This window comes from Dreissena polymorpha, chromosome 16, assembly GCF_020536995.1.
Source record: "Dreissena polymorpha isolate Duluth1 chromosome 16, UMN_Dpol_1.0, whole genome shotgun sequence".
In the NCBI taxonomy this organism is placed as follows: Eukaryota; Metazoa; Mollusca; class Bivalvia; order Myida; family Dreissenidae; genus Dreissena; species Dreissena polymorpha.
The window spans coordinates 4,680,050-4,752,138 of NC_068370.1; the positions used below are offsets into that span (position 1 = coordinate 4,680,050).

The following is a 72,089-nucleotide window of genomic DNA, read 5'->3' on the forward strand; positions in this document are numbered from 1 at the left end:
AACCCTGATTGCAAAACCGCAAACAGAACAGGTAAACAATAAACAGTCTTACCTACCACAGCGCCTGAAAATCAAATCAATTAGCACAACACGCTGTTGCGCTCTAATGAAATGAACATCACTGTCCCTTTTCCGTCCGTCAATGACAAGTTCAGATGCCATCAAACGAACAATTCCAACATTAAACTCAAAAATTTAAAATTAATGAGAAGTAATATTACCCGCACAAGTAAAATCAAGCATTTAACTTTGCTGTGAAAAATACCCTAACTTTACTGTATGCAAACCCACTGTAAATATTCGCATAAGACCACTCTTTCTCCCCAATCAATGTGTTTAGGTCTTGACACGCCCCAAAATTAGAAATCACCTGACCCGTGACCTGTGCACATTCCGCACCCTCACCCGTCAGTAACCCGTGACCCCAATTTTATCCTACCCAAGCCTCAAACTCCCATTGAACGGTTCAATCTATACTTTACAGTGTAACCCAAACAAACATTGCAACCTTTTCTGTTGAGATGTTGCTGACTTCATCTTCTACCAGATTCAGCCTGTGGATGTTGTCAAGTTCTTGGAACAAGGAAACCCACAATAACGAGAACACAGTTGTCGAGCAAGGAAGCCCTGAACAACAGCACTTGCACAGGTTGCAAAGTTTGTTTACCGGCTGAATAAACCAGCCACGTGTCCGGGATTCGACGAAAACAAATGTCCTAACCTTATTAATTATTTTACCACGAATTTCTTCTTTTTAAGTTCTTTTGTTTTCTCGTCGCCAATGAAGTGATTTCTTTACTTCTATTCCTTAGAGATTGCTAGTAACTAAGGGTTAATAACAGTAAACAATAACTGATAAACAATTAACGTGAACAGAAACAAGATGAGTGCTCCCGCAAATTATAGTAATCAAGAACTGTGTTAATGAACGTCTTATCTCCTCGAATCCCAGCCAGAAAGAGAGAGATTCCCGGATTTACGTGCTGCAATATTACCCACCCGTAATAATCGCTCACGGTTACATTCTACCAAACCCATAAATCACAACAGTATTGACGTATTACGTGTTTAGTGATTCTTACAAACAATAGACTGACATGAAAAGTGGCTCCTTTTGAAGCACAAACTGCATCCAAATATACATTACAGCTGGCCCGGTTTGATGGGGCCTGTTTTTGATAATAATTAATTACCATTTTTCTCTTCCGTGTTTATTATGTTTACCAACGCCATGATGGAAAAAAGTCCGTTTCCCACAATGCTTAGCGCGCATTCACACAGGTCAGTAAGACCGGTGTGACACAATGTAGACAATACAACATTATGGAAAGTCCCAATCTAATCTGTATAATTGACACATGTACATAAATGAATGGACTAAAGTACTATTTGAATCCGTATATTGAGATGGACCTTTGTTAAATACGAATATAGTTAAACACTAGAGATCTGAATTTTGTATTTTCAAATATGTATAGACATCTTCAATAAACCATTATAAGGCGACAGGTTACTAGTAAAAAATAAACGAAAATAGTTCACAAGAGAATTATTTGACTCGTCAAATCTGTATAGACACTCTCCAAAGCACAGTTCTTTTTAAATCATCATGGACAGTTGTTAACGTAGCTACTAATATATTTACGACAACATATATCTTTTACGACATTCAAATCTATATAGACACCGCTGTTCAAAATTTTATAGACTTTCGCCGCTTCCTACTTATCTATCTTTTTATACTGCCAACCGCTCTTTCGAGCATTATAGGCAGAGGGACATTATCGAGTCCGTTTCCTGGGAAGAACCAGTACTAGGTGTCTATGGAGGAGTTAATGAGAACGCACCCCGAGTGGGGTTCGAACCCACGAACTCCCGATCGCTAGGCGGACACCTCATCCACTACACCACCGCGATCTTAATACACTTTTTGGATTACATTCCACTAAACTGCATCTTTCCCTATTAAGCTGTGCGAAACAAATCTGGGTTGCTTTCTATTCAGTTCTTATAAACAATTATATCAAAAACGACTCGCACAAAAATTAAACAATTAAATAAAATGTCTTACCTCAAGAGGAATAAAGACAGAATTTATCAAAACGTGTTCGAGCAGATATATAATTATTTCTTTGGCTCCTATGAAATGTGTTTGTCTTTATATAGCGATACGAGCTAGGTGTCCCCCAGGGGTCAAAATGACAATCTGACATGAGCTGTCAAATTTCTTTGAAGAAAATGAAATTGAACCTTAATATTTGCCAAAGGGCATTTTGGCAGCAGAGAATGAATGGTCTATAGTTATGCATAGATTATATCTTATGGTAATAAAAATGATAATTTAAAGATGTGGTAAGTTTGACCAGGGACCTTGTTTGTATAGGTGGTTTGACATACATGCACAACAGTTTCACTTCTTTATATATACATGTACTTTACGTTAAAAATATTGCCCTTTTGTGAGCAATCACAGCTAGATTATACTTAATCTTGTTTAAAATACAAAGTATAATAATAGTTTTGGTTACAGTTTGCCAACCAATTCCGGATAATCAGCAGTTCCGATTAATTTGTATTTAATTTTCCAAAATGCCCCAATAAAAACAAAATGATAAGTGTCTAAGGTAAACATTTGGTAAAGGAATTTATTTACAAAATTTTAGCAAGAAAGCTTTTGTATTATGCTTACAAGGGGGATAAATGCAGCAAAAAGTTAACCGGAATTGATTGAATGAGTTTATGGTTTGAAATGTGCATATGGATATAGAACTTTTGCATTATTGAAGATAACAACTTGATATTTAGCATGCATGTGTATCTCATGGAGCTGCACATTTTGAGTGGTGCAAGGTCAAGGTCATCCTTCAAGGTCAAAGGTCAAATATGGCTTCAAAGCGGCGCAATAGGGGGCATTGTGCTTCTGACAAACACATCTCTTGTTAATTCCTGGATCTCAATATAACTTTCTGTTTCTCATATGCAGACAATGACGGTCAAAGGTCATAAAGCTTCTGCTCTTTAACTTCTTTACGCTGGAGGTAATGTTAATATGACTATATTATTACCTATTATTGGATGTTATGTCGCACTCCGTGGTCAAAGCTTACCAGTAAAGATAAAGGTCGGAACTCAAATTCAAATGTCATTTACTTTGATTGCTGTTCAGTAATTTAATGCCTTATATGATTAAATATTATTTCGGATTACTATTCACATAGGTCTTGTTTTGTGCTGTTCTCATGCTCCTTGGTGAGCAATCAAGATCACTGTTCAAGTTTAAAGGTCATGATTAGCATTTACTGTTTTTAACTTTTATTGATTACTTTTTGTTGAATTCTTGTTAGATAATAAATATATTGGTGTATGGCTTGCTTTGAGAAGCATAAAACTTGAAGAGGCATCTATTTAAAAAGCCTTGTTGTCGAATCCTAACTTATCGAGAGCTTGACCAGATTGTAATTGTATCATTCGTAATATAATTTAAAAATGATCACCATGTGTACATCAGTGCTCGAGCTAAGATTTGAAAAGCACAAGACGCTATTTTGTGAAAACGGCTCTTAATTGTGTGCAGTTGTAGTATTCATGTGGCATATTTTGGATTGCGCAAGCCGCTTGTGTTATATTCGAAGGGGGACCTTGGAACAAATATCGTCCCCTGGAAGTTGGCTAACTTTGCTTTGTTAAAAAGCATAGAGAAATTCATTTCACCCTAATTTTCAAGTCAAGCCACCTCCTGTTTAAATTCAAGCAATATATATTAATTATAAATTATTATATTAATAGCTCGACTATTATATATGAAATATATATAGTGGAGCTATCCTACTCACCCCGGCGTCGGCGTCTGCGTTAGCGTTAGCGTCTGCGTGCAAATGTTAAAGTTTTCGTACTACCCAAAATATTTTCTTTCTCCCTTCACATATTGCTTTCATATTTTGCATACTTGTTTACCAACATGACCCCAACCTATAAACAAGAGCAGACAACTCTATCAAGCATTTTATCATAATTATGGCCCCTTTTCCACTTAGAATATGCAGCAAATGTTAAAGTTTTCGTACTACCCCATTTATTTTCATTGTCCCTTGACATATTGCTTTTATATTTTACATACTTGTTTACCAACAGCACCCCAACCTATAAACAAGAGCAGACAACTGTATCAAGCATTTTGTCATAAGTATTGCCCCTTTTATACTTAGAATATGCATATTATTGATAAATCTATGTTAAAGTTTGCGTACTACCCCAAATATTTCATATATCCTTTGACATATTGCTTTTATATGTTGCATACTTGTTTACCAACATGACCCCAACCTATAAACAAGAGCAGACCACTGTATCAAGCATTTTGACATAATTATGGCCCCTTTAACACTTAGATAATTGAACATTTTGCTTAAATTGCCATATCTTCTTTATTTATGATCACATTTTATTATTACTTTGACCAAACAACACTTACCTGAATACCACAATGGATTCCACCCAAACAATACCCCACGCCCCTACCAGAATCCCTTCCCCCCCAACCTCACCCCCCTCAAATTTATTTTTTATTTTTTTTAAACATCACCTAATAAATTACCCCACCCCACATTATACCCCCCTCTCACCCCCACCCACCCTGACCCCCCCACCCTCCCCCAATTTGTTTTTAAACATCATCTAATAAATAACCACACTCCACATTATACACCCCTCTCACCATCCCCCCCCTACCCCCCACCCCCCCAATTTTTTTTAAACATCATCTAATCATCTAATAAATGACCACACCCCACATTACATTATACCCCCCTCTCACCCCCCTACCCCCCCCCCCAAAAAAAAAAAATTTTTTTTCCTTTTTTTTTTTTGAAAGATCGTCTAATAAATTATTGAAAAATGAACAATTTCCCCATGATGGCTTACGTTATACTGCTAAGCACTCGAATATTCGAGAGCGCTGTCCTCTGACAGCTCTTGTTTCACAACCTTTTAAAAATCCAATTCATCCAATTGTAGTACATTTCTGACATTTTTCACACATCCTTTCCTCTATTAAAATATTCAATAATACTTTAGCGACAGTACATGCATTCTTCTGGTACAGTCGTATTGATTGATGCCTTATGAAATGGTCATGTTACAGCTCTAACTCCCTAGATATTCGTCCTAACTTGGCGTTCACATCAAAGGGCCTTGCAGGTTTCCAAGGGGGCAAGTTTTGATCTTTGAAAAGCAGATGTGCTCTTTCATTCATGCCTAGCTGGAGCTCTGGTGTATATGGTGTTTCAAATGTCTCCCTAGCTTAAAGCCAAGGTCTAGTCCAAATTGTATTTGCATCACACCTCATGTTCTAGCCTACTTGCAGAAAGCTTGATAAAGCAACCACAATTGTAGTGTGTATGTGTTATGCAGTCAGAGGTTGTCTGTACCGTTTTTTTATATTTCTTGCTACAAATGTACATAATTAGATGACCACTTGTCTCCCTATCTCAAATGACAAGGTCACATTTATAGGATAAAGTTTAAATTTGTGCATGTAATGTTTGTCTGGTCTGCAACTTATTTATTAATCATGCAATATGTATGTGACTGAAAGTTGTATTTTTTATAGTGCATTGGCAATTTGTTCAAGACAAACTGCTGTATGCACCCTGTATGGTGCTTGCTTAAAGGTGAAAGTCACGTATGTGCAAAAGGTTTTTCATGTAGCAACAGTTACAAAGGACTGATACATACATGCTGTTTGAATGTTTTTGCTTTTTTAGTGTCATAAATCACTTGCTTTTTATCCAGTGAAATATTGTAGGGGGGGGGATCTGTGTCCTGACACATTACTAATTGAAGGTGATCTTGTTTTTTATGCTCCTGGTATAGGGGAATATAAGCAGTCGCACTGTCCATCCGGTACCTTTTTGGTGTGTGTATCCTACTGTATGACTTACAGATCAAGTTTAGGTTTTGTTCCGGTCAATTTATTTTTGAGAAATTTGCAGGCCTTGGGCTAAGGAATTTTCTTTAAAAAAACTCTTTTTCGAAACACTTTCAGATACTGACCATATTTTTGTGTGTAGGTCTAGCTTCATGGCTTACAGATAAAGAAAGAGTTTCGTTTCGGTCCATTGAATTTAAACACAGTAATTGGCCTTGGAATTAACCATTTTCTCTAAAATAGGTGCTGTGTGGCTTCACAGTGCAGTAGGGGGCATTGTATTTCACAGCCTTTATATTAAATAATATTTTTAGCTCTACTATTTTATATGAAATATATATAGTGGAGCTATCCTACTCACCCCGGCGTGAGCGGGAGTGTCAGCGTGAGCGTGCACATGTTAAAGTTTGCGTACCACCCCAAATATTTCCTATGTCCCTTGACATATTGCTTTAATATTGTGCATACTTCTTAACCAACATGACCCCAACCTATAAACATGAGCAGACAACTGTATCAAGCATTTTGTAAGAATTATGGCCCTTTTTTCACTTACAATATGCATATTATTGGTAAATCTATGTTTAAGTTTGTGTACCACTTCAAATATTTTCAATGTCCCTTGACATATTGCTTTCATATTTTGCAAACTTCTTTACCAACATGACCCCAATCTATAAATAAGAGCAGACAACTGTATCAAGCATTTTATAAGAATATTGGCCCTTTTTCATTGCGTGTAAATGTTAAAGTTTGCGTACCACCTCAAATATTTTCAATGTCCCTTGACATATTGCTTTCAAATTTTGCAAACTTCTTTACCAACATAACCCCAATCTATAAATAAGAGCAGACAACTGTATCAAGCATTTTGTAAGAATTATGGCCCTTTTTTCACTTAGAATATGCATATTATTGATAAATCTATGTTAAAGTTTGCGTACCACCTCAAATATATTCAATGTCCCTTGACAAATTGCTTTAATATTTTGCATACTTGTTTACCAACATGACCTCAACCTATAAACAAGAGCAGACAACTGTATCAAGCATTTTGTTAGAATTATGGCCCTTTTTTCACTTACAATATGCATATTATTGGTAAATCTATGTTAAAGTTTGCGTACCACCTCAAATAATTTCAATGTCCCTTGACATATTGCTTTCATATTTTGCAAACTTCTTTACCAACATGACCCCAATCTTTAAATAAGAGCAGACAACTGTATCAAGCATTTTGTAAGAATTATGGCCCTTTTTTCACTTAGAATATGCATATTATTGATAAATCTATGTTTAAGTTTGCGTACCATCTCAAATATTTTCAATGTCCCTTGACAAATTGCTTTAATATTTTGTATACTTCTTTACCAACATGACCCCAACCTATAAACAAGAGCAGACAACTGTATCAAGCATTTTGTAAGAATTATGGCCCTTTTTCACCTAGAATATTCATATTATTGATAAATCTATGTTAAAGTTTGCGTACCACCTCAAATATTTTCAATGTCCCTTGACATATTGCTTTCATATTTTGCAACCTTTTTTACCAACATGACCCCAATCTATAAATAAGAGCAGACAACTATATAAAGCATTTTGTAAGAATTATGGCCCTTTTTCCATTTAGAATATGCATATTATTGATAAATCTATGTTAAAGTTTGCGTACCACCTCAAATATTGTCAATGTTCCTTTACATATTGCTTTCATATTTTGCAAACTTTGTTACCAACATGACCCCAATCTATAAAAAAAAGCAGACAACTGTATCAAGCATTTTGTAAGAATTATGGCCCTTTTATGTCTTAGGAACTGAATATTTTGTTCAATTTTGTGTTTAGATCCACTTGACTTCTAAAGTATCAAAGCTATTGCTTTCAAACTTCAAATATTTTCTTACTATCATGAGGGTACTGTACCTGGCAAGTTCAATTTGATTTTGACCTTTGAACGACCTTGACTCTCAAGGTCAAAATAATGAATTTGAGTTAAATTGCCATAACTTTTTTATTTATGATCAGATTTTATTAATACTTTGACAAATCAACACTTAACAGCAACAGTTTGTTTGATAAGATGTTGAGACATATATACTATTTAATCTTTATGTGAACAAAGTGGCAATTTTCATAAACCCTCTTAGGTTATTCATTTGTAAATAACCATATGGGAACACCATAGCAGGGGGCTATAAAAAAAATTGTCCAGAGCATATTTTTATCCAGCATTGAAGGATTCTGCTATAACTTGCCATATGTTATTAACATTAAGAGACAGAGCGTCGTATGCAATAACCAGGTCAAAAAAGTAAAGGGCACAATCCATTATTTAATTGAGAAAATTTTGTGCGATACTTTTTTGCTTGAATATAACTTTGTTCAGCATAAACATTTTTTCTCAAATAACACACATGTGATAAACATGAGGAGACTGAGTGTCGAGCACAAGAACCAGGTCCATTAGGTCAAGGCCAGAATTCAAGATCAAAAATCAAGTAAAGGTATTTGTAAAAGCATGGATGCGTTTTCATATAACATTTCATTTGTCCCTTGACATATTGCTTTTATATTTTGCATACTTTTTTTACCAACATAACCCCCAATCTATAAACAAGAGCAGACAACTGTAACAAGCATTTTGTAAAAATTATGGCCCTTTTCAAATGTTAAAGTTTGCGTACCACTTCAAATATTTGTCCCTTGACATATTGCTTTCATATTTTGCATACTTCGTAACCAACATGACCCAAATCAATAAACAAGAGCAGACAACTGTATCAAGCATTTTGTAAGAATTATGTTCCCTTTTAATACTTACAAAATTGAAAATTTGGTTAAGGTTTGTATTTAGGTCCACTTTATTGCGAAAGTATCAAAGCTATTGCTTTCATACTTGCTACACTTACTAACTATAATAAGGGGACTTTCTGTTCAGGCAAAATTATGTAACTCTAACAGGCATTTTGACAAAATTATGGACCCTGTTATATTTTGAAAATTTGGTTAAGTTTTGTGTTTTGGTCCACTTTACTCCTAAAGTATCATAGCTATTGCTTTCAGAATTGGAACACTCGCTAACTATCATTAGGGGACTGTACAGGAAAAGTTGCATAACTCTGGTTGGCATTTTGATGGATTATGACCCTTTTTTGACTCAATAACTTTGAATATTTTGTTAAATTTTGTGTTTCGATCCACTTTACTTCTAAAGTATCAAGGCTATTGCTTTCAAACTTCAAATACTTTCTTATTATCATGAGGGTATTGTACCTGGCAAGTTGAATTTCATGACCTTGACCTTTGCATTACCTTGACTCTCAAGGTCAAATTATTAAATTTTGCTAAAATTGCCATAACTTCTTCTGACAGCTCTTGTTTAATAACTTGTGGAAAGTGATCAGCATGAAATGGAATGTCATGCACATAAAACAGGTCCCAAAGTCAAGGTCACTTATAAAGGAAATTACATAATTATGTGCTGAATTTTGTAAACTGGCACTCTTGTTTGATCATGTTCTGTTATATGTTATATGTATTTCTTTATTTTATTTTCTTTCACACCATATATCTTTTCTTCTTATTGATAGTGGACATATAGTCTCTTAAGTGTATTCCCTTGAAATGCACCGGGTAGGCCTGATCTGATGGACTACAAATCGTATCGCAGCAGGTTCGATCACCTTATTGAGTATTGGTCATGAAATCTTTTCTACAGCCATTCTCACCTTTACCTCTGACTCAAGTTGGGCAGTATTTAAACTGGCATAAACATGTGCACGGTAGTACTGGTTAACCAGCTATCCTTTGACAAGTGTGAGTTGGTAAATTGACCGCCTTGATATAACTGAAATACGGTTTAATTCTGTGGATAAAGCCAAATTAAGAACAAACTATAACACATCATTGAAATGTAGATATTTTAAGATATTTTTAAGATTAATATCTTTTTCCAACCATGTTCGTATTACAAAATACCGTTATAAACGTTATTTATTTTCTCTGGGGTAATATATACAAATGTATGTGCTTTTTAAGGCTTTCAAGACTACATAAAGCTTGAAATAGCGGTCACAATTATTGAGTGTTTGTATAAGTGTGCATAGGTCTCTAAGAGTACAAGTTCATTATTGAAACTTTCAGCTGTACCAGCATGCCTCGTATTGTTGAATAATGTCATATTCCATTTATGGATGAAAGTGTTCCCTTTTTTCACTTTTAGCTTATAACGATATTTTTGTTTGTTGAAAAAAAAATTGTTTAGATTTTCAAAAACAGACAAAGGTGTACTATTATAACGACCGGAATCATGTTGGGTTAAAAGCACATTTGCATTCATGAAAATATTAATTGTAAGCATTACCATTATTTTTAATTGAAGGGAGACATAGTTTACTATTATAACGACAGGAATCATGTTGAGTTTAAAGCACATCAGCATTCATGAAAATATCAATTCTAAGCCTTACCATTTAAATTTTTAGTTGAAGAGATTGAAACACTAAGAATGACATAAGCATTCTTTCACAATTACCATGTGTTTACTTGTATATGACCATCTGATAATCACAATATTTATAATTGAGCCAGTTACATTATATAAACATTAGAAAAAATCATTACTGACTGCTATTATGTATGTTGTCACATGAAAATAAAGTTTTAATTTAAATATATTATAAAATGTTATGCATATTGTTACTATAGATAGAGTTGTGTGTGTAATAATTGTTTTTAATATAATTGTCAATTTTTAAAAGGTTGCTAAGATGTCCTTCAATTTACTTCATTTCAGTGTTCTTGGAGTCAGGTGCTGCAATTCAAGAGAAGACCATTCGGATGTGGCAAACGATGATCTGTACACAAATAGAATGAATAAATATATAGTTTACTTTATAGATTTATATAAATGTTCAATTTGTTTCATCCTTCGTTTATTATAACAAAAGATATGCATCCTTTTTAACTAGGACAATTATAAGATCATGATACATATTACGTAAAGCGGTGTTTGGGGGGGGGGATTTTTCTTCACTATTGTGACATGCTCTTGTAAAATATAGGATATATTCCTCTGACATGTAAAGATAATATGGGGATGCAGGAAAATAACTGTGAAATAACAAGAGCTGAAGTGTTAAACAAATGCAATACTTTCTCCAAACAGTTAAACATTTTATTTATTTTACTGAAAGACAAATTGATACTTCCACACAATTTACACCTTAATGGGAACGATTATAAGTAAACGTCAACCCTTGATATTTTAAAAGTAAGGTCTTAAAAGCATGGATTTTAGTGGTTGGCGTATATGTTTTACTTTGAAAAAAATGTCATAACTGATGTTCATTCATTGTAACTATGGATTTTCACGAACTAAAGGGATCGCGGTAATATTAAGATCATAATAATTATTTAATTAATTAGATTTTATTATAATATCCAACACAAACTGTTTCAAGGGCGTGTAACAATAGTAACGACTTTCCCTCCCTCGTTGGTGCATGTAGTAGTTGTACAGCAAGTTGTAACCTGTTTACATGTGTCAAGACAAAATCAAGTGCGCAACTTCATAGAGGCGCAATTTTATTTGTGCGTTGAAAAGTGAAGGGGCACCTTTTCACATAGGGTTTTTTACGAACTAACAGAAAAGCAGGCGTTTATGGTCAAGCTAGTATGACGACACTTCTTCCTTGAAAGGGTGCGACAAAATATACAAATGGCAAAAAATATTGAAAACATGCATGTAAATAGATTTTTGACCTAGAGACGCTGACCTCGGATACAACTTAGAACTTAAAATATGTTAGACATATTTAAGAACCTCGAAATAACCCCATTGTACCAATTTAAATGTTGTTAAAATTGGCATTATGGTATTCTATTATCCCCCGCCATAGGCGGAGGGATATTGTTTTGGCGTTGTCCGTCCTTCCGTCCGTCTTTCCGTCCGTCTTTCCGTCTGTCCGTCCGGCACTTTTGTGTCCGGAGCCATATCTTGGAAGTGCTTTGGCGGATTTCATTGAAACTTGGTATGAGTACAGATAAGGATAAGTGGATGATGCACGCCAAATGGCATTCTACACCATTTGTTAATAACAGAGTTATGACCCTTTGTATCTTGAAAAAAAGCTGTTTTGTGTCCGGAGCCATATCTTGGAAGTGCTTTGGCGGATTTCATTGAAACTTGATATGAGTATATGTATGGATAAGAGGATGATGCACGCCAAATGGCATTGTACAACATTGGATAATTAATTAGTTATGGCCCTTTGTATCTTGAAAAAAATGCTTTTTTGTGTGTGTCCGGAGCCATATCTTGGAAGTGCTTTGACGGATTTCATTTAAACTTGGTATGAGTATATATATATATGGATAAGTGGATGATGCACGTTGGTGTTGTCCATCCGTCCAGAAAACTTTTGTGTCCAGAAATATATTGGCGGGGGATATCAATTCAATGCATTTGCTTGTTTCTATTACGTTAAGTTGCATATACAATTTGTATGGTTTATTCCTAAAAGATAATTATCTCAAAATTTAAAATTCATGACACTAACCTCAACAATATCCATAAATACTGTCACATTATTTGCTGTTTATGTAATTGCAAGAGCAAAGATGAACATCTGACGTGTGTAATTTGATTAATACTTTTTGAGCTTCTAACAATAAGCATTTTCCCTTGTGACTTCTACTCTCACTGGGAATTGAACCCAGATCTCCCACTTACTTTGTAAGAAGGCAAATGCTCATCATAATATTATAAAATATATTTAACAGAATCAAATTTTTATGCCCCCAGATAGAATGATCAGTGGGTATATTGCTTTTGGCCTTTCTGTCTGTCTGTCATTGTATGTGTGTGTCTGTCCTAAAACTTTAACCTTGCTCATAAAATGACAACTCTTGGGTCCATGTTCTTTTAACTTCACATGTGCATGCATCTCATTGAGATCTACAATAAAACATTGCTTGAGGTCACTAGGTCAAAGTCACTGTGACCTTTACATTCAAAATATAACTTTGTTTCTAAAATTGCTGCCGTGCGGCTTCAAAGCGCTGTAGGGGTAATTGTGTTTCACAAACACAGCTCTTGTTGAAGTTATTTTGATAGAAAGCCTATGATAACCATATGACTCCCAGGGTATGGCTAGTTTTATAAGACAAAATTGTCTTCAATTCTTCTACATTACCATGATGATATTCTGAAAACCATATGTCTAGGATGTCAGCATCATATATATATATATATATATATATATATATTTAGCTCACCTGAGCACAACGTGCTCATGGTGAGCTTTTGTGATCGCCTTTTGTCCGTCGTGCGTTGTGCGGCGTCAACATTTGCCTTGTTAACTCTCTAGAGGCCACATTTATTGTCAAATCTTCATGAAATTTGGTCAGAAGATTGGTCTTAATGATATCTTGGATAAGTTTGAAAATGTTTATGTTTGCTTGAAAAACATGGCTGCCAAGGGGTGGGGCATTTTTCCTTATATGGCTATAGTAAAATCTTGTTAACACTCTAGAGGCCACATTTATTGTCCAATCTTCATGAAACTTGGTCAGAAGATTCATCCCAATAATATCTTGGACGAGTTCAAAAATGATACCGGTTGGTTAAAAAACATGGCCGCCAGGGGGCGGGGCATTTTTCCTTATATGGCTATAGTAAAACCTTGTTAACACTCTAGAGGCCACATTAACTTTCCGATCTTCATGAAACTTGCTCAGAAGATTTGTCCCAAATTATATCTTGGATGAGTTCAAAAATGGTAACCTTTGCTTGAAAAACATGGCTGCCAAGGGGCGGGGCATTTTTCCTTATATGGCTATATGGTTATAGTAAAATCTTGTTAAAACTCTGGAGGCCACATTTATTGTCCAATCTTCATGAAACTTGGTCAGAAGATTCATCGCAATAATATCTTGGACGAGTTCAAAAATGATGTCGGTTGGTTGAAAAACATGGCCGCCAGGGGGCGGGGCATTTTTCCTTATACGGCTCCAGTAAAACCTTGTTAACACTCTAGAGGCCACATTTATTTTCCGATTTAAATGAAACTTGGTCAGAAGATTTGTCCCAATGATATCTTGGATGAGTTTGAAAATGGTAACCTTTGCTTGAAAACCATTGCTGCCAAGGGGCTGGGCATTTTTCCTTATATGACTATATATGGCTATAGTAAAATCTTGTTAACACTCTAGAGGCCACATTTATAGTCGGATCTTGGACGAGTTCGAAAATTATGCCGGTTGGTTGAAAAACATGGCCACCATGTGGGCAGGGCATTTTTCCTTATATGGCTATAGTAAAACCTTGTTAACACTCTAGAGGTCACATTTATTTTCTGAAATCATGAAACTTACAAGGCAAACTGCTTGCCCCCTGATGGCCATGTTTTTCAGGAACCAGAATTAATTTAAAACTCAACCAAGCTATAATTAGAACAAATATTTTGACAAAGTTCATGTGACTTATAATGTGTTCACAAGGTTTCACTAAAGCCATATAAGGAAAACCCTGGAAGCCATGATTTTCGACAAACCAAAACCATTTCGAACCCAGCCGAGTTGCCATTTGAACAAATGTTCTAAACACGTTTCTTAGAGATTTTACTAAAATGAGTTGTAACAAGGTTTCACAATAGCCATATAAGGAAAACTGCCCAACCCTCCAGGGCCAACCCACAATGCATATTTCTCAACAGACAAAAGACGATTACAAAAGCTCACCATGAGCAGGTGGTGCTCAGGTGAGCCAAAAAACATGCTTTTATTAAAAGAAGCCCAACACAACCCATATATATATATATACAAAGAAAAATGTTTAAATTATATGTTTGCTTACTGACTATCATCAATATAAGTATGAACAATAATTAAAATAATGTTTTGCTTTTCATCGAAAATTTAGCCAAAATGTTTCACTGACAAAGTGTTTTAGGTTTTTGCAAAAAAAAATTGAATTTATAGGAATTTGGGCCGATGACAGGAAAATATATGACAACATATATGATTATTTATAGATGATCACTTCCACTGTTCATCTTGAGACCAGCAGTTTTCTAGATGATCTTTGTTACTGCTTATTCTTTTGACCATCGGTTTTGAAGGCAGTCACTCCTACTGCATTTCCTTGGCTTATGACCAAAAGTTTTCTAGATGGTAAATCCTATGCCTTTTCCCTATAACTTACAGTTTTATATGCAGTCGGTTATGATATTCCACAGCTGTTGTCGTAAGTTAAACAGTTTTCTAGATGTTAATACGCACTATTTTTTCCCTATGACCAACAGTTTTATCAACTTCTGAAGTTCCACTGTTGTAGCTTATGACCTACTAGTCACTTCAACTTATCTTCCTTTAAAGGGATCTTTTCACGCTTTAGTTAATTGACAAAATAGCAAAAAGGTGTTTCAGATTCGCAAATTTTCGTTTTAGTTATGATATTTGTGAGGAAACAGTAATACTGAACATTTACCACGCTCTAATATAGCCATTATATGCATCTTTTGACGATTATAAAACCTAAAAATTATAAAGCGTTGTAACGCGAAACGATTGAATAATTTGGAAAGTTCTGTTTTTGTCGTTAAATTTTATATAACTACGAAGATTGCTTATATAAGGTATAAAATACGTCAAGTATGTGTACTCGGCGGAATAGCTCAGTAGGCTGAAGCGTTTTTACTTCAGGACTCCAGGGGTCACTGGTTTGAAACCTGCTCCGGGCAATGATCTTTTCCTTTTTTAAATTTTATTCTTGATTTTTTACTGGAGCTTTTACGATCCAATGTTTACAGTTATCAATATAAAGCATTTAATGAATAAGTTAAAGAATGCCAAAATCTGTGAAAAGGCCCCTTTAATGGTTGTGAAAACAAGGTCTTCTGCTCTTCATTGTTCAAACTTTTAATAACTCATTGCTTTTTCATTTTGATTCTTTGAAGAATCTTGGAATCTATTTCCAATTACATTTCTGAAAAAACCAGTACAATACAATCAGATTTACAATATACATTTATGTTGTGTGTAAAATATGATAATAACAATCCTTATTTCTTCTACTTGTCCACACACTGGCTCTCTGTGGTACGCATTTCTTGTGATCAGCATATTTTCTGCAAAAAAGTCCTACAAACTGAAATAAAAAAAAGGTTCAGATTAAACTTTCATAAGAGTAGTTCAACTTAATTTGTTTCAGATGACATTTCCCCACAATAATCCTTTGTTTCAAAATGCTTTTAATGTCTAAACAAAATTGAACTAAATACCATAGTGTGCAAGTTCAAATGCTAGTTTATATATGAACATTTGACCTTTTAGGTTGACCTTTACATTTGAGCTAGGATAGTCATACAGGCAACAAGACACCTGGACAAGGAGAACATTTGTGTTAGTTGCATATTTAATTACAAAGATAAAGTCAAATAGTTGAAGGTACACACTACACAACTTGTCAAAGATTGGCCTGGTGACCTAGTTACTTTTTACCCCACTTGACTAAGATTTAAAAATTACCTTGACATTGTTCAGAAAAAACATTCTGACTATTTTACCATGATTGAATCATGAATGTAGTTCCAAGAGTGGTAATCAGGATTTTAGAAGACGTGACCAATGACCTTGTTTTTTGGCAACTCATGACACAAATTTGTTGTTACTATCTATGTATGTACTAGCAATATTTTGAATCATAGACAGTTTGACAAGTTTTACTAGAATTGTTTAACTTCACTGTTATTTGTAGACAATACGAGTTTAAATATTGTTTGCTAAAATGCAAATCGTAAATGTATCAGACAAAGAGAAATTAAAGATGTAATAAAGACGCTTAGTTACATTAAAATGCAGTGTAATTGTTAACAGAAATTCACTTTTATTTTCGCATGATTTTCAGGAATGTGGGAAACTCATTTTTTTTTCATGACTGCGTAATACGCAATAAAACATTGCTTTGTATCATATTGCATTCAATCTAAATATAAACTCACTCTCCATTGGATTGTATAATTGCATCTGAACAGTAACCCATGAAACCGCTGGCCCACAATGCACCGTACACTTTACACGTCTGGAAAAATGGTGTATGTTTGTGTTTATGAAATTTTTAAACACATTTATCGTCATAAAAGGCCAGAATAAAATGTATTAATTGATGTTTCAATTATATTATCAGATATATATCCACAGCAGTAAATCCGTATGTACACAATTATCGATACAGTAGGGTTTTTATGCATGTATTGATGAATGACAACACAACAGCAATTTTTTTATGAATAAATGAACTTATAACGCAAATCAGTTTATAACACTGTTATGTGGCGTGGACCCGTCATACATGTTATATTGGAATTACAGTGTATAAAGTCAACAAGACATGGGAAACTAGAAATTTGAGCTTCTGATATTAATTACCTTGTAATTGGTGTTCAATGGCAAATGCCACAGGATCATATGCATCACTTGTGATGTGATATTTTGCATATGCAATTCATGTTGATGACTAAATTAGTTTCAATTCAATTGTTTAAGAAATAAGAAGTTCACTTAAGTTAACAAATGTGTACTTTTTCTTTACACTTTACACACTGACTCACCGACCGACTGAGTGACACAAAGAAATAAACATAACTATATTGTTTCAAGTATAAGTCAACGTAAAACATGTATTGTTATGTCATATCAAATAGACAGCAAATCTTAAAAAACATACCCATACATATGGATGCTAAAAAAATTGTGTACTGCTTTATTAATAAATTGGAAACTAAATTATTTTTTTAACAATCATTGTAAATTATCCATACAGAGGAATAGCCCATATAACATGTTATTATTGCAAATATATATAGTCACAGGAAACACATGCATTACATGTATTAAATGAAACTAGAGTTTTTAGAAGTAAAATGTTGATGACGCACAACAGACGACGCGAGATGGAGAAAAGGCGATCACAAAAGCTCACAATGCACATGTTGTGATCAGGTGAGCTTAAAATTTATTTTTCACATTTTTTTAAATGTACCAATAAAACACTAATTCATTCTCGAGTACATTGTTGAAGCCTAGATGTTTGCAGATACAGCTGCTGGACATGCATCTGCTGCAGGTGGAAAACCTTGACATTCCCCTGAATATTTGGCACTTTTGTAAACAGTGTTAGCAATTTTTATTCAAAAGGATGTCCTGATAAATTATAAAAATAAAATGAATGAATATGACGAGAAATGGGATATTTTGCCTGAGGATAAAAATAAAACTGTGTTTTTATTCCTTCTCTAAAATCTATACAAAAATTCCACAGGTTAAATATATAATACCTTAAGTTAGTTAATGCAATAATTGCACATCAGCATCATGTTTCTAAAAGTTTTAAACTTAACATTGAAAAACAATCATTAAATGATAAAAAGCAAACTGATTTGATTAATTGGTAAAAAAAGAAATTATAATATAATTTATTAACAGAAATATGTAACTGTAATAACTGTTATAAACAATATCCATTTAACATCATCATTACATATCCTCACCAAAAATTGGAAGGCACTGAACGTCTATATCATCAGGAAGAATAGCCTTAATCAGATGAACATTGGAGTCACAAGCGATTAGGAATACTGTCCTGTTTTGGGCAACCAAAAAAATTAAAAGAAAACACTTCCCAATACACAGCTGCAAACTATTCAAAGATTTGATCTTGTGGCAAAAATGATAGTCCAATTTAGAAAAAGGCAACTCTTTTGGCAACAAGACGATTCTAGGTGGTTATAATCAGAAACACAAAGACACACGTTAAACTTGAACTAATCAAATAATTACTTCATGAATAACTTAACTGAAAATAACACAATGCTTACTGTTAAATGCCGATTATGCACTGATGTGAAATACGCATGCAAAGCAAAGGACTTGGAGAGTCACCTTTTATGTGATAAAAGTAATACAAAAATGTTTACATACTAGAACAGTATAGTGGTAAATCTTATAAAAAAAATAAATAAAAGTCTTAAGAATCCAGATGACTACCATAATACTAGAATAATAAAGAGAAATTAAACATTTCTTAAATGTATCCAACTACACGAAAAGAAGAAATAAACAACTAGCCAATCGCGGGATAACTGAACTTTACCTGCATGAAAAAAAAAGAATTTGAAGCATTTTCTTTCTTGCGTTACTAGCCACATATTACATGAAGTTAGAGCCCCCCTTTGTCTTTATACTGTGTCGCATGCGAGCACAACAAAAATGCTTACATAGGCCATACAATATGAAAATATCTTTATTTTTTTAATCCTTTTCAATTCCTGTGAATAAGTAGGGTTAAACACTTGATTTTATATTTGCGAACTATATCAAAATCAACAGCTTGCTCTTATCTCTGTTTTATGAATGCAATTCAATTTCGATAAGGCTTAAAGCTCCATCAATACTCAAAATCAACGAAAATTTCGTACAATATTTCGTAAAATAAAGTTAAGCAATTAAAAAATCAGTGTTCCTTGTGGCAATTGCCGAAATTTCAACGCCAGATTTGATCTGGTAAAATCGATGTTTGTGGATACAAAATGCTCGTTTTTATTATTGTTTTGCATATTTAATTCCATTTCAATTTCCCGCAACGATATCTATTCATACAACACATGAACACTAACATGGTGCCATTTTAGTGTTCGTGTGTCTATTCGCGGGAAATTAACATGGAATTAATTGTGTCACAAATAAATAAAACGAGTATTTTGTCTCTACAAAAATCTATGTAATCATACCACATCTAGCGTTGAAATTGTGGTTATTGCTATAAGAAACACTGATTGTTTAGGTGTTTACTTTATTTTACAAAATACTTTACGAAATGTTCGTTGATTTTGATGCTTAACCAGCTCATAATCTCACTTGACTAACCAGTGGCATTTACTTGCTTTAATTTGAATGAACTGCACAACAATCATGCAATTATAAATAATTCATACTGATGTCTTTAGTTATGACAGTTAAATCAGCACATGCAGAAGTTCCAATCGTTTAGTTTCAGGGTGTCTAAATTTGAAAATTTATTGAGCAGAATTTGTAAAATCAAGACTGGTGTCCACAAGTGCTTTCCACAGCATTTTACATGTACACACCGGTCTTGCTGACCTGTGTACTAACGCGAAAGGAATTGTGGGTAGCACTACTTTTATGAGTGAAAGGGAAAGTAGGTCAGGTAATCGTGCTTCTGCTATCAGTCTTAATAGAGATTCAAAATCACTTTAAAGCATAATTTAATAACATTTCTTGAAATAGCATTCCGTTTTAAACACACAATAAAAAACGATTTTTCTTTCATTATTAACATTTTCATTCCTACGCAGAACTACTTTGGCAGAAGCATAATTTCCCAAACCAGGGGAATGTGATACGTCTTAGTATAGAGGTGACAATAACGAAGTGACGTCACCATCTATGTATAGAATGCTTTCCACAAGCTACCTAACGGTCCCTCGCCGGGGCGGTTGAATTTCGAAATAGAGTCAGAAGGGCGTTTGAAATTTACCGATACGGTCACAATATACTAAAAGATTTCCTTAACAAATTCAATGTAAAGCAATAACAAAAAATAAAGTCAAACTTTTCCGCGTAGAGACTCCCATAACCATACCTTTTTTTCAAGAGCATTCCAAGAAGAATTGATTTAAAGAATAAAAAAACATAGGTCATCTGGTATGTACAGAGGTGTCAATTTTCAGGATTATTCCTGAATTCAGGATTTAAGCCCTCAAGGAAAACTTTTGATATTGATATAAATCAGAGGATTGTTTTGGTTATTTTAAGCATTCGTGTCACAAAATGTCACTCTTTAACACAAATTATTGACCTTTGGCGTATTGTTTACAAAGGAAACATAATTTAATGAATCATTAAAACTCTTTTGACTCTGGTCCCCAAATTCTAGGATGATTTTCAGGATTTTAGATTTCGGTAAATTGACACCCCTGTATGTAAGAAAGAATTCCACGCGAATCAACAGTCACTGTTTTATGGCCATTTTTTTACGGGCTTCTCGCCAGTTCATGAGGGTTTCCCGCCAACTGTAAAAGTCTCATATAGTCTCCAACCTAAAGCAAAACAGTGAATTTGTAGTATGCAGCAATGCTTTCCCTACCACATGCACACAGACATGTTCAATAATAAAGTCATTGCAAGAGAATTGTGTCTTCAAATAAATGACGATTTTGATTTTAGAGGGTGTAGCATTGAACACCAAAAGTATTTAGTATACTGTAACCATAAGGACCTCTGGCCCTTCTTAAGATTAAAGCGATATCGACTTCGCCAAATATTTTGAGAGTTTCCCAACTAAAGCACGCCTAAAGGCTGAGAGTCAATGTATTGGAAAATCGGTATTGGCCAATGAGAGCGCACGCTTTACATGAGCAACAGAACTCTAAGCCAGTAAAATCAAGCAGACAAAGTGTGACGTAATTGCCGTAAGTTTTGGCTTTGCTTGTTGGCTTTGTTTTCTACTAGACCCATTGGTTCCTACAATGTGCATCTCAACGATGAAATCTCGGCAAGTTACTTAGACTGATTATGGAAACCGTGTGTAATCCTCATGGAAATTGTGCATTTCATGCGTAAACAAGAGCTGTCACCATATGATGACATATGCCCCCTATAAACGCTTTGATAGAAGTTATGAGCATTTTTCGAAACCTTAACGCAGATTTCGAAACCTAACGAGGATCCTAAGTTCAAGGTCAAGGTCACAGGGGTCAAAAGTTGTGTGTATATGGAAAGGCCTTGTCCATATACACATGCATGCCAAATATGAAGGTTATATCTCAAGGGACATAGAAGTTATGAGCATTTTTCGAAACCTAAATGCAGATTTCGAAACCTAAATGCGGACCCTAAGTTCAAGGTCAAGGTCACAGGGGTAAACATTGTGGGTATGGAAAGGCCTTGTCAATATACACATGCATGCCAAATATGAAGGTTATATCTCAAGGGACATAGAAGTTATGAGCATTTTTCGAAACCTGAATGCAGATTTTGAAACCTAAATGCAAACCCTAAGTTCAAGGTCAAGTTCACGGGGGTCAAAATTTTTGTGCGTATGGAAAGGCCTTGACGGACAAACGGACAGAAGGACAGACGGACGGTCATTCCGATCACTATATGCCCTCCTTCGGGGGCATAAAAATGTTCACATCATTTATTCGACTCGTAAAGCGTTTTAACAAAATATTGTTGAATTTGTTAAACACAACTATACATGTTTAGTTGAATTCTTAAATGAGCATAATAAAATTTGTAATCCGAAACACACTAACGAATTCTAATGTTAACGCCACAAATAAATGCTAGCTTAAAATCAACAGCGCATTATGTATAGTGTGTTTCTTTGTTTCAATAAAAAGCGTGCGAAAATTATGCTGACATGTACAACGTCTAGTGTTGGTGTAATTATTGTAATTGAAAATCCGGCACAGCATGTCAGGTGGGAAAACCCCGTCCCAATTGGACGCTATTTCGTCAAATCATTAAATAGTAACATATGTTTAAATAAATTTGATCTTAATAAAAATGGCGAATGATTGTGTTTATGAAATTCTTTACCACTGTTATCCTCAATATTTACCAGAATTTGCTTTTTAAAATGGAATATACGGGATTATCGGGTAATGAATAGCGACGGGGAAAAAAAGTAAGTATGCAGTAATTTAGTCTGATTGATACAGATGTATTGAAGAATCGATCGAGTTGGGATTATGCGTAACTATGCCTGGAAGGTTAAAAACAAAAACAAAAAATGATGTTATGAACGCACAAAATAACGTCTACGCAGTGCTCATGGTGCTGCTTGTGGTAGTTAATGACTTTTGCGCATGTACATAATAATGATTATTTGATGTCAAAGATGATAAGCATTACCCTTAGTTCAACCTGTTATGGTATTTCTCTGCTTTAATATCTAAGTTAATGATAAGGTAATGAATCATTATACTGTATTTACATTTACCTCATGTTGGTGTCAACGCACATTAACGGCATGGAGTCCTCAGAGTAAAAATCTCCATTGGCAATATACCTCAAGGATGCCAAAATCTGTAGAAATAAAAAGAATGCATTTACATGAGAGCGCTCATGTTCACATTACCAATACAAAAAGGGGACAAATGCACGAAAAGGAGTAAATAAATATAAAAAAGCCAAATTAATATGCAACAAATAAAAACTTTGGATGGTGGTGCACATTTATAGCACTGCAGAATTGAATTTAACAAATTAATAAATTGTAATAAAACCGGTGTGTAGAAATACCGAAATCCCCGTAATTACCGATATCCCCCGAAATCCCCAGAAATCCCCCGAAATCCCCAATAATATGTATTATTTATCAAAATACTGCGGATATTAAGATAGAATATTGCAAAATACAATCAATTCACTGATGAAAAATTGTTATTATCCATGTTTGGTAGTGAAAAACTAAAATATATACATAATTATTGGGATTCCGAGCCAGAAATCCCCAGAAATCCCTAATACTATTTATTATTTATCAAAATACTGCGGATATTAAGATAGAATATTGCAAAATACAATCAATTCACTGATGAAAAATAGTTTTTATCCATTTTTGGCAGTGAAAAACTAAAATATATACATAATTATTGGGATTCCGAGCCCGAAATCCCCAGAAATCCCCAATAATCTCTACTTGGCACTTCTTCGCGACCATTTTAAGTTAAAACATTCTCAGAAATTGAAATTCTTTCAGAACAAATAACATTTAATGAACGAAAACAAATAAGGATGATAACAAACAACCAATAGGTCATTTTTATGTACGCAACATAGTGTAACTGATTTGAACCTTTATAAAATATGTCTGAAAAAGGGACCGTAAAATGTATTTTATAGGTCTTTGGAGAAAACTTACCTTGTTACACATTAATTAAATTCTCTTGACTACTGTAATTGTTTTATTTAATTGTTCACACTAATTTTGACAATCTTTGTTGCAGCATTTATATCCCGGTGTTTATATATAATTGCACCTTAATTGTTCCTCACAAACCGATTATCTCGTTATGATCGGATACTGTCCAAACAATAACAAAGAAAAAATGGTGTCATAAACCCAGGGACCTATACTTGGGTCCCTGAATAAACCACATGTGGCAGATCAGTGTCTGGTCATTAAACACAAATTACTATACCTCCATGTCATCTCTTGGCATATTAATTGAGCAGTCTTTTAAGCTAAATTAAAAGCTAAAACACTGAACAGTTGCTTCAATAAAATATTTTAACATTTAAAAAAAAGAAGACATTTGTCGCAAATGGATTAACAGGAGAAAGTGTATATATTTATTAGCCAGTTTAATCATAATAATACGTTGTTTAATAACTATACATTAAAAATATTGTGCAATTTTACTGCTACGCAATTAAGGTATTTAACGGGTACCGGCAATGGTAAATTCCGCTATTACGTGTAAAGATTGTAAATTACTGCAGTGTACGAAACACCATCATGAACACAAGCAATCACAATAGGGTAAAAAATAATTGCGTTAAATAAATAACATATATGCATTTTTCATAAAAACGCTAGATTTTTATCACTCCTTATTACTAGTCAAGAGATTTCAATATACATGCAAAGACAGTTCAATTTGCATAATATGCAGGGGTTTTCCGTTTGTATGCTTAATTGTATTAATATTGTCATTCAATGTAAACAAAACGAAAATTCATTCAATGCAAAATAAAATTACCACAATATTTAAAAATTGTAATGTATTCCGCTTTTTAGGGCTTTGTTTTATAATTGATTAAATGCACATCTTACACTATCGATCGCTGATGAAAAAGAACACTATCCACACCACTTATAATTATAATACAATTAATATATGTTTTATTATTGTTGAAACATACTTTAAGTCTCACTATCAGAAAGAATACGACTAATTTATTGTTTTGTTTTGTGGACTTGTCAGTATTTAGTCTTCCGATCACGTTTACTCTATGCCTATAACTCCTTTGTTTTTTTATGAAGAGGAAATTTTATTTGTGAATATACATTTATTTGGTACTAAATATGATATTCTGGCACTATTGTTTAATAGTTTTAATGTTTATTTCAGTTTTATTACTAATTTATTGACTAAAAACAGGCCCTTTATACATGTTTTACGTTACTGTAACCAGTGTTTTTGCCAACCAGTCAGTGCGCATGCGCGGAAAATCCCGAATGTAAACAATAACATTCAATGCCTATGGGGCGCGTGGCCAAGTCACACTATCAATATGCCAAAAAAACAACATTTTTATCATTTTGACAAAAAAATCATATAATATCTATACATATTATATGATTTTTTGTTGTGGGGGGGGGGCAAAATAGAATGAGTTAAACATAAATCATTTATAAAGAAACACAACATTTAGGATAAACTTTATAATCATCGAAAGCTTTTATTAAGAAAAGATACAAAAATGATTCATTCTTCAACCGTTTTGCTAAATCCAAGTCATGTGTTGTCAAATGCTGTGTAAACAAAGGGCAACTACTCTAAATTTTGGGTTAAATTCTACTTATTTTCTGTTTGAGAATAAATACAATTTTATAATTATATTTGTTAAAATCAAAGGTTTCTTCGCCCTATTTACATACCTGCGTGACTGGATCAATAGCATGAGATCGTTGGCAAGTGGGTGCCCGATCAAAACCAACAAATGCTCTATTCCGCCCCTACTTAGACGGGACGATATTTCGAAACAATGTTCTCATCTCTTATGTTTTCGAGAACAATTATCTCCATAAAAAGCATTGGCATTTGTATTTTTCGTCTCCTGTCATCGTTGATGAGAAAAACGACCGCAAATACGTCTATTAACGGGTGCCCTTACAAAGTCGTATATTTATGTATGAAAATTATGTAATCTTAATTTACGATTTGCTTGATGAAACGCGATTTCATTGAAACATCGTAATTTATGTAAATCCTAATTTACAACTAGTCGTAAATCGTTAATGAAATGGCTCACAGTCTCTGAATGCGTTTTGAGAACATGTGTTTGGATTGTTAAGTCTACCCGATGTGTATTTCTACATGTTTTTATTTCGTTAAATCGTTTAATTATAATCTGGTCAAGTCCGACTGTGTACGATAATTGTTTAAATTCCCATTCATTTTCGAGACCTTGTGTCCAAGAAAAAAGATTTTACCACTTATGTGATCTGTTAATAACATGTGCTTTGTGCATACTCGAAATAAATAGAATACAAATCATACCTTATAAAATTAGAAACAGTGGAATCCCTACATAAGTTGTTATTCGGAACTCTCCAGTTTGTTTTTTTCCCGATATTTGAGCCCGCGCGGTAGGTACAAACAAAAGCTTACTAGCATATTTAAAAAAAAGAGTGAATCAATAATTTCTCTTATCGCTGAATAGTAAACACCACTTTTTTCTGCTCAAACGTTCGTTATAGTTGATAAAAAATACCATGATTAAATCATTTTTCTTTAGATGAACTAATCTCGATAGTGTTCAATTTTAAGAATACTATGCAACACGATATAATGTTGCATGTACATGTTAAAGCGGGTATATACGATTTTTATATGTGCTGAATTGTAAAATATTGATACAAATATGTTATAATAACACACACTATGCAAGAAAAATGATACATTTAAGGCGAATTTTATAAAATACAGCAAATACAAATTAGCGCCCCGAGCCGATTGTGACGAAGATAATTCGTAATTATTTTCCTACAATAACCGATGCATTCGTCTTTTTAGTAAGTGTTCATGTGTCGTATGAATCGATATCGCTGCAGGAATTTCAAATGAACCGTTAAACTAAATTTAGATTCACATCGTACATGCATGATATACATGCTGGTGAATTCGGCTGTACAGCCTTTTTCGATTTCAGAATTAAATATCTGGCTTATTTAGCATTTTTCGACACATGTTCTTCTTAACTTTTATTTTAGTTTATATTGCAATATATGTATAATAAGTTTTTTACACATTTTATATTAATCAATAAATATTTGACAAGATCGTATATACCCGCTTTAACAGCTTCGGTCACGTAACTATGCCAGTGCATATACTGTGCGTAGGCATGGGCATACAATTTTAATGGAAGTTTGTGAAACAAACTACCAAGACATTGACATCATCGTATATATATTATACTATTCAAATAAATTTAAAATAATACACAAGTACCAAACAACAAAACCTTAATATCCTCAGTCCATTAGTAGTACTAGAACTAACATAACGTTCCATATCAGTTGGATATTTATATGTCTATTGATATAGCTCTTTTGTGACGCTTTTCTTTATTGTAATCTGAAAAGTAAAGAAAATTATTCGCTAAAGACTAAGACCTGAAGATTAGAAGGCACATCACTAACGAGCTTTACCATACATTACTTTTATTTGCTATATCTATAAAAAAATACCGAAAAAACAAGAACATGAATAATCTGAACGGTGTATTGATACTTTAATCCTGTATTAAACGTCTAGCATACATGTACAGTCTTAGATTTGTATGTGTTATTATTAATAATAAAAGTAAAAGTAATAACAACAAAAGACTTGAATTTTGACATTTTCTAAAAGAAACACTACTGTCGTTTAAATAATTATTATCCACTACTGAATTGGAGGCAAATCGGATATCAACGTTACTGGTCATTACTGTAATAATGACAATTATTTTACCTACCGCGCGCGCTCAGAAATCGGAAAAACCCACAGCGCGCGAGTTCCGAATTAAATCTACGGATAGAATTACTGGGATTCGAATAACTGGGATTCCTAACAAATCACACCAAACTAAAATTACTGGGATTCCACGTGGATTTCGTTGTACACGTCAGCATTGGGTGTTCCAATCTATATTAATAAACTGTTCTTCAGTAGAGAGTAGTAAGAGACGGCCGAACATTACGGTCACACAATTTGTTATTGTCATGGGGCCAATAGGCCATTACATTAAACTTACAGTTTAGAATATTTAACAAACAGTGGAAAACGTTGTGTTGAAATTAGATAAATTTAAATAATGGTAATGCACATTGAAAAGCACTTTATGTATGCTTATTATTGAGTTAAAAAAATTACGTCACAATTTCTTTGTTTTCTAATCTGGAATAGGATAAAGTTAAACGACGGGCGTAATTTCAAGACAACTGGTTTTGTGATTCTTAAAAGCGTTAGATAACCCGGAAAACGCAGAGGACTGCGTGTGCACAGTGTAATAAAATCAAGCAACACCATGTCGTGAATACTGTCAGATTACAATCTAGACTAAGGTAAGCACCGATTATCTATCTATCTATCTACACTGTCTAACTCCCCTTGCGGGTATAATTGACAGGTAATGTTAATGACTATTTACATTATTAAAATATAATTGCTATGGACTAGTGTGTTTGTCGCTATTGCAAATACTCGCAATAAATAGAATTACTGGGATTCCAACAATTTATAGATTAACCACAGGAGGGAGGCCCAAAGTATTATTTTATTTTTATTATATATATGCTATAATAATAGAAACAAGGAGTGCAACTTCATTTGCCGTAAAACTACACCATCTTTACTGTAAACCATGTAAATCGAAAAAAAAATAACAAATCAACTTTACACCAATAGCAAATGTATGCTTTATTTGAATGACGTCAGAGGATATCCGTACTTCCTTTCAAAAATTAAAGCTCTTGGTTGTTTATTTACAAATCGGAGTAAAAGATACTTTTGATGGTGTGTGAATGATTATAAGATGTATTGTTATCGATTCATTAATGTTTATTGAACGGAAATAACCGTTTTAATGACGAACAGTCATGTAATCTTTGTGTTTCTGCTGTTTAAAACGATCGGAAATTGAAGCAATATTGGACATACTTGTGTCCGACCAAAATTGTTTCCGTGAGTGTCAACTTCTGAGGGTTGGTATCGAAATACTGCTGGTTCAATGGTACTGATGTTAATTTTTCCTGATAAATTATTTAATTAGCTTTCGAAACCAACCGGTGTGTAGTTCGTTAAAAATTGCTCGAGTTACACGGTAAACAGTAAAGATGGCGTAGTTTTACGGCAAATGAAGTTGCATTCCTAGTGTCTATTATAGCATATATATATATATATATATATATATATATATATATATATATATATATATATATATATATATATATATATATATATACTATGGGCTTCCCACCTGTGAGATTAACAGAAAAACCGGGATTCCTACAAATCACCCATACTAAAATAAGGGAATCCCAACAATAAATAGAATAACTGGGATTCCAACAATACATTTTGTCAACGGCATACTTCGCTATCTTTAGGCACGTGGTTTTCATTGTTCACGTCATTATTGGGTTTTCCCTATATATACTGTTCTCAAGTAGAGAGTAGTAAGAGACGGCCGAACATTACGGTCACACAATTTGTTATTGCCATGGGGCCAATAGGCCATTACATTTATTTACAGTTTAGAATATTTTACGAACCGTGGAAAACGTTGTGTTGAAATTAAATAAATAGAAATCAATCGTTATGAACATTGAAAAGGACTTTATGTATGTTAATTTTTGAGTTTAAAAGAGAACGTCACAATTTCTTTCTTTTCTAATCTGAAATAAGTTAAAGTTAAACAACAGGCGTATATCTCAAGACAACTGGTTTTGTCCTTTTTAAAAGCGTCAGATAAACCGGAAAACGCAGAGGACTGCGCGTGCACAGTGGCATAAAATCAAGCAACATCATGGTCGTGATTACTGTCAGATTACAATCTAGTCTAAGGTAAGCAACGATTATTTACATTATTACAATATTATTGCTATGGACTTATGACATTATATGCATATATGCAGAACTACAGTTATAATCAGGGTTTGCACCAATCGACCGCCCCCGGTTTTAACCGGCGGTTTTTACCGGTTAAAACCGCCCCGGTCAATACTACCGAAGTGGTCCTTACTGGTCAACACTGGTCGATTGAACTTGACTCCCAATTTTGATTAATATCCCATGCTTAATTAAACAATATTGATAATGTAAATTAGACAGAAATGTTGCCAGTAATGTCTTAAGCTATTAATACCCACTATTTTATACCTGTTCATGCAATTTGTAGGCAAATCTCTCAACATTTTTCAAATTAGTCAATGTTGGTCAATTGAATTTTTCTGGTCGATTGAACTTTTTTTTTTCAATTCAAATTAATGTTCAGATAGTTTTGTGCTTGATTCAACAAGATTAAAAATATGATTTAGACGATGTTAAAACTGTGAATGAAAAGCAGGAATATAATACGATTTTTTTTTAAATATAAATTTGCTATAATGCTAAAACAACACTGCTTATTATTTTGAAGACCAATCGAACTTTTAAATATAAAAGGAAAAAAACAATCTCTTAATACAAAAAGGAGACAAGTTAGAAGTAATAATTAAATAAATAGCAAGTTATCTCCTTTTGTTTGAGTGATATGAAATTGCCTAAGAACAGATTTGCTTCATAGTCAATATCAGAGATATAACACTGCATTCATTTTATTACCAATTAAGGCGTTGGGGCCAGAATAAAAATATAGAAAACACAATAGTTCTGTTTGCCCATCTGTTTATCAAATAGAGATATCAATAGATCAGTGAAGTACTATGGTAACTACAATAGTAATACTACTTTAGTAACTGATGTTATACACTGAGATAAAGATATTGCCTTAGTCCTTACGTATTTGAGGCCGTTCTCATAAATAACAAAGAAGTAATTTTTACAGCTTTAAAGATTGTTTTTACAATTAATAAGTCAAAAAGTGATTGATTTAATAAAGAAAAGCTTAAAGTCTTCTTTTGTGATGTTTAAATGCTATACTTTTCAATCGAGCAGTATTTACCAGTAATGACAAGTATTGACGGTTTTAACCGGGTATTGACCGCCGGCCCGGTCAATACTCAATTGACCGGTCACGGTCAATACTCAATTGACCGGTCAATATGCCAACCCTGGTGTGAAAATCGAGGCTGATCAGAAAATTTGATTGCCAGGTTCCTACTGATTAATTCATAATAACTTGGATTCCTACGTATCACACCATACTAAAATTAGAAAAACTGAAATCCCAAAATAGAATAACTGGGATTCCAACAATAGTTGTTATCCGTAACTCTCCAGTCTGGGTGTTTTTTTCCGATATTTGAGCACGATATTTTAGTGAATCAATAATTTGGCTTATCGCTGAATAGTAAACACCACTTTTTCTGCTCAAACGTTCGATATAGTTGATAAAAAATCCATGATTTAATCATTTTTCTTTAGATGAACTTAATATAATTTGTGAGAATACTATAAATAATTGTTTATTGAAGCATTAAACCGTTTTCACCCCAACATGAAGTTTACGCATTCAGCTTCTAAGAAAATCGTGTCTTTTCTCGATGTCGCTGTTTCTATTAATGACGACTTAACACTTCAAACAGATATACACATAAAGGAGACCAATAACCACCAATATCTTGACTATACGTCATGCCACCCTAAACAGTGTAAGGACGGAATACCATACAGTCAGGCGAAGCGATATTGACGTATTATATCGGATGACAACAGTTTTAAATCCTCACTTCAAGACCTCAAGCGTCATTTCAAAGAACGAGATTATCCGGAAAAAAATTATCGATTGTGCATTTGAAAAAGTTTCTGCTCTATCTCAAGAAGACGCATTACAGTCCTGCAATAAAGCAAAAACAAAAGTTATCCCATTTACAGTGGAATATAATCCGTCATTGCCAAACATAGGAGCCGCAATAAACAATTATTGGGACATACTTAACCTGTCACAGAAAGAAGAAGTGAGAAGTGTGTATGAAACTTATAAGCCCATACTGGCGTTTAAAAGGCCTAATAATATAGGAAACTTCATTACACGTGCTCAGTTTACGAACAGTTTGAACAGTTCACGTGCGTCCAGTGCCTGTGGAAGAACACGTTGCTCCCATTGTAAATCCATACACGTTGGAGAAAAAATTAAAAGTACAGTAACAGGCGAGCAATTTAATTTACAGAAGAATATGAATTGTGCATCTAAAGATGTAATATACCTCATTACATGTAAACAGTGTAAGAAACAGTACGTTCACTTGGACAAACCATGCAACCGGTGTCAAAAAGAATGAACAGTCATCGATTTGACATAAGAAACTTTTCTAACCCTGAATTTTCAACTTTGGTCGCATCACATTTTAATGAAGATCACCACAGCGCAAATGACTTTTCCTTTATGCCAATTGATGTTGTTAGCAACAACATAGATCGTCTATGTAAAGAAACTTACTATATACATAGACTTAAAACATTACACCCTAATGGTATGAATAACAAAGTTCTTTTTAACATAAAAGACTAGCTCTTGAATTTAATTATGCTTACTTTTGTTTTTTCCTATTAGTATTTTTATATATAATTTTATAGGAAATTGTGTATTCTTGAATCCGAAAGTTAAGCTTAATTTAATTAACGTTCATTTTATTGACGTACATTTTCCCGCATTTTAATGTATGTTAAGTCAATGACGTAACATCCGCTTTCTGTTATTATTTGTATTATCCTGATGAAGGCGTAAGCCGAAACGTTGATAAAAAAGGAAAGAAAAATATGTGTTTTTGTTGAATTTATCATACTATGTGAGAATACTATGTAACTATGTCATTGCATAAGGTAACAATATACTAAATCTTTTTGGAGTGCAATGTTATACTCTCTAAAAACATGAACATCATTTATTTGAAGACACGGTTCTCTGTAGGGTCACTTGCCATGACTTTATTTTAGTATATTTCTGTGTGCATGTGGCAGGGAAAACATTGTTGTTTACAAGAAATTCACTCTTTTATCTGAAGATTGGAGACTACATAAGACTTTGACAGATGGCGGGAAACCCTCATGAACTGGATAGAAGCCGGTAAATAGATGGCCGTAAAACAGTGACTTTTGATTCGTGACGAGTTCTTTCTTACATACCTCGTGACCTATCTTTTTTATTGCTTAAATCAATTCGGCTTGGAATGCTCTTCGAGAAAAGGTATGGTTATGAGGGTCTCTATGCGCAAAAGTTTGACTTTATTTTTCGTTAAAGTTATTGCTTTTACATTGAATTTGTCTAGGAAATCTTTTATTATATTGTGACCTAAACTAGCTTTAGGTATAAAATGAAATATCATCTGCAAGTGCAAAATATGACTGGGAAAGCTGATTTTTGGTCACTTCTTAGCAAAAGAAAAGAAAATTAGTGCATTAAATGCATGAATTCAGATTATTTGACCTGGAATAGTTGTTTTTCAAGTTGAACCCATACCCTTGTATAGCCGAATAAGGGCTAAATTGCTTTCCGACTTAAATTCAAAAGCATTTTGGTTGACTGTGTAGCGTTATTGTGCTACATGAAGTCAGAATTCAACGCCAAGGACTCCGCAATCCAGTAACGCAACAATAGCTTGTGCGTAAAGCATGAACATTCAAACAGAGCCCCATTTCCGCGACATGGAATGGCGGACATTTTTACAGTTTTGAGAGTGCAACAGATGCTTAACAGAGCCAGCTTTCATATTTAGTACAATCATGCATAAAACAAGCTTGATCACCTCGTATTATTCATAGAAATACACTTAAAATATATAAATGCATGTTTTTTTCATCATTTTATATCTATTTCTATTGGGTATTTTGACTTTTTCAGGTAGAGGAATGTCTGCGACTAAGCCGACGGCCACTGGATAAGGGTTGTTGATGGTAAAACAGATAATAATACTAATTTATTATAATGTACACAGGCAAATAAGCATATTTATGATGCTTAAGGTGTGAAATACTGTCCTAATCAGTTTTGTGGTCACTTAAACTCTTGCCGTCCTGCAATTCCCATGCAGTTTGTATCGATTATTTCGCGTCCTGACACGTAAAGCTCGTGCTCTGTTGGCAGCAGAAGTTGGCACTCAACATGTTTATCCTTGTTCCTGAGCATGTATGCAGCACAGCTGAGTTGATTTGCTACTTGTTACCCTACAATTAGCTTGTGTTTGGTACTGTTTTCTCACAATATGCTTACAGTCATGGTTCCGGCTTGAGAAGATGTCGCGTCCGACTTAAACATAGGATTGTTGTAGCAAGTGTCCCCTTCATCGTTTACCTTAGAGGGATCTTTTTGACAAATGTTGGCACTTTCAGCAACCAGTTTTGTTTTTTATTTGATAAATGCTTCTCTCATTCAGTGATTTAAGGGCAGTATTGACCTTATTCGCTTGTCTTTGCATACAGAGGTGACATGGATAAATGATGTTTGTTGTGTTGAGAATTCTGCGGGAAGCTGTGTCCCCAAAAGAAGTCATAGAAACCCCTTTCAGAAAGCCTGCATTGATCTGAGCTGCCTTTCTGCCCCTGTTACTACATGGAACCTCATTTCTAAGCTTAAAATGCTTGCTTACATATATGTATCTTGTTCATTTTAACCTTTCCGTCCATCCTATACCCCCAAAATGAGCATTTTTTCTTTCGCTTGGTTATGAACCCCCATTTTTTTCCAGATTGTCACCATAAAAATAGTCAAAAGTACTTATTTTGTGCCCAAAATATGAAATTTTGTATTCTCTTGAACCTCTAAATGAGAGCTGGCAATGCATTTTTACCATCTGCTGCAGTTTAAAGGCACCCATGACATTATATGCTAGGATATATCATTGGCCTCTGGCAAATAAATGGGCTCCGAGCGACAAGGCTCGTTTCAAGATATCACACTTTTATTGGTGCTAAACAACAAGTTATTGGGAGCTTATTGATATCTTCTCCTTAAAGTAGCTTTGATCTCTCATTTGTACTAATTTGTTTATTGTCTTGGATGAAATTGGATTTTCTCTGCTTTGAAATTGACATTTTTGGGGTGATATAAAAAAACACACAAAAAAGACATTATCAAAATTGCTTAGATTGAAAATATCTAACAAATTCATTCTTTCACCACCACGCATAAGCCCCACGTGCATGTCCATTTGGTTTGTTTTGGTATTTTGTTGCAGATATTCAACTTAATACATTTAAATCTTAAAGGGACATTTAAGCTTTAACAGGCCTAAAATCGCCTTCTTTGGACCGAATACACCCGCGTGTGAAAATATGAAAAAAATGGCCAAATGGACAGATAATCCAGCCAAACTTATTAAATGTGTGCAATATGAATAGGAAGATAAGAATATGCAAGAAAAACACATTTTAATCAAAAGATATTTTTCCTTTAGGTTACAATATACTAAATCTTTTTGAAGTGCAATGCTATACTCTCTAAAAACATGAACATCATATATTTGAAGACATGGTTCTCTGTAGGGTCACTTGCCATGACTTTATTTTAGTATATTTCTGTGTGCATGTGGCAGGGAAAACATTGTTGTTTACTAGAAATTCACTCTTTTATCTGAAGATTGGAGACTACATAAGACTTTGACAGATGGCGGGAAACCCTCATGAACTGGATAGAAGCCGGTAAATAGATGGCCGTAAAACAGTGACTTTTGATTCGTGACGAGTTCTTTCTTACATACAGCGTGACCTATTTTTTGTATTGCTTAAATCAATTCGGCTTGGAATGCTCTTCGAGAAAAGGTATGGTTATTAGGGTCTCTATGCGCAAAAGTTTGACTTTATTTTTCGTTAAAGTTATTGCTTTTACATTGAATTTGTGTAGGAAATCTTTTACTATATTGTGACCATAATGTGCGTAGGCCTGGGCATTGAGTTTTAATGGAAGTTTGTCAACGAAACTACCAAGACATTGACTCCATCGTATATATATTATACATTTATTTTGATTTTGAAAATAAATGGGAGTCGTGATTATACGGGATTATACGGTAATCGATTTAGTCGTTAAACGTCGTATGCATGCGGTAATCGCTAGAGTCAAGATAATACGTATGTATGGGGAACTCGATAGAGTCGGTATAATACGTATCTATGTGGGAAAGGGTTAATTAAGGGACAAACTTGTTCGCCGATTTATAAAATAAAACAAATTTTAAGTAAAATCTTGTTTATGTATTCTGTTTACATTCATTTCATTACAAAAGTTGAAATCATTGTGGACAAAGGAGATTATCCTTCATATAGATTTAAAATTGAGGGTACGCATCATTCCAGAATGGCCTTTTTTTATTTAAAGACCATTTTATTAAGACACCACTTTTGGTTACTCCCTTGAGTGGTCTCTTTATACAAGATTTACTGTAGTTGGCCACCATCAAACAGCGTAGTTGCATAAGGAGCTTCTTGCTTATTGAAAATTTGGAGATCATGCAGCTATCGAACGGGTATATCAAAGCTGTGATAGAGATCGGTGCCGTTTATTTCTCTTACAAAGCTTCCTAAGGATCACTTTTTATAGTATGTGTAATTTGAAGTTTTTATTATTAAAAACAAAAATCTTGTGTGTTTCAATATATGAGTGCGTATTCTACATAACCAATAACCTGTCGTATTGTTTTTGTTTACACAGGCTTGCTCATCTGCTCATGAAAAGCAACACCCACGAAAAAGCATCTACACTTGTAGCTCACTCATTCATCTTGAAAGTTGTTTGAAATGACTTACTATCGCGTAAGAAGACATCTTAGCTTAGAAGAAATGAACAGAGGGGTTGGGATGCTGGAAGGAGGAGCGTCACAACGTCATGTGGCACGTCAGCTTGGTGTTTCACAGAGCGTTGTAGCCAGGATGTGGAGCCGCTACCAAATGCATGGTGATGTTATCCCCAGATACAGGGGAGGTCGTCAGAGGGCTACTACGCAGGCACAAGACCGTTTTATCGTGGTACAAGCCCGACGTCATCGCTTTATGAACGCCACGGCCCTTCAAAATGACTTACAGAATGCATCAGGGGTTCGGGTTTCAACTCAAACCATTCGAAATAGACTGCATAATGTTGGCATGAGGGCTAGACGACCTGCCATTCGTGTTCCATTGATGCGCTACCACATCCATGCACGGCTCAAATGGGCACAAGATCACATGACATGGCCTTTAAATGCCTGGACACCAGTACTCTTCACAGACGAGTCTAGATTCTGTGTTGACTTTACAGATAGACGTGCCCGGGTGTGGAGAAAACCCAATGAGCGATTCACACCAGCATGCATCGCAACCCATGATCGTAATGTTGGGGGCTCAGTTATGGTTTGGGCTGGGATCAGCATACAGGGGAAGACAGATCTGCATATCATTGATAACGGCACTATGACAGCGCAGAGATACATTAGAGAGGTCTTGGATGTATACGTCCGTCCATATGCTGGTGCAATAGGCCCAGATTTCGTTTTAATGGACGATAATGCCGGACCTCACAGAGCCATGGTGACCAATGAGTACCTCATAGCTGAAACAATCTTCAGGATGGAGTGGCCTGCGAGGTCTCCGGACCTCAATCCAATAGAGCATGTCTGGGACATGCTTCAGGTTGCAATATCTGCACGCCCTGTTTAGCCTATGACAATCCAGGAGCTACGACAAGCCCTCCTAGAGGAATGGGTTCGAATCCCACAAGGCAGCATCCGTGGGCTTATTATTAACATAAGAAGACGATGCCAATCCGTAATTAATGCCAATGGGAGGCATACACGATATTGAAAAGATCCTTTGACTTTTTGCAGACTTTTACAATAATTTCAATGTTGATACACTGTGTTTTATATTTAAGCATCCGATAAGAAAGCTGCACTTTTTTAGCAGACGTTAGGTTAATTTTTAGTTCAAATAGTATGTTTTAAATTGTTCAGTCATTTATTATTTAGAAGTGTTAAGCATGCGAGCGTTCCATAATTGGTCACGGCCGTTATTGTGACCCGTTTTTGGTCACACAGTGACCAATATGTGGTTACAGTGACCAACTTCGGGTCACAGAGACTAATTTCTGGCCACAGTGACCAATTTATGGTCACAAGTGGAACGCTGCGGCTATATAAAGTGAACAAGTTTTGGTCACCGGATTCATTATAGTTATAATCTTTAAAGGGGTAACATCTATCACGTTTTTTTCTTTAAAAAGTAAGTTTAACATTAATAATAGTGACACTGGTATTGGACCATTTAATTTTAAGTTTAAATAATAGCTCATACCGAGTTCTTTTAATTATTGAGTCATTCCACTAACATTTAGAGGAGCGCCATTGAATCTTTGTCATCCATTACTAATATGCTAGTAACTACGCTACCTTGTCAGAAACTTTAAGTCTGATAAATAACACTTTTCATTGAATATATTTGCAGTTTGTATTTGGATATCGGTGTCATTAACGTTTATTATGAATAAATTTTTTGAACGTTTAATACCAGAATTACGTTAAGATTATGAAATGAGTACCACAGAACGCAACAGTATACATCGAGTTTCGCAATGAATAAACTTAATGAACGTTACCAGAATTGCGTTATAGATTATGAAATGAGTACCAAAGAACGCAACAGTATACTTGGAGACTTTTCTAACGCAACACGTCTTCAAATTAATAGAGCTCCTTTATTTTTGAACGGATTTTGTCATACCTAATAATAGTAATAATACTTTGTACATTTAATTGAAATTGAGCAACAATTAAATATCAAACATAACAAATAAAAAAAATATTGAAAAAGTAAAAATTCTCAAATCGTACATCGTAAAATAATAATGTTAACTGTAAAACAACCGACCGGCTTGTAACATTGCGCTCATACAAGCCATATTGTTGTGGTGTAAAATCAACTTAGAATGATGAAATTGAAATTAAACACTTGATGACTTTTCGAACGCAGAAATTTTCAAACTTAAATATCGCAAGTATGAGTAATTATTTTGATTTAAATTGTACATGTGATCATGAGACTACAATATATACAAGCAAACGATGAAATCATTCGTCCGTGACTATCGGATGTTTCAGCAAATGGGGAAGGTAGCCTGCAACATGCCGATTGCGCTTTTGCGCTCCTGAAATTTTATACGGGACATATTGATTTTTAAAATAATTGTAGCAGTAGTTTTATCTTTTTGCACGTCAAAATGGTGAAACACGATAGATTCTAATTTTATTTCAATTTCCACATTTAGGTGGGTTGATACACCAGAAAAACATACAATAAGATTGTCCTCTCTCAAGCCGATTCAAACCGATTTAAACCTGGGTTTAAAAAGGTGAACAGGTAGACACTACAGCGGTTATCGCTAAAGCGTATATACGGTGTATAGCGTCAACCAATTAAAATGCGCCACCGCAATGCGGTACTTTTTCAACCAATCAAAATCAAAGGCGCAAATATAACTAACTGCCATTATCAGAAAGCGTCCTCTTTCTCTTCTGATCGTCAGTGAAGAAGGACACGCACATTATTCGGTGAAATAAGGAGTGCGCGGATTAAGAATTAACGTGAGTACAGCTTTAATTTTTGTAGTATTAAGGTAGCGTTAGTTAAAGAACATTATTATATAGTAGTTTAATGTAATTTTTAATTGGGAGACCAAAACCCTCCTGGGAATGACGGGACACCACCAAACATGTGTAATCCGATACATGTACATGCACCCCTATCCCCTGTATGACTTCATAGGTCACATGTCTTTCGATTAATCTTCCGGTATGGAGTCTGACATGACGTCACAGGAAGTTGACCTACATAGGACCCCTCCTTGACCCTTAAAATATTTCGTCCGTATAGCATACAATATGTATAGAAAACGAAAGTAGATGCTTATTTTGCATATTTTAAATATCCCGCCAGGATGTAGCATCATATAGAATGTTCGAGAAGGTAGGGAAAGTCCCTGTTAGGTTTACCCGAAGAGAAAAAGCAACTAACAACCAATCAATGTGCAGCGATAAGCCTTATCTTTTTAATATATAAGTAAACTCAAAAATACTGCTCAGCATTCTGTGTTTGGATTTTAATGTGAAAGGATCTAAAAAGGAGGAATTACCAAATAAAAGGTATGGCATCTTCTCATAGTACTGCTCAAGCAGTTGATCAGATTGGAGTATCTTCACAGCCAGGTAGTTTAAAGACTATCTCTGTAGAGACAGATTATTTTCTCCAGAGACTAGGGAAATCAAATTCACATGGTGGCACACCAGTCCGAATATACTCATTGCTCTAGCCAGGATTGCAAATTACTTGTGAGCATTGGCAAGGCTCCCCAGTTAACGGAGCAGTGTTACTGGCGTTGGGTCGACAGTGCTTAGGCTAGGTATTGCTTCGGCGCAAGAAGTGGGTCACTTGCTTGGGCGAGTCAGCGTTTGCTTGTAGTTTCCAATCTGGCTAAATCAATGTAAGGTTGTCTTTGACTGCGTATGGTAAGCAATCCTGCTATTTGGCAAGCAGAAAGACAACAGCAGTCGATTAACTGAGTTTGGGCAGCCGAGGTATGTAGGTGTCGTTAGACCGACTCCACAAGTTGCGGAGCGCGCTGATTGCACTTGGGGGGAAACGCCTCGGTTTTCAGCGCTACGATGTTTTATCAATGCTGTCGTTACACTCTGGCAAGGCTCCTCAGTCTATCGCGAGGGACACTATTTATTGCCCGCAAGCTTTAGAACCTGACGTGGGTCGATTATGCGTATGCGAGTCCGAGGACACGATGGCATTGATAAGGCTACCAACCAGTTGATGACTGCTTGACCGATACTATGTTACATGCATTGCTCTATACGATTGTCAAAATTGTTTAGGTTTAGGTTTCAGTCTCCAGAGAGACTTAAGTGTACAACTAAAACAAAGCAGACACTTTCAAAATTGTCCGCTGAGATTGAAAGTCAGAGGAAGTCCTGCTCAGCTAGCTGTGTAACAACGTAGGGCGAGGCCGCAAGCCAATACGAAATGAGGCGTTACAAAGCAGCCCGTCCCCGCGATCGTTGTGAAATACTTTCGGCACTAGCTGGGAACCTTTTCAACGCCACATTGTTGCGCGGTTGGAAGGGTGGTAGGCACACATGGTGACATGTCTGTGCTTTGCCGTGCGACACCCTGGTATTTTCGTACGGTGACACGAAATTCCTTAATCTGGCTCTCTCAGAAACGCATGCACGCGTTGACCGAACCTGACCGATGACCGAGCAATAACATTTCTTTTAAGTGCTACAATGCGCAAAGTCTGCTAGGGCTGGGTACGGGAGGAGAAGGTCATATACGAGCGAACGAGACCATCATGTACATGTACGACGTAATATTTGGCGGTTTGACGCAACCGCACGCTAGCATCGCGGAGGAGTACGCGAAGCACTGAAGCGAGGCGCCGAAGGTTCCTTACTCGTGTTGCGATCCGCGCGACATCCTCGAATCCCAACCGAAAGGCGGCCGTTTGTTTCAACTTCATTTTCGCCAGTTTTCCGACCACGACGGCGACCATAATAAACGCGGCGACCGTCTTGATCAGGGCGAGCGATCGACACCGATCGACACGTGCGCGACGAACCGCCGGCTGGGGGAGATACGAGATCATTTAATGCTTTTGTTCTTACCGACCGAGCCGCTTTCCACTAAATTCGCAAATCTCTCTCCGAGTTAAGTAGGCTAGTATTTCGCCGGTGCAACGAATTTTCTCGCCTTGGAGGCTTCTTCCCACCCCTTTTTATGGGAAAGGTTTATAAAAAGTTAATTTTAAAAAACAAAACATCATGCTGCTCAATTTTTTCGCGCATGGCACGATTTTTTAGCTAGCCGCTTGTTGTATGCTGCTCGATTTTTTCGTGCATGCCATGATTTTTTGGTGACACACTACTATTTTTCCCCGAAGCGAAAATGATATTTTAGAAAATGCAAACGGCATGCTGCCCGATTTTTTTGCGCGAACCTACTGATATTTTACAAAAAAACGACCTGCCGTTATTTACACGCGAACCTTCTATTTATCAGTTGCTGATGAACTCTTCGCAGTGAGCCACATCTGAAATTCATGAACTCTTCACCACATTCGCGCTAGCGGACAACTAGTGTAGATAGAGGGAGTTAACACAAAAATACTTGTTTTTGTCTCTAAACATTTTTCACTACTCCATTTTTTATAGAAAGTCCGATATCGTTATTTTAACAATGAGGGTATCGTTCAACAAAAAAATTGTCCAGTTTGTCTTGTGGGATGAATTGCGGATATCTGACGCTTTCGTTGGTCGTGTTTGGCCACGGTCTCGCCCAACGGGGCCTCGACAAATCCGTTCGGCTCGTAACAGTCAGTTGCTCCCCACCGAACTGATGTAGTACCTTTATGGAATGTTTAAAGTCGGCGGGCCATTTCAAAAGGTTGTCGAACTTATCGCTGCTTACGCCGGCTTACATGCGTACCTTTACCGTCGCCGTTCGCCGTTCGGATAACACACGTCGTTTAAACTAAAGCCGTACACGTCACTCTAAAACTTCGGACTGGTGAGTTTGGCGTCGCGGCTCTTTTTTTCCGAGAATTTGTCGATTATCAACGCGAAATCGCCGGTCGGCGTGCTACCGTCCGCGAAATGCACGATGACATTCTTTAGCCACCCAACGTCCTCGGCTGGAATCCCACCAAAAAAAAATCGCGTAATCGATTGTCTTTTCCATTTTTGGGGAGGAATCCCAACAACTCACATGTTTTCCACAAGTCATTTGTGGGAATCTCAACTCGCGTGATCCTTTGGGGAATCCCAGCTCACAGCGTTTTTCCGAAAGAAAACCCGTGATTATACAAATTTTTGGGGTGGAATCCCAACAACTCACATGATTCCATAAGTCACATGACCGAATAGTCATTCGTTTTGGAATCCCAACTCACATCATTGTTTTTTGGAATCCCAACTCACATGAGAGATAGTCATTATTTTTTGGAATCCCAAGGTCATGTGACTCTAGCGACCAATCGTAAATTGCAACGTCACCCCTAACATTTTTTGCACCAATGAGAAAGGACCTATGAGTATAAAACAGTACCGCACGGCTCATTTCTTTCTTTTCTAATCTGGAATGTGATCAGTTTAAACGATCGTGATTACTGTCGGATCACAATATAGACTAAGGTAAGCAACAATTATTTACATTATTTAAATATTATTGTCATGGACTTATGCCATTATATGCATATATGCAGAATAACGGTACCTATACCACGTGACTTCTCGGATCTGTGTCGGGAGAATAAAGATCGACCCAGTAAACATTCTTAAGGATCTCTTTTTAAATATTTCACCATTTTTTGAGGGATAAAGTGGAGAGCGCGCGCATTCAAAAGAGTTTTCGATTGGTATCATGATCTTTTTAAACAAATAAGTAATTTTTCAGTAAAGTACAACCGTTTTTGTGGAATGGAATATAAATTGTTAAAAGTGCATAATAATGTGAGTATAGGTAACAATTCTTCTACATTTAAACATATTATATCAACATGAGCAAGGTTGTGCTATAGTTACTCTAAAATCTATCCTTGTCACGGCACAATACTGTAGCCCCCAGCTCTATAGGGTTTGCTATTGTTTTTTCCTTATGTCAGTATAAATGAAGGCAAGTCTGTTTTAACGCTTTACTTTTTATTGAATTGCCGTTTGATGGCTTGTTTAATGGTAAAATATGTAAACAAATTATTGGCGTTCCTATGGGTACTAATTGTGCGCCACTTATAGCTGATCTTTTTTTATATTGTTATGAAAGCGAATTTACGTTAGAATTATCTAAAACTAAACAAGTAGATTTGATTCAATGTTTTAATCTAACTAGTAGGTACATTGATGCCATACTTAATTTAGATAATCCATTCTTTGCACAATATATTCACAAAATCTACCCAAACGAACTAGTCTTAAATCTATCGTGTCAATCCAATACAGACGCCGCGTATTTAGATTTACATCTAACTATTAATAATAATATGGTTAAAACTAGTTTATACGACAAACGGGACGACTTTAACTCTTTTTAATATATAAGTAAACTCAAAAATACTGCTCAGCATTCTGTGTTTGGATTTTACTGTGAAAGGATCTAAAAAGGAGGAATTACCAAATAAAAGGTATGGCAACTTCTCATAGTACTGCTCAAGCAGTTGATCAGATTGGAGTATCTTCACAGCCAGGTAGTTTAAAGACTATCTCTGTAGAGACAGATTATTTTCTCCAGAGACTAGGGAAATCAAATTCACATGGTGGCACACCAGTCCGAATATACTCATTGCTCTAGCCAGGATTGCAAATTACTTGTGAGCATTGGCAAGGCTCCCCAGTTAACGGAGCAGTGTTACTGGCGTTGGGTCGACAGTGCTTAGGCTAGGTATTGCTTCGGCGCAAGAAGTGGGTCACTTGCTTGGGCGAGTCAGCGTTTGCTTGTAGTTTCCAATCTGGCTAAATCAATGTAAGGTTGTCTTTGACTGCGTATGGTAAGCAATCCTGCTATTTGGCAAGCAGAAAGACAACAGCAGTCGATTAACTGAGTTTGGGCAGCCGAGGTATGTAGGTGTCGTTAGACCGACTCCACAAGTTGCGGAGCGCGCTGATTGCACTTGGGGGGAAACGCCTCGGTTTTCAGCGCTACGATGTTTTATCAATGCTGTCGTTACACTCTGGCAAGGCTCCTCAGTCTATCGCGAGGGACACTATTTATTGCCCGCAAGCTTTAGAACCTGACGTGGGTCGATTATGCGTATGCGAGTCCGAGGACACGATGGCATTGATAAGGCTACCAACCAGTTGATGACTGCTTGACCGATACTATGTTACATGCATTGCTCTATACGATTGTCAAAATTGTTTAGGTTTAGGTTTCAGTCTCCAGAGAGACTTAAGTGTACAACTAAAACAAAGCAGACACTTTCAAAATTGTCCGCTGAGATTGAAAGTCAGAGGAAGTCCTGCTCAGCTAGCTGTGTAACAACGTAGGGCGAGGCCGCAAGCCAATACGAAATGAGGCGTTACAAAGCAGCCCGTCCCCGCGATCGTTGTGAAATACTTTCGGCACTAGCTGGGAACCTTTTCAACGCCACATTGTTGCGCGGTTGGAAGGGTGGTAGGCACACATGGTGACATGTCTGTGCTTTGCCGTGCGACACCCTGGTATTTTCGTACGGTGACACGAAATTCCTTAATCTGGCTCTCTCAGAAACGCATGCACGCGTTGACCGAACCTGACCGATGACCGAGCAATAACATTTCTTTTAAGTGCTACAATGCGCAAAGTCTGCTAGGGCTGGGTACGGGAGGAGAAGGTCATATACGAGCGAACGAGACCATCATGTACATGTACGACGTAATATTTGGCGGTTTGACGCAACCGCACGCTAGCATCGCGGAGGAGTACGCGAAGCACTGAAGCGAGGCGCCGAAGGTTCCTTACTCGTGTTGCGATCCGCGCGACATCCTCGAATCCCAACCGAAAGGCGGCCGTTTGTTTCAACTTCATTTTCGCCAGTTTTCCGACCACGACGGCGACCATAATAAACGCGGCGACCGTCTTGATCAGGGCGAGCGATCGACACCGATCGACACGTGCGCGACGAACCGCCGGCTGGGGGAGATACGAGATCATTTAATGCTTTTGTTCTTACCGACCGACCCGCTTTCCACTAAATTCGCAAATCTCTCTCCGAGTTAAGTAGGCTAGTATTTCGCCGGTGCAACGAATTTTCTCGCCTTGGAGGCTTCTTCCCACCCCTTTTTATGGGAAAGGTTTATAAAAAGTTAATTTTAAAAAACAAAACATCATGCTGCTCAATTTTTTCGCGCATGGCACGATTTTTTAGCTAGCCGCTTGTTGTATGCTGCTCGATTTTTTCGTGCATGCCATGATTTTTTGGTGACACACTACTATTTTTCCCCGAAGCGAAAATGATATTTTAGAAAATGCAAACGGCATGCTGCCCGATTTTTTTGCGCGAACCTACTGATATTTTACAAAAAAACGACCTGCCGTTATTTACACGCGAACCTTCTATTTATCAGTTGCTGATGAACTCTTCGCAGTGAGCCACATCTGAAATTCATGAACTCTTCACCACATTCGCGCTAGCGGACAACTAGTGTAGATAGAGGGATTTAACACAAAAATACTTGTTTTTGTCTCTAAACATTTTTCACTACTCCATTTTTTATAGAAAGTCCGATATCGTTATTTTAACAATGAGGGTATCGTTCAACAAAAAAATTGTCCAGTTTGTCTTGTGGGATGAATTGCGGATATCTGACGCTTTCGTTGGTCGTGTTTGGCCACGGTCTCGCCCAACGGGGCCTCGACAAATCCGTTCGGCTCGTAACAGTCAGTTGCTCCCCACCGAACTGATGTAGTACCTTTATGGAATGTTTAAAGTCGGCGGGCCATTTCAAAAGGTTGTCGAACTTATCGCTGCTTACGCCGGCTTACATGCGTACCTTTACCGTCGCCGTTCGCCGTTCGGATAACACACGTCGTTTAAACTAAAGCCGTACACGTCACTCTAAAACTTCGGACTGGTGAGTTTAGCGTCGCGGCTCTTTTTTTCCGAGAATTTGTCGATTATCAACGCGAAATCGCCGGTCGGCGTGCTACCGTCCGCGAAATGCACGATGACATTCTTTAGCCACCCAACGTCCTCGGCTGGAATCCCACCCAAAAAAAATCGCGTAATCGATTGTCTTTTCCATTTTTGGGGAGGAATCCCAACAACTCACATGTTTTCCACAAGTCATTTGTGGGAATCTCAACTCGCGTGATCCTTTGGGGAATCCCAGCTCACAGCGTTTTTCCGAAAGAAAACCCGTGATTATACAAATTTTTGGGGTGGAATCCCAACAACTCACATGATTCCATAAGTCATTGTTGGGCGATAGTCATTGTTGTGGGAATCCCATCTCACATGATCGAGATTTCTTTGGGAACCCAACAACTCATATGATACAGTCATTGTTGGGAATCCCAACTTGCGTGATCGAGATAAGTCATTTGTATGGGAACACAACAACTCACATAACCGAATAATCATTCGTTTTGGAATCCCAAAACGATCATTGTTTTTTGGAATCCCAACTCACATGAGAGATAGTCATTATTTCCAAATCGCGTGATCGATTGTTATTTCCATTTTTAGGGCGGAATCCCAACAACTCACATGATTTCCATAAGTCATTGTTGGGAATCCCAACTCGCGAGATCCGTTGGGGAATCCCAGCTAACAGCGTTTTTCCGAAAGAAAAATCGTGATTATACAAATTTTTGGGGTGGAATCCCAACAACTCACATGATTCCATAAGTCATTGTTGGGCGATAGTCATTGTTGGGAATCCCAGCTCACATGATCGAGATTACTTTGGAATCCAACATCTTATATGATACGATAGTCATTGTTGGGAATCCCTACTTGCGTGAACGGGATAAGTCATTTGTATGGGAACCCAACAACTCACATGATTAAAGAAAATGTTCATATTAAACTTTTCCATTTAATTTACTCGTTTTTATCAAAAGAATATGATGCTTATGTACTTAAAAACACGTGCGTGATGGTTTTCGATTCACTTTATCTTTTGTCTCTTAAAATTTGGAATCATTAGTGATATAATGGGCATTTTTCACTGTTTAATTAAATTGTGTCTTTGTGTCGTATGCACTTTATCTTTCGTCTCTTAAAACTTGGAATCATTAGTGATATAATGGGCATTTTTCACTGTTGAATTAAATTGTGTCTTTGTGTAGTATGCACAAATCTTCATAAAAACTACATTTAGATTCACATCGTACATCAAATCATTTCTGTCGTCAAATGTCATAACACCTATATACTGTTTGATTCCAATTATGTCGCTTTGAATTACCATTTTTATTCATTTGATTCTTAATATTTAATCACCTAAACTTGTTTTATTAGTAGCACAGCCCCATTAATATTTTTATTTACAGTACTACCCCTGGATTTTGTTCACGTCATTATGTCATTATGGATTTTTGTGACGTCATACGACCGACTTTCCCCCTTTTTATCTACATGCATAGGTCATTGGGTTTATAACGTTCCATTTTATTTATATTTTCTCTCTGATAGGCGTTTCTTGTTTGATTTAATTATTATTTATTTTTTTAGCAGTCACATAAACAACCAAGCAATATAATATGGAATTTTTACACCCATTATTGCTGCTTCTTCCTGTATTTGCGCGATGATTATCTGAGATATTAACTCCATGACGCTATATTCTCAAATCTTTTTCTGTAAAGAAGGAATGTAGTTGACAATTGTTAATAGTTTTATTTGATCGTTCGTCAAAAAGTTGTAACTCTGTTACTCTTGTATCTTCAATGCAATTGAGTAATTAAATAGTAATTAAATTGAATAGGTTTTAATTCCCTTTAATTATTGTTTAATTTGAGTTACAATGCTATGACGTTAAATTTTATTTACACTTAAATGTATTATGAATATTGCTGGGCCAAGTGTGAGGTTTAGCGCTCTATAACCAGGTTTAAACCCCCAATGCGTTGCATTGACCGTTCCAAGGCGGTGACCCAAGCTTTATTCTTATTTGTGTTTATGTTGTTTTGTTTTGTGTTGTATTGTGATGTTTTGTACTGTTTCGGCAATCGGTCACTTGCCATAAATAAATGACCAACTGTTGTTTGTAATAGGATTTCAATACTGCTCCAGCAGCTGGAGTTTCACTTCTTTATATTGTGATATAGCGTCAAATTTCAACAGTTCTTGGCATAAAATGTTAAAAATAAACAATGTATTTAATGTTTTGAGCGTCAACGTCGTCTTTAAAAGATAGCAGTCAACTAAAATAATTGCAATGACACAGTTTACGCGACACCTGTTGATAGTTAGGTAAAAATTATATTTTCCAGGGGTAGATGATGGAAACGCAGACAGACAAAAGGAATTCCTGGCGATGCAAACGTTGCGGCAAAGAAGATATGGAGGAGCAAATAATGGGCCATATCCTTAAGCACCATGTGGCATTAGACCGGGTGCCATTTAGTTGCAGTCTATGCGGTTTCAGATGCAACGACAATAAAACTTTGGTCCGCCATTTAAAGCACTACAGACGACACGTGGAGGAGGTAACCTCCCGGAAAGGCAGAATAAGTCTAGACAAGGTTTTGCAACGGTCTGAGAACCCATACTGGGTGAACAAGACGGACATGGAGCCAGTACAAGGATTATATGGGTGCTCCACCATGTCTGAGTCACCAACATCGGAGAATGCAGGATGCGACGAAGAAGGCTTCTTCGCGCCTCAGAAGGAGGATGTGCTGCCAGCATGGCTTCTCGACACTTCCACCACTCCCTCTGCTCCAGAACCTGAAGCACTCTCAACCCTACAGTCATTTCGACGCGTGACTCCAACAAGTCATGGTTTCGCCGACACATCTGTCCGAGTAAGTAAAACGGCCCAAAGAAATGTCTCTACCATTGACATTCTGGGTAAGGCTGCAAAAGTAAGTGGGATGGTGCCTCCCCTGGACATTTTGGCAAGTCCTGCCAAAATCGGCATACCCTCTGATCGTACGTCCAGCAACCGTAACAGTTACGCCACACCACAAATGGACGAAAACATTTTGCATGAGCTTCTTCCTGATGAAAGTGACCGAGCTGACCCACTTTTTCAGGGCATAGATGAAGATGAAGTACCCCGCAAAAGAGCCAGGGTTGAAGGGTCTTCTAGCGACGAAACGAGCCGTGAAGATCCAAGCAATGTTGTCACAAATTTACAAAATTAAACTTGAACTTTGGCAACGGAGTGCCAACCTGTTTTCCTACGGAGGGGGTAATGATGTGCCTTACACATTGTTGTTCAGTTAACGATATGTACATCATAGACATGTAGCACTCATTGTTTTAATGTACTTACCTGTTTACTTTATTTCCTGAGCTAAACATTATCCAATTCATCTGAGTGTCCACATCTCCATTATTTTGTTGAAAGTAACAGCGAGACATCGGCGAGAAGGCGGTTTCATAAACGCATACTTGCCGATTGAGAATCACATGCCAAAGAACGTTAAATATTTCCATTAGAATTGTGTCCTTTTGGCTTTTGTGTATATAATACAAGGTTATTAAAATTAAATGCTATTATATCATTCTTCTGTGGTATTATTTTGTCGCAGTGCACTTCTGATTTTTGGCAAAAATTACCAATCAAAGTACTACAATGAAAACATCATATGATCACAAAAACGATATAGTACACAGTTTTTAACACTGTCATTTAACCAGATTTCAGATTTTAAAAGGTTTCATTGAAAATAAATAAACATTACCTATAAAATAAAATGATGTACACAAAAGCACTCAATATAGCATATAGAAGATCACTGTACGCATTATCTCCCCTGTCAGATCAACAGTTGAAGCATCTTTTCACAAATTTGTACAATTGTACATTTATCCAAGGGACACACTATGCAATAATTGTTTTTGATTTGATTACATTTTTTATGAAATACTCGATAGTGACCCCCTATTGGTGTGACCCTCTATTGGCGAGTTTACTGTATACCGCAAGTAACCCTTAAAAGGGGAGTTCATTACGGTTCGCAACGGCGCACGGCGTATTGTAATGAAAATCACTTTATAACGTGTCTCATTCTAAATCTACTCCCTTTTCCGGGGTGAAATTATCGCGGCAAAAAAAGCGGATAGACCGCGGTTTTCACAACCGGGGGGAATCTCAATTTCGTTTTAAAGGAGACAGGCGGTTATTTCACGCGAAGCTTTGTAGCAGAAAAAAAGGTTGCGTGGAAAAAAAATTAGGTTAGCTTTCCCGTTTTTCTTTTTTAAGTGTTTTTTTTTATTCACCTAAGCTTTTCCGATTTCGTTCCCCGGTTTTGAACAGCGGACTCGTTTCGTAGCGATGGGGTTCGACAAAATGCCAACCGGTTTTTCCGTTATACATTTTTTTTTAACCGCTGAGGTTGATAGTCGGAGTGGAGTCCTGGCCAGTGTGTGCGTAACGATCTAGGGCGAAGTTGCAAGTCAATACGAAATGAGGCGCTATAAAGCAATTTGTCCCCGCGACGAAAAGGGAATAGATGCGCGCCGCGTGTTACCACGCAAACTAAGCGCATGTACTGTGCGACACCCATAGTATTTATCGTTCGGTGACACGAATTACCTTAATCCGGCTCTCAGAACCATTTTTTGACGACCTCAACCCCGTTGCAAACGAAACCGCCGGCTGGGGGAGATACGAGATCTTACCGAACGACCCGGTTTCCACTAAATTCGCAAAATCTCTCTCCGAGTTAAGTTGGCTTGTATTTCGCCGGTGCAACGAATTTTCTTGCCTTCGAGGCTTCTACCCACCCCTTTTTATGGGAAAGGTCTATAAAAAGTTAAATTTAAAAAACAAAACATCATGCTGCTCAATTTTTTCGCGCATGGCACGATTTTTAAGCTAGCCGCTTGTTGTATGCTGCTCGATTTTTTCGTGCATGCCATGATTTTTTGGTGACACACTACTATTTTTCCCCGAAGCGAAAATGATATTTTAGAAAATGCAAACGGCATGCTGCCCGATTTGTTTGCGCGAACCTACTGATATTTCACAAAAAACGACCTGCCGTTATGTACACGCGAACAGTGCTCCAGATAACATGCGTAAAGGCGTAAAAACGAATTAAATTTCTTAAATAACGATTTAGATTTAAAATCTTTGCGTAAAGTTACGCATTGAAACAATAAAACACGAAATCGAAAATTTCGAACGTGCGTAAAACTTCCAGTAGCAAATTATGTATGGTAAACATTTCATCCCGGTTCTGGCTCCTCTAGGCGCTCAATTAAAACTACAACTTTAAATCAACGTCACTCAAGTGTTTGCTGTGTGGAAGAGCCACACCTAAGAACGGTCGAAAGGCCAAACGGTCTCGATTCTGTTCTCCTAGATTTGCAGGCGAGTCATTACTGTTTATTGTACCTTTTTAATTACATTTATCGTAATTTTTTTACACAAGTGATATACTGTATACCTATTCAAAATGCCATTAAAAGTAAATGTTAAATATAGTTTTTGATATGACTTTAAAGGCGACCTAAAGGTCATTATGACCTATGCCTCGTTCTCATACTTTCGTGTTTTCTCATTGGATTCGTGCTCAATTTAATACGTCATTTTCGCTCTCGCCAAATACTTCGCGTGTCAGGAATCTATTCAATTAGATCGAGCGTTTACAACTGCTGACTATTTTGCCGAGAAAATGAGTTTTAAACAAGAAATGTTCCACACATACATAGATATTGCTTAAATTGTGGTAAAAAATACCATTGCAGAGTATTATTTCATTATAAATCGCCAGCGCTTAAAACAAAAAAGTTTTGAAATTCTGTGCAAGTGGCAGAAACATTTCTAAGGAAGGCCACGCTCTATTTAATTCGGAGCACTGACAGGTACCCGACAGGGTATTGTAACTCAATATGCAATGCAAAACGCGCGTTTAAAAATATTTACATCCCTGCTCTTATTTGGAATTTTATATTTGAAAATAAATCGCTTCCATCATTAAATACACATTCAATTGTGTCTTAGAAAAAGGACATTGCAATCCGCATTGCAATCCGTTACGTAAGAAATAACTTCCCCACTGGGAGCCCCATTTAGAACGCGGTCAAGCGAGGAGCACGAATCCAATGAGAATAATCTTCTGGATGATGCAGATCATTGGCCTTCACCTTCACGAGTTGAAAAAAATAGTAACTATGTAAACAAAGACGATTTTCAGATGGTTTAATACTGAAATAGTATTTTATTGAGGATATAAATCTTATAAAATGCTAAAAAATACTTGCCATTGTATGCGCATACGCGAAATAAATAGTTAAGGGGCACGAATGTACGAGAACATAGCATATATAAAGACGAAGTGTGAGTGACCGTTTTACAGAAAAAATCTAAATGGCCGACTGAAGCGGTGTATTGAAGCGTGGAAGGCAAAAAAGCCATTTCAGTGTCAAAAGTCCTCGCTGCATGCATTTTTTTTCAATTAGATTCAAATACCCAAAGCATGCATGGTTTCGTCAATATTTGATGAACTTATAAGCTCTTACGTAACTAACTGCGAATCATAAGCACTCAAAACTATTTGGTAATATATTGTTAAGAATAAATTTTATAAATAGGGGGTAAAATAAGAATTAGTTTTTAAAATAGGGAGTAAATAAGAATTTGACCAAATTTTTATCTGGAGCTCTGCACGCGAACCTTCTATTTTTCAGTTGCCTATGAACTCTTCGCAGTGAGCCACATCTGAAATTCATGAACTCTTCACCACATTCGCGCTAGCGGACAACTAATGTAGATAGAGGGATTTAACACACAAATACTTGGCTCAAAGTCATTAACAATGTTGTTGTCTCTTAACATTGTTCACTATTCCATTTTTTACAGAAAGTCCGATATCGTTATTTTAACAATGAGGGTATCGTTCAACAAAAAATTGTCCAGTTTGTCTTGTGGGATGAATTGCGGATATCTGACGCTTTCGTTGGTCGTGTTGAGCCACGGTCTCGCCCAACGGGGCCTCGACAAATCCGTTCGGCTCGTAACAATCAGTTGCTCCCCGCCGAACTGATGTAGTACCCTTATGGAATGTTTAAAGTCGGCGGGCCATTTCAAAAGGTTGTCGAACTTATCGCTGCTTACGCCGGCTTACATGCGTACCTTTACCGTCACCGTCGCCGTTCGGATTACACACGTCGTTTAAACTAAAGCCGTACACGTCACTCTAAAACTTCGGACTGGTGAGTTTAGCGTCGCGGCACTTTTTCTCCGAGAATTTGTCGATTATCAACGCGAAATCGCCGGTCGGCGTGCTACCGTCCGCGAAATGCACGATGACATTCTTTAGCTACCCAACGTCCCCGTTGGAATCCCACCAAAAAAAAATCGCGTGATCGATTGTTTTTTCCATCTTTGGGGAGGAATCCCAACAACTCACATGATTTCCACGAGTCATTTGTGGGAATCTCAACTCGCGTGATCCTTTGGGGAATCCCAGCTCACAGCGTTTTTCCGAAAGAAAACCCGTGATTATACAAATTTTTGGGGTGGAATCCCAACAACTCACATGATTCCATAAGTCATTGTTGGGCGATAGTCATTGTTGTCGGAATCCCAGCTCACATGATCGAGATTTCTTTGGGAACCCAACAACTCATATGATACAGTCATTGTTGGGTATCCCAACTTGCGTGATCGAGATAAGTCATTTGTATGGGAACCCAACAACTCACATAACCGAAGAGTTATTCGTTTTGGAATCCCAAAACGATCATTGTTTTTTGGAATCCCAACTTACATGAGAGATAGTCATTATTTCCAAATCGCGTGATCGATTGTTTTTTTCCATTTTTAGGGCGGAATCCTAACAACTCACATGATTTCCATAAGTCATTGTTGGGAATCCCAACTCGCGAGATCAGTTGGGGAATACCAGCTAACAGCGTTTTTCCGAAAAATAAATCGTGATTACTGTGAAACCATTTATTTTCGACAGCACAAAATTTCGTCATTTTTATAAAAATGACGATTTCGTCAGCACTTAAATTCGCCGATTTCTGATTTTGAATTTTTTAAAAATGCGTCAGTCAATATCCGATTTGTGTGTAATACATATTCGCGATCAATCGCAGTTGCGAAAAATCGTGGTACGAAGGCGGGAACACACTTGAGAATCACTGCAGGAGGTGGGGCCTGTTTGTCACATGCCAATTAACTAGTCTTTTGTTATCAAGGGACAGTAATGGACCCTCTTAATGTATGCCATTCACACGTTCATTGTTATGATTAGCGGACAAGTGGGATCGAATAACCGTTAACGAGTGTTTTTAACAACGAAGCCAATTGCCAATAAGTCTTATTCTATTATTATCATTGCCATACTGATAACAATCGTACCTTTATCGGCACGAATTAGGGAAGGTGCGAACAATATGGGTAATAACTAGTGTTAGGAAATTATTTTGTCACTTTTCAATAAAGTTTCAAGCGTTCATTTTTGATAATTTTAAGAACAGTAATTGGTCTCAAATGTCACTTTTTATCCTGATATCAACATTAAAATTATAAACTCTATGTGTGTGTTTGTTCTTAAAAAGTAAACTACCGGTATATAAATCAATAATGTCAATAATTTAAAAATAAATAAGTTGATACATATAAAATAGTAATAAGTGTGGTTAAACGCAAAAAATCAAACAACAAACAGCAATTAAAATATTCTTTATTAATTTGTGATAAAAACGCATGTTGATCACACATCGTCATCTTTTCATTTGGTTTATTGTCTTTCATCGGCATTCGCTGCGTGATGGCTAATATGCAACACCCCTGAAAAACACAATGCACCTAATGGGTAATACAGTTATAAACAATCAGCGCTAATTCATTACCATTCTACATAAACGAAGTCAACGCATTCGATACAGCTGTACTGCACACGCGTTTTAAAGAAGTGTAACGTGTCAGTTAAGTACCTTGTGTAATCTACATCCCTTTGTGTCAAAACCGGATTAATCTTGATTACGAAACAGCAGTGAATGTGTGCATGGATTATGTTGAAATTTAATGCCTCATATCTACGGTAAAGTTTTAAAATATTGTTCAACTTAGTGTTTGTTTTTGTTCAAACATAGAGCATGATTGTTTGTTAGGATCTTATATTCGCCGATCGGTCGACAGACGAAATTTATGAAAATTAATGCCTGACGATTAATAATGGTTTCACAGTATACAAATTTTTGGAGTGGAATCCCAACAACTCACATGATTCCATAAGTCATTGTTGGGCGATAGTCATTGTTGGGAATCCCAGCTCACATGATCGAGATTACTTTGGGAATCCAACATCTTATATGATACGATAGTCATTGTTGGGAATCCCAACTTGCGTGAACGGTATAAGTCATTTGTATGGGAACCCAACAACTCACATGACCGAATAGTCATTCGTTTTGGAATCCCAACTCACATCATTGTTTTTTTGAATCCCAACTCACATGAGAGATAGTCATTATTTTTTTGGAATCCCAAAGTCATGTGACTCTAGCGACCAATCGTAAATTGCAACGTCACCCCTTACATTTTGTGCACCAATGAGAAAGGACCTGTGAGTATAAAACAGCCCCGCACGGCTCATTTCTTTCTTTTCTAATCTGGAATAGGATCAGTTTAAACGATCGTGATTACTGTTGGATTACAATATAGACTAAGGTAAGCAACAATTATTTACATTATTTAAATATTATTGTCATGGACTTATGCCATTATATGCACATATGCAGAAAAACGGTACCTATACCACGTGACTTTTTCGGATCTGTGTCGGGAGAATAAAGATTGACCCAGTAAACATTCTTAAGGATCTCTTTTTAAATTTTTCACCATTTTTTGAGGGATAAAGTGGAGAGCGCGCGCATTCGAAAGAGTTTTCGATAGGTATCATGATCTTTTTAAACAAATAAGTAATTTTTCAGTAACAACCGCTTTTGTGGAATGGAATATAAATTGTTAAAAGTGCATAATAATGTGAGTATCGGTAACAATTCTTCTACATTCAAACATTTTATATCAACATGAGCAAGGTAGTGCTATAGTTACTCTAAAATCTATCCTTGTCATGGCACAATACTGTAGCGCCCAGCTCTATAGGGTTTGCTATTGTTTTTTCCTTATGTCAGTATAAATGAAGGCAAGTCTGTTTTAACGCTTTACTTTTTATTGAATTGCCGTTTGATGGCTTGTTTAATGGTAAAATATTTAAACAAATTATTGGCGTTCCTATGGGTACTAATTGTGCGCCACTTATAGCTGATCTTTTTTTATATTGTTATGAAAGCGAATTTATGTTAGAATTATCTAAAACTAAACAAGTAGATTTGATTCAATGTTTTAATCTAACTAGTAGGTACATTGATGCCATACTTAATTTAGATAATCCATTCTTTGCACAATATATTCACAAAATCTACCCAAACGAACTAGTCTTAAATCTATCGTGTCAATCCAATACAGACGCCGCGTATTTAGATTTACATCTCACTATTAATAATAATATGATTAAAACTAGGTTATACGACAAACGGGACGACTTTAACTTTGAAATAGTAAATTTTCCGTTCCTAGATGGCAACATCCCTAAAGGTCCTTCCTATGGTATTTACATTTCGCAGTTGGTACGTTATGCCAGAGCATGTTCATGAATTTAAGATGTTAATGATCGTAATCTTATATTAACGAAGAAATTGCTAAAACGGGGGTTTTTGTATCATAACCTAAGAGGTAAGTTCGCTAAATTTCACTCTTAGTATGGTGATTTAATTTCAAAATATAATGTTTCTTTAAAATGGCATTTAACTAATGGAATTTCCCATCCATCATTTTATGGGGATGTTTTGAAGCGTATCCGCAAGTTAAAATATGTTAAAGAAAATGTTCATATTAAACTTTTCCATTTAATTTACTCGTTTTTATCAAAAGGATATGATGCTTATGTACTTAAAAACACGTGCGTGATGGTTTTCGATTCACTTTATCTTTTGTCTCTTAAAATTTGGAATCATTAGTGATATAATCGGCATTTTTCACTGTTTAATTATATTTCGTCTTTGTGTCGTATGCACTTTATCTTTCGTCTCTTAAAATTTGGAATCATTAGTGATATAATGGGCATTTTTCACTGTTGAATTAAATTGTGTCTTTGTGTCGTATGCACAAATCTGCATAAAAACTACATTTAGATTCACAACGTACATCAAATCATTTCTGTCGTCAAATGTCATAACACCTATATACTGTTTGATTCCAAACTGCCCCTGGATTTTGTTCTCGTCATTATGTCATTATGGATTTTTGTGACGTCATACGACCGACTATCCCAGTTGTAATCTACATGCATAGGTCATTGGGTTTATAACGTTCCATTTTATTTATATTTTCTCTCTGATAGGCGTTTCTTGTTTGATTTAATTATTTTATTTTTTTAGCAGTCACATAAACAACCAAGCTATGTAATATGGAATTTTTACACCCATTATTGCTGCTTCTTCCTGTATTTGCGCGATGATTATCTGAGATATTAACTCCATGACGCTATATTCTCAAATCTTTTTCTATAAAGTAGGAATTAGTTGACAATTGTTAATAGTTTTATTTGATCGTTCGTCAAAAAGTTGTAACTCTGTTACTCTTGTATCTTCAATGCAATTGAGTAATTAAATAGTAATTAAATTGAATACGTTTTAATTCCCTTTAATTATTGTTTAATTTGAGTTACAATGCTATGACGTTAAATTTTATTTACACTTAAACGTATTTTGAATATTGCTGGGCCAAGTGTGAGGTTGAGCGCTCTATAACCAGGTTTAACCCCCAATGCGTTGCATTGACCGTTCCAAGGCGGTGACCCAAGCTTTATTCTTATTTGTGTTTATGTTGTTCTGTATTGTGTTGTATTGTGCTGTTTTGTACTGTTTCGGCAATCGTTCACTTGCCATTAATAAAGGACCAACTAATTGTTTGTAATAAGATTTCAATACTGCTCCAGCAGCTGGAGTTTCACTTCTTTATATTGTGATATAGCGTCAAATTTCAACAGTTCTTGGCATAAAATGTAAAAAAAATAAACAATGTATTTAATGTTTTGAGCGTCCACGTCGTCTTTAAAAGATAGCAGTCAACTAAAATAATTGCAATGACACAGTTTACGTGACACCTGTTGATAGTAAGGTAAAAATTATATTTTCCAGGGGTAGATGATGGAAACGCAGACAGACAAAAGGAATTCCTGGCGATGCAAACGTTGCGGCAAAAAAAATACGGAGGAGCAAATAATGGGCCATATCCTTAAGCACCATGTGACATTAGACCGGGTGCCATTTAGTTGCAGTATATGCAGTTTCAGATGCAACGACAATAAAACTTTGGTCCGCCATTTAAAGCACTACAGACGACACGTGGAGGAGGTAACCTCCCGGAAAGGCAGAATAAGTCTAGACAAGGTTTTGCAACGGTCTGAGAACCCATACTGGGTGAGCAAGACGGACATGGAGCCAGTACAAGGATTATATGGGTGCTCCACCATGTCTGAGTCACCAACAACGGAGAATGCAGGATGCGACGAAGAAGGCTTCTTCGCGCCTCAGAAGGAGGATGTGCTGTCAGCATGGCTTCTCGACACTTCCACCACTCCCTCTGCTCCAGAACCTGAAGCACTCTCAACCCTACAGTCATTTCGACGCGTGACTCCAACAAGTCATGGTTTCGCCGCCACATCCGTCCGAGTAAGTAAAACGGCCCAAAGAAATGTCTGCCATTGACATTCTGGGTAAGGCTGCAAAAGTAAGTGGGATGGTGCCTCCCCTGGACGTTTTGGCAAGTCCTGCCAAAATCGGCATTCCCTCTGATCGTACGTCCAGCAACCGTAACAGTAACGCCACACCACAAATGGACGAAAACATTTTGCATGAGCTTCTTCCTGAAAGTGACCGGGCTGACCCACTTTTTCAGGGCATAGATGAAGTACCCCGCAAAAGAGCCAGGGTTGAAGGGTCTTCTAGCGACGAAACGAGCCGTGAAGATCCAAGCAATGTTGTCACAATAGCCATTGGTGAGGCTTCGCAGATTATACTCACCGCGTTAGGCAAATCAATCGAGACCAGCGAGCGGACAAATGGATTGCTGTCGAACCTGGTAACGATAATGAATGTTCTGCAGAACGATGTTGGACGTTTTGAGCGGAAGGTAACATCCTTGGACCGCAAAGTTGAGATTCCATCTCCAAGGGCCCCAATGCTGAAAAGGGGAGAAAACAGTAAGAAATAAAAATGTGACTTTTGACTGACAGTTTCAAGTGTTAACTACATAATTTTGAGTGACAATTTTGGATTATTGAAGTGTTTAAAGTTTGATCATTTACTTAAATTTACAAAATTGAACTTGAACTTTGGCAACGGAGTGCCAACCTGTTTTCCTACGGAGGGGGTAATGATGTTCCTTACACATTGTTGTTCAGTTAACGATATGTACATCATAGACATGTAGCGTTCATTGTTTTAATGTACTTACCTGTTTACTTTATTTCCTGAGCTTAACATTTTCCAATTCATCTGAGTGTCCACATCTCCATTATTTTGTTGATAGTAACAGCGAGACATCGGCGAGAAGGCGGTTTCATAAACGCATACTTGCCGATTGAGAATCACATGCCAAAAAACGTTAAATATTTCCATTAGAATTGTGTCCTTTTGGCTTTTGTGTATATAATACAAGGTTATTAAAATTAAATGCTATTATATCATTCTTCTGTGTTATTATTTTGTCGCAGTGCACTTCTGATTTTTGGCAAAAATTACCAATAAAAGTACTACAATGAAAACATCATATGATCACAAAAACGATATAGTACACAGTTTTTAACACTGTCATTTAACCATATTTCAGATTTAAAAATGTTTCATTGAAAATAAATGAACATTACCTATAAAACAAAATGATGTACACAAAAGCACTCAATATGGCATATAGAAGATCACTGTACGCATTATCTCCCCTGGCAGATCAACAGTTGAAGCATCTTTTCACAAATTTGTACAATTGTACATTTATCCAAGGGACACACTATGCAATAATTGTTTTTGATTTGATTACATTTTTTATGAAATACTCGATAGTGACCCCCTATTGGTGTGACCCTCTATTGGCGAGTTTACTGTATACCGCAAGTAACCCTTAAAAGGGGAGTTCATTAGGGTTCGCAACGGCGCACGGCGTATTGTAATGAACATCACTTTATAACGTGTCTCATTCTAAATCTACTCCCTTTTCCGGGGTGAAATTATCGCGGAAAAAAAAGCGGATAGACCGCGGTTTTCATAACCGGGGGAATCTCAATTTCGTTTTAAAGGAGACAGGCGGTTATTTCACGCGAAGCTTTGTAGCAGAAAAAAAAGGTTGCGTGGAAAAAAAAATTAGGTTAGCTTTCCCGTTTTTCTTTTTTAAGTGTACTTTTTTTATTCACCTAAGCTTTTCCGATTTCGTTCCCCGGTTTTGAACAGCGGACTCGTTTCGTAGCGATGGGGTTGGAAAAAATGCCAACCGGTTTTTCCGTTATACATTTTTTTTTTAACCGCTGAGGTTGATAGTCGGAGTGGAGTCCTGGCCAGTGTGTGCGTAACGATCTAGGGCGAAGTTGCAAGTCAATACAAAATGAGGCGCTATAAAGCAATTTGTCCTCGACGATCGTGAAACCGCCGGCTGGGGGAGATACGAGATCATTTAAAGCTTTTGTTCTTACCGAACGACCCGGTTTCCACTAAATTCGCAAATCTCTCTCCGAGTTAAGTTGGCTTGTATTTCGCCGGTGCAACGAATTTTCTTGCCTTCGAGGCTTCTACACACCCCTTTTTAATGGGAAAGGTCTTTAAAAAGTTAATTTTAAAAAACAAAACATCATGCTGCTCAATTTTTTCGCGCATGGCACGATTTTTAAGCTAGCCGCTTGTTGTATGCTGCTCGATTTTTTCGTGCATGCCATTATTTTTTGGTGACACACTACTATTTTTTCCCCGAAGCGAAAATGATAGTTTAGAAAATGCAAACGGCATGCTGCCCGATTTTTTTGCGCGAACCTTCTGATATTTCACAATAAACGACCTGCCGTTATTTACACGCGAACCTTCTATTTATCAGTTGCTGATGAACTCTTCGCAGTGAGCCACATCTGAAATTCATGAACTCTTCACCACATTCGCGCTAGCGGACAACTAATGTAGATAGAGGGATTTAACACACAAATACTTGGCTAAAAGTCATTAACACTGTTTTTGTCTCTAAACATTTTTCACTACTCCATTTTTATAGAAAGTCCGATATCGTTAATTTAATAATGAGGGTATTGTTCAACAAAAAATTGTCCTGTTTGTCTTGTGGGATGAATTGCGGATATCTGACGCTTTCGTTGGTCGTGTTGGGCCACGGTCTCGCCCAACGGGGCCTCGACAAATCCGCTCGGCTCATAACGGTCAGTAGCTCCCCGCCGAACTGATGTAGTACCTTTATGGAATGTTTTAAGTCGGCGGGCCATTACAAAAGGTTGTCGAACTTACCGCTGCTTACGCCGGCTTACGTCGTACCTTTACTGTCACCGTCGACGTTCGGATAAAACACGTCGTATAAACTAAAGCCGTACACGTCACTCCAAAAGTTCGAACCGGTGAGTTTGGCGTCGCGGCTCTTTTTCTTCGAGAATTTGTCGATTATCCACACGAAATCGCCGGTCGGCATGCTACCGTCCGCGAAATGCACGATGACATTCTTTAACCACCCAACGTCCTCGGCTGGAATCCCACCCAAAAAAAAATCGCGTGATCGATTGGTTTTTTCCAATTTTGGGGTGGAATCCCAACAACTCACATGATTTCCACAAGTCATTTTCTGGAATCTCAACTCGCGTGATCCGTTGTGGAATGCCAGCTCACAGCGTTTTTCCGAAAGAAAACCCGTGGTTAGACAAATTTTTGGGGTGGGATCCAACAACTCACATTATTCCATAAGTCATTGTTCGGCGTTAGTCATTGTTGTGGGAATCCCAGCTCACATGATCGAGATTTCTTTGGAAACCCAACAACTCATATGATACAGTAATTGTTGGGAATCCCAACTTGCGTGATCGGAATAAGTCATTTGTATGGGAACCCAACAACTCACATGACCGGTCATTCGTTTTGGAATCCCAACTCACATCATTGTTTTTTGGAATCCCAACTCACATGAGAGATCGCGTGGTCGATTGTTTTTTCCATTTTTGGGGCGGAATCCCAACAACTCACATGATTTCCATAAGTCATTGTTGGGAATCCCAACTTGCGAGCTCCGTTGGGGAATCCCAGCTAACAGCGTTTTTCCGAAAGAAAAATCGTGATTATACAAACTTTTGGGGTGGAATCCCAACAACTCACATGATTCCATAAGTCATTGTTGGGCGATAGTCATTGTTGGGAATCCGTACTCACATGATCGAGATTTCTTTGGGAACTCAACAACTCATATTATACGATAATCATGTGAGTTGTTGGGATTCCGCCCTAAAAATTGAAAATTTCAAATAATTACCCAAATACAAAATTGGAGCTTGTATTTGACAGGACTTCGACATATTTATACAAAGAACAATGTATTCCATTATCAACGGAGATCGACCTCAATGGCACTGCTAAATTGATGAATATCGAGACGACTTTAGACGGGGAAACATCCTTGTTCAGATGTCTAAAGAACTTGAAACGATAATATTTTAATGATGTAGGGCATATCATTATGAATACTTAACACGCACATGTATGGCATGTGAAAAGTACAAATATATTCATTACGATTCGGCGGAAAGTACATACCTAAAATCAAGAGTTAAGCCCAAGTCTCACAATTGCCGGTAGAGCCCCGGTCCATCCCGGTTTGCTATCGCCGGTCGACCGGCAAGAACCGGGATGATTCATAGAAATTATTTAAGGCGGTCACGCTATGTCCCGGTGCCGCCCCGGTTGAAGCCGGTCAACAGCCCGGCAGAGTCCCGGTCAACCCCGGACTGGCTACGGTTTATCACGGGTAAACCCCGGCAGAGCCCCAGTAGTCGCCGGTTATGCCCAGGTTGAGCCCCGGTGAAAGCCAGCAGCGTCCCGGCAGAGCCACAGCAGCGTCACGGCAGAGCCCCGGTATAAGGTAACTCCTCCGGCACTCACCGGGGTATACCGGCATTAGACCCCGTCAAAGGTACGGCAACGCCCCGGTTTAACCCCGGTCGTCGCCGGTAATACTCCGATGGAGCCCCGGTGAATGCCGGTGTGCGTCCCAGCAGAGCGCCGGTTAACTAATGTACCGTAGCTATATCAGGACTATGCCGGCATTCATCGGGGCATTGCCGTAGCTATGCCGGTGTCTACATGGGCCCCGGTGGAGCTATGATGCCGTCCCAGTTGTTTCTGGTGCCACGTCGGTCGTTGCCGGTCCTTCCCGGAGACTGCCGGTTCATCCCGGAGGTATTTAACATTTTATACTTTCCCGTTTATCCCGATAGAGCCCCTGTTTATGCCGGTAGATACCGGATCACGCACCGGGGCTCCGCCAGCGTCATAGCGAGACTGGGCCTTTACGGTATGAAAAAACTGATCCTCGATGTTCAAAGTGCACACAGGGCGCCCCAAACGCCCATCAACCACGTTGAGTTGCTTAAATATGATAAGTTTACAATTGTGAAACATTTATTTGTTTAAAGAAGCTGCTATTATCTGCAAGATTCATCCACCACCACCAATCAAGAGAAGTGTACATGACTTCACGACGTACACCCCACCCAATAATCGGAAATAATGAATGATTCGGGTAAAACCGCATTGGATTACGCCCCCTAACTGCATTTGACAAAAACATTTCACAGCTGTACTTAACCGGCGTCAACATCTAATCAGTCACACCAAAACAAAAAAATAAATCATCGAAAAATAAGAATATCTTTTAAAATTAAACGTTTATTACGTAAGCAAACAAAAACGTATAATACTGATTTTTAAACATACCAATTTTTCAATAATTATGCAGGAAGTACTATCCAGAAAGTGGATATATATATATATGAAGTTAAAGATTAATCAAAATAATCAAGAACACTTAGCTGCTTCAGACTGAAATGAAAATACTCCCATCGACTTGTTATGTTATGAAATCGACATACCGGTTCGGTCGGAATCCATTTTAAACTGATTGGCGGGTGCATACAGCATCGGATAATATGGCAGGTTAAACATAGATTTTACATCCGGTGATGCTGGTTTTGACACCCGACGCATATTTACATTTATGAATGAAAGGCTTCATGGACGTTGACGTCGCTCTTGGTTACCAGAAAAATTCCCACGCACGGATTTCAACCGTCATTGTTTACAATCAATTAAGTGCACGAGTACTGTAATTGGTATAACGTTTTTTAATGGTGTATGTCCAGCGCGTGTGCCGAAAAAAAAGGGCCTGATGTATTTTTTGTTCAGCTCTATAATTTTTATATCAAATCTCTATGCAACAATGTCAGTGAACATTAATCCGATGTTAATTTTTGAAAATATAAATTATAAATATAATTAGATCCATGAATTATGGATCTAAAACGGAGCATTAATCCGCATATAAAAAACAGAGGGCGTATTGCATATTAGTTCGGAGACAATATCTTCCAAATGACCAACAGCTTTTTCATATGTGAAAGAGATTAACACGAAATACCTACACATCTATAATAAAGTTTATATGCGTACTTCAATATATAGTTTTTGTGTGGTGCAATTTAAGTGTTTTCTTAATACACATATGGCATAGCTGTTGGTCATTTGGGAGTCATGCTATGCTGCTTAAAGTACATAAAGATGCATACCTTAATTTAGATTTAGCAAAATAAAACACTAGGTATTTTCCAAGATCCATAAGAGTCAAATATATACGAGACGCAGGATCGTAATCGTGCGCAGCGAGACTTGCTCATATAGAATTGAACCTCTAGTTGCTTTCTTTCGAAATAATTTCATGTCTCCGAACTAATATGCAGTTTGTCGGCAGGTTTTTTGTATAATTCTCCAGTAAAATGATTAATACCGTCGAATGTCTTATATTACACACACTAAATGTTGGCGTTAAGTACGCGATAAAACATATAATAATAAAAAATAATAATTTAATAATTAATAAAAAAGATAACTATTGATTTCTTCAGGTGAAAATGTTTTCCAAAATATTCGCACCAATGCGGAAATTTTATCACGACAGTTATTTTGCATACCGGGTAAAACCTTATAACATAGGAAATTGCTGTTTATCATTTGGAAGTCAGGTCCCAAAATGTGCTTAAATGCAAGTTAGTTCCAAAAAGGGGGGTTAACCCGTTATAATTCGGCATTAAATGAATTAAAAGACATAAAAACGCGTCATGATAATAAAATAATCTTGATTTATTTTATGAAGACGCGCAAATCAGTATACGTTTTAATGAAAAATTACAATGCAATTAATGCAAACAATTGGAAAGTATTGACCCACTGAGAAAAAAAATACGTCAGATTACGACTCATGCATTGCAGTAGATGTATTTTTAAAGTGCCAGAGTACGTTGTTTGATAAGTACGTGTGAGCACAATATTGGTAAGGCGGGGAAGGGGGAGGCGGGGCGTATTTTTATAACCCGATACGGTAAATACATGGAAATTAATTACAAATGAAATGAAATAAATGAAATTTTATTTTATTTAAAAAGAATATTCAAATTTTAATTTAATGTGGTTTGCTTGATAATTATATGGAATGGTCATTGATACCAATGGATTTATGAGAACAAAATATGTTGTACATTCTTTGTTAGTCTTAAACACAAAGAGACCGGCATAGGTTTCTCTACTGAATATCTGCTGAAATTCTTTTTTTAAATTGAGATAAACTTTGAAAAAATTCAGGCCGTAGTAAACACTTTTATTGAACAGTTCATATATACATTTCATACATACCTTCGTCATAAGCTGAAATTTTAAGCATGTTTCTTAATCAAGTATCAATTTGAAATTAATGCAAAAAACTATAGGTTGAACAAAAAATGATTTATTGGTATTCAACTGTCTCGGCGATGTTATCTTTATTTCTAAACTGATATATTTCTTAATACAATTTTCCAAATAAAATTTATAATTTTAAGATTGAACTGCGAACAGAAAACACGTATTTCCATCATGCTTTCAATACAGATACATAATATATGAAAAAAACATTTTGAATTCAAATCTACGAGAGAGGCGCACATGCATTCTTTTCAATGTGGATGTCCCCATTTTCGATAAAAAGCGTTTACTGGTATGCCTGTGACACCAAATGCCGCTGACCGGCACATGTGTAGATAAGATAAAAACGATAAGATGCGTCATCTTAATCACTTGACTGAAATATCGGTTGCCGCAATGACACGAATCTTTGCTGCAGCACGGCAATTATTACGTATAATCCATAATCCAACTTCTACCGTGCAAACAAACACACACAGTTTCGTTTTCAAGTCTTCTGTATTGTATGCAGCTTACAAATTGTAATATGTGAGTGGGTGTGTTTGTAATTCAGAGTTTAATTACAGGTGGTCTTCACGAATACATGATGTGCTCTTTCATGGGAAAATATTTAATTTTGAGTTAAAGTAGGTGAAATTTATCTCGGCTGTCCGGGTGTTCGTCAAAGAAATAATTGATCCAAATAGACCAGTGCGTGATGGCCTATGAGACCTTAATATGCACTGGTGTACAATTAATAAATTGTATTATGCATAAAACCGACAAAATTCAATCCTCATCTGAACATAGTTGTCCACGCCCCGCCTACTCGTTTACGGCATTGATTAACTCTGCCTGTTCATCTCTATTCACCGCTGACATCGACTGCGCATGCGTAGAGATTAATTAATCCCTTGCAGAGTTGAATTCATCCCTTGCGCTGAATTCATCTCTTGTAGGGATTAATTCATCTCTAGCGATGAATTCATCCCTTAGATAGCTTAATTCATCGCAATTTATCCCTAATAGAGATGAATTCGGATGAAACGGGGTGAAAACGGATTAATCCCTAAAATCGGCTGAATGAGGGTTACTTTTTAGGTATTCTTAAGAGATTAATCCCGGAACAAAATCCCTAACCCCACTGTACTGTGCGACACCCATGGTATTTATCGTACGGTGACACGAATTACCTTTATCCGGCTCTCAGAACCATTTTTTGACGGCCTCAACCCCGTTGCAAACGAAACCGCCGGCTGGGGGAGATACGAGATCATTTAAAGCTTTTGTTCTTACCGAACGACCCGGTTGCCACTAAATTCGGAAATCTCTCTCCGAGTTAAGTTGGCTTGTTTTTCGCCGGTGCAATGAATTTTTGTTTTCCTTCGAGGCTTTTTGCCACCCATCCCTTATTATGGGAAAGGTCTATTAAAAATGAATTTAAAAAACGAAACATCATGCTGCTCATTTTTTTTGCGCATGGCACGATTTTTCATCTAGCCGCTTTGTGTATGCTGCTGTCCGTGACACAACATATTTTCATTCGATCGCTAGACCTCGACCAAAGCGCACCTACAAAAAAAGTTTATTCCCACTATTCGTGAACTGCGCGAAGTTTTAAACGCCGTTCCGCCCATAATCGACGAACGATTAGAATCGGTGCGATCGGACATCGCGACTGTGCCGGTTTTTAAACAAGTTATAAAAGAGCGCTTCGCCACGCCATCATGCTGCGGTAAAGAGTGCTTTTCGGAAACTAGCGTGTCGTTATCCTGTGAATATATGGTTAAGATGATGCGAGGTGAAGAAAATAAAACGTATAAAACAAAAAAAAGTGTTTTATTCTCCCTTATTGATTAGAAACAAATATAAAATGAGGGACAAACCGCAATCGGATCTAAAACAGTATTGCCAAACTCGAGCGCAAAGGCGCTCTTCGTTTCGTTTTTTCTGCAGTTCGCAAAAGATTCCGCACAGATTACCGCGAAAGTTCGCGTTTTCCTTTTTTCGCAAGCGCAAAACACGTTTCTGGTATGTAATTGGTAAGATTGATCTAACACCTTCCGCTTATATACAACTAAAAAGTTCAGGATGAGTATACTTGTAATTAGTGTATCTTGCGCAATTTGGATAGAATGACGTCTCGGACTGCGTTTTTAAAATCGCCCACGATCATGTACTGCGGGTTTTTGTTGGCGAATTTGTCTTCGATCGTCACTTAATGATACCCAATTCGCCATTTCTTACGTGGCCTCGCAATTGTGTTACGCAGGCGCCCAACGAATAATTTCGACCAGTTTTTGTCCGGAGGCTGTCCGCGCGGTTTAAGGTGTATCAATCCGTTACTAGGGACGATATCGTTGTTGTACTAGCCAATAATGAGCGGTATCAGCGGCTTCGACATGGCGCTCGTACAGTTTTGCTCGTTGAAAAAGTATCCGCTCTCGCGTATAATGACGGCGAACTCGCGCGCGTCCTTCATGTAACTATTGATGGTTTGATTATTGAGAAACGCTTTGATTGCGGAGGAAACGCGAGGCACCAAAAACGGCCTGTCGAAATTTTCCACGTTCACGATGTGCGTATTGTCCAATCCTTTGCCCAGTTTGCCATTTGACCCGAGTCCTTATTTACTTTCAAACTCGGCATTTTGATGATAAACGGCGTCCCCTACGGAAAACCCGGATCGCCGATTTATTATTTTTCAGTTGGCGTTTTCCTAGAGTAAAAATAGTGCCGTCACGGCCATATACCGGTAATGAGACTAGAAAACGTGTCAACGTTATCGGTTAGGCTGCGCGGTCCAAACACGCCATCGCTTAGTAGTACTATCTCGTACTGTTTGAAAGTGCCCGCATTTACGCCGCTTACCGATAAACAGTTCCCCATGCCCGGACAGCTCGTTCGTGACCCTGAAGCGATTTTAGCGGTACAGGATCCGATACGCGAACCTCTTTACCATAGTATTCGTTCATATCGCGGAGGTAATCGCCTTCGTAATACTTGTCGACAAACTTTTCTCTTGTCGCGTTCACCTCCGTTTCTGAGGTTGAAAGTTTTGTATTGCTAAATAGTAGCGCATGGCTGTCTGAATTCATAAAGCAAACGGGTAAATAGACGGATTGTACAACAGAAAAAATGGTAAGAAAGTCCTTCGACTAGGTGTTAAATTATTAAGTCTAAAACGAGAATATGACGCAAGACTTCGTGGCCTGTTAAAGACAACTGTCACAGGAAAAAACATATGAAAATGTAGACATTGTCGTTATCGAATTTAGAAATCACCTAATTAATGCAAGATGCATAACTGCATATCAAATAATGTCGGTGTATATATTATACAAATGAGCAAAAACGATCCGTTCAATAAATATAATATTGTCTGACTGTGCTATTTAGGATTGTACGAGTTGATTGTGCGATGTTGTATTCCTAAAACACGCTGTGTACAAAGTGGAATGCGATGTCACACAATCAACGAATGCAATACAACAGAACGTTACAGCAGAGTGCTGTAATATTCCGTACATTATATACAACCCTTCGAAAACACCTAATCTAAAATATTAATGAAAACAAAATTGAAATCGAAACATTGAAAAACATGTTGTTAAAATATGCGCATGAGTATTCAGCTTGACGAGCCCAATCCTTGTGTCTTGTGCTTGTCTCAAAATGATCGGGATTTTTTACAATCCCGCTCGGAACGTTACTGTTATTACTATAGAATAAAGATCATCAACGTACTTCGCTTTTCTAGCCTTTGAATACTGAAACGCATCATTTCAAATTATGTCGTAGTAGTAAGTTTATTGTAAAGAAAGGCTTCCGGTCCATAATACAACATTTATACATAATATATATATATACAGATAACTCAAAGAGTTGTCCATATTTATATATTTACAATGGCATTTGACTGGATGAAAAAAAACATACTATAACTACAAGTATTACGTTCCATATGAAAAATGTATTAACTGGTTAACAAAGAATGCTATTTTTTAATGACAAACTCATTTTCATTGAACAGATCAGAGAAATTCAAAATTATGTGTCTGCAATGATACCAATTATACAAATAAGTTTGCCTTATTTCAGCATATTTAGATCATTCAACAAATACATTATATTCATCTTCTAATTATCACGGGTTCATTTTCCGATTGGCAATGTGCACATATTCTAAAATTTCTAGGTATTCCTTATTGTCTACCCAACTGTTTTTGAAACCTATGGCTCGAACAACAAAATCTCTCTAACGCTTGCCTGCTCTGAAATGGCATTTCGATGTTTAAATATCGTTCCGTGGTTAACAAACTTTTAAAGTGCCTGTAAGTATCACATCTAGAAGACTAAGAAGAGTCATATATGAGTCGCACAATTAGTCACACCTTGTATAAAAAATAGAGCATGAATAAATCAATATCACCAACATCCTGGGAGACCCGAATAAAGCCGAACCCATATTAAAAAAGAAGCTCCTTTACCACCGTAGCCCGATTTCGTCTTCCAGTATCATCTAATGACAGATTTCTGATCCGAATGTGAGTATTGGTGTAACAATGGCATCAAATAATTTAAAGAATTCTGTACAGCAGAAATATCCGAACGGAAATTTGTATTATTTAATGTGAAAGAATGCTTTTCGTCCCTGAGCAGGTAATTTAGTTTTTGCAGCCAACCAGCATAACTTTGGAGTATATAGGATGCCCATATATTTATAGACGGACGTTTCATTTACTTGACAATCATTGAAATACCATTTCTCATAGTGACGTAATGGATCCCCATTTCAAAATACAATTACTTCAGTTTTCTTTCAATTCAAACTCTTGCTTATTTAAGTACGAAATTCTGCAATAGCATTTATCCGCAACTGTAGATTTACAGTCTTATCTGCACAATTTGCAATATCGTCAACAAAATGTATACAAAATATGTCAGGGAAATCGTTTGTGAAAAATATTCCAGTATCAAACTTTTGCCGAATAAATGAATACAGATCATTTATGAATAAAGTAAAAATAACCGTCGAGCACAAGGCGCCTTGTCTGGTACCAATGTTACAAGCAAACGGGCTAAAAATAGCGCAGAGGCTCGTGCGTACATAACTTTTAAGTTTTTAATACATCGAGGTCTAGATCTTAAGTACGTTAATTTCCCTGGATTCCTTTACACATGAAGCATGTGAACAATTTATTATGCACCAAAGAATCGAATGCTTTTAAGAAATCCATAAATAACACATAGAATCTACCTCTGGCTTAGAAATATAGTTTTGCGCCAAGCTCTGGAAAATAAACATATTACCGGTAACCGAATATCCTGCAAATATCTTGTTAATAACGTGAACTAGAGATATACCTCGGTAATTTTAAGAATAACTTCGCGAACCCGATTTATATAAATGTACGATTATACTCTTACTACAAGCATCAGGTAGGTTCCAGAATATGCAGTCTTATTTAAAGTACATTTAAATTAGGGTTTATAACGAGTTAAGTATTTATGTAAAATTCCGCCTCGATCCCGTTTTACC

General features: G+C 36.7%; 2 protein-coding genes across 5 annotated transcripts; both read left to right on the forward strand.

The window, feature by feature from the left end:
• The first annotated feature begins 27,920 nt into the window (after positions 1–27,920).
• Positions 27,921–50,069, forward strand: LOC127862485 (uncharacterized). Of its 4 annotated transcripts, XM_052401640.1 has the most exons (6): positions 27,921–28,295; positions 29,695–29,796; positions 32,898–32,959; positions 33,734–33,786; positions 35,468–35,529; positions 48,829–50,069. In XM_052401640.1, exon 6 carries the CDS (start codon positions 48,835–48,837, stop codon positions 49,702–49,704), a length of 870 nt encoding a protein of 289 aa, XP_052257600.1. In that variant the 5' UTR covers positions 27,921–28,295; positions 29,695–29,796; positions 32,898–32,959; positions 33,734–33,786; positions 35,468–35,529; positions 48,829–48,834; the 3' UTR covers positions 49,705–50,069. The 4 variants fall into 4 exon arrangements, with proteins under 4 accessions (XP_052257600.1, XP_052257602.1, XP_052257601.1 ...); XM_052401642.1 differs by lacking the exons at positions 27,921–28,295; positions 32,898–32,959 and having other exon boundaries at positions 29,425–29,796; XM_052401641.1 differs by lacking the exons at positions 27,921–28,295; positions 29,695–29,796; positions 32,898–32,959; positions 33,734–33,786; positions 35,468–35,529 and adding an exon at positions 39,359–39,440.
• A 5,887-nt stretch (positions 50,070–55,956) lies between these two features.
• Positions 55,957–60,281, forward strand: LOC127862489 (uncharacterized). The gene is made up of 2 exons (XM_052401648.1): positions 55,957–56,195; positions 58,730–60,281. The coding sequence occupies exon 2, from the start codon at positions 59,286–59,288 to the stop codon at positions 59,802–59,804; it is 519 nt and encodes a 172-aa protein (XP_052257608.1). The 5' UTR covers positions 55,957–56,195; positions 58,730–59,285; the 3' UTR covers positions 59,805–60,281.
• Positions 60,282–72,089: the final 11,808 nt, after the last annotated feature.

Coding starts and splice junctions, on each gene's coding strand:
- LOC127862485 (XM_052401640.1), top strand. CDS start 48,835: ATGATGGAAACGCAGACAGACAAAAGGAATTCCTGGCGATGCAAACGT.
- LOC127862489 (XM_052401648.1), top strand. CDS start 59,286: ATGTCTGCCATTGACATTCTGGGTAAGGCTGCAAAAGTAAGTGGGATG.